Here is a 72,089-nt window from a genome sequence, read left to right as displayed (position 1 = left end):
TATAAAGTAGCGATATGAAAAGTATCATGTATGTAGCCTATTAGAGGCATAGTATAGGGTGAACTTGAACTTTTGTGTAATCGTTTCAAGGAATTAATATAAACCCTAGTTTTGCTAACTGATGTGTTGAATGATTGTCTGATTTTCTTGTATGGTGAATTGGTCGACTGCGGGACAATACTTGGGACGAGTATGAGTAGGTGTGAAAGATAGTAGATGCATGTACTACTGGAAGCACAGGACTCGCACTTGGATCAGGGAAAGTCACAAGGTTACCAAGAACCTAGTAATTGATTCCGTTTTGTTCAAGTGTGTCATTACCCTTGTTTTGGTAGTGACTAGAAAGATGGTTGTTATTCCGACCCTAGTGGTCATATCAAATTGAGTCCGACTATGATGAGAGGTTGTTAGAACACGACCCATTGGTCTGTTACAATAGATAAATAAAAGAATTTATCATGAGAAGAAGAAGGAGTTCACGATGAGGACTTATTTGGTAACTTGAATGTTACGATTGAAAGTACAACATAGTACGATAAGCAGATGCAAGATTGGGCATCGTCTACGGTCAAGAAAACCATAGAGTTAAATACTTTATCGAGGAAACATAGAAGTTACGGTTATTACCAAGGATGAAGAGATAACGTGTGGAATCAGTATGCAAGTCCTATTTCGTTGATGATTCCGGGACGTAATCATCCTAAGGGGGAGATAATTGTAACGCCCATAGATCCGGGCTAGTCAATTTAGAGATGATAAGCATCAAAAAAATGACTTTTTGATGGAAGATTATTTATAAGGATTAATCTTAACCAAGTTGTAGTATATGTCACAAGGTTTCCGCGCATATAAAGAACGCCAAAATCCGAGTTATAACGAAGGAGTTATGACCTGTCGAAGTTTCGCGACAGAACCGGCACGACCCAGCGTGACGTAAATAGTGAACATAAGTTAGATAGATATCTATCCTTAGTGATCTAAAAAAAATTTTAAGATTTATTCGATAGTAGTCGAACGATAAAAAGACAGACGAAAACGGAGTTCAGATGAAGGAGTTATGAATTTCGAACGGAGTTTTCCTGTCCCGGCCTACTATAGATAATATATAAGTAATATACTTATAATATATTAAAAATAAACTGAAAATTAGCCAATGGAGTCTAAACGAGAGTTGTAGAGCATAATCTCACCTTCGCGTCGATATAAAGAACGTCGAAAACGGAGTTTGTATGCGAAAGTTATGAATTTCTGAAGTTCGGGGCGCGAAACCCCAAAACTGTCAGAGACCACAACGTCGAAAGCAGTGCCACGATGTGGCAAGTGTCCTGACACCTCCGGGAGGCCCCCAGATGCAACTTGGGATGACGCATGCAGTCACGACCAAGCCCACGACGTGGAAAAAGGTTGCCACGACGTGGCAAGAGCCAAATTTGCCCTGTAAATAGATTTGAAGGGACAGCCGTTTAGGGTTGCTATTTTTCTCTCTTCTCTCTCTCGTTTTGCATCGATTTGCATACCAGAAGTACCCTGAAACCCCGGTAATATTACCGAGTCCCGAAGCAAGTCCCGAGATCCCGAAGATCCCGAGAAGTGCGGTTTCCGAGCCGAAGCTCTGCCCGCGAGAAGTTCGATTTTTGTAGAGATCTTCCAGATCTGCTGAGGATTACTACTTTTGCAAGTTGTAGTGCTGTCCGATCATCTTCTGATCAAGTGAGTGTATAGTCCCTTTCATGAACACGATTTTAATACAAGTATTGTTTGAATGTATTAAGTATATGTTTGGGTGAGTGTGTAGTTACTTTCTTTTAACACATAAATATGAAGTATTTGTTATAAAATACGTGCTATGTGTTTATATATTGTTGTTTATTTGAGATGAGTGTGGGATAGATGTTTTATATAGTTTTTAAATGAGTTAAACTGTATATGTATTTTATATCTACGATTATGTTGGGTAGAACATGGGTTGATGAGATAGTTGGTGTGTGATAAAACGATGAGGTATGAAAGATGATTAAGAATGATATTGGCAGACGCACCAATTAGAGAATATCATAATACTAGCAGATAAGTTTAAGAATAATATCGGTAGATGCACCAAGTAGTGAATGTCGTAATCCTGGCACATGCGCTTATAGGATAATCCTGGCAGATGCGCTTATAGGATAATGTCAGCAGATGCGCCTAAAAGAGAATGTCATAAACCTGGCAGTCGCACCTCATAGTGTATGACGTAATCCTGGCAGAGGCGCTTAAAGGATAATGTTGGCAGATGCGCCTTATGTAGCAATGGAAGTTTGTGCTAATTCCTTAGGTCAATCCTTAGGAATGAATGAATGACGGATAGTTGAATTCCCAGGGTAAAATCCTAAGAAATAAAGAAGATAATAGGGATGGGTAATTGAGTTGATTGTTTGATGGTTGAATATAATAATTATACTATTGTGGGTTGAAAACCCTATATGCTCACCAGGCTCCCAAGCCTGACCCACTTAGTTTAATTGTATTACAGGTATCGATACAAAGCTACTTTGCACTGAGAGATTAAAGGAGATGTAAATCACTAGAGTAAATGAATGTATGTTCTGTTTATGCTTATGTGTCTGTATCGGAACATGACATACCGAGGTTTTATTATTTAATGAAAATACATTCTCTTTGAGAAATGTTTTGATAAGTTTTTATCATATCTTGTTTTGGGAACAAATTCCGCAACCGTTTTTTTTAAACGATTACTCTGATTTATTAAACAAGGCATAAACAAATCGGTCTTTTCTGGCCGAGAAATTGGGGATGTTACAGTATAGAAGACAGGGTTCCGGACACGCTATGGCCATTATGAGTTTGTGGTGATGCCCTTCGGGCCCACCAATGCTCCTGCCGCATTCATGGACCTCATGAATCGTGTGTGTAGACCGATGTTAGACCGGTCGTTGATAGTGTTTATTGATGATATCTTGGTTTATTCCAAGACACAAGAGGAGCACGATGAGCACCTACGGGTGGTGCTGGAGACTTTGAGGAGGGAGAACTTGTATGCTAAGTTCTCCATGTGTGAGTTTTGGTTGTGCGAGGTGCAGTTCCTTGGGCACCTCGTCAACCAGAACGGGATTTCGGTGGACCCGACCAAGGTGGAGGCCGTGATGAGATGGGAGGTTCCGAAGTCTCCATCTAAGATTCGGAGTTTCCTAGGATTAGCTGGCCACTATCGGAGATTCATCTAGGACTGCTCCAAGATAGTCGAACCCCTGACCAGGCTAACAAGGAAGGTTGTGGTCTTTCGTTGGGGGCCTGAGCAGCAGGCCGCATTCGAGACACTGAGACAGAGATTGTGTGAGGCGCCAATATTAGACCTGTCGGAGGGCATAAAGGATGTTGTGGTGTACTGCGATGCATCCATCTCGGGTTTGGGTGCAATACTGATGCAGAGAGGGCATGTCATCGCCTACGCGTCAAGGCAGCTGAAGCCTCACGAAGCGAATTACCTGACGCATGATTTGGAGCTGGGGGTTGTGGTTTTCACCCTCAAGATTTGGCGTCATTACCTCTATAGGGTTCGGTGTACCATCTACACTGACCATAAGAGTTTGAGGTACCTCATGGATCAGCCGAATCTAAACATGAGGCAGCGTCGGTGGTTGGACGTGGTGAAGGATTACGATTGCGAGATCCTTTACCATCCAGGGAAGGCCAATGTGGTGGCCGACACGCTTAGCCGCAAGGCAGCACCGACCAGGGATATCTGTCTGAGTATGACAGTGGTGACTCTGTTGTTGGAGCAGATTCGGGAGGCCCAGCGGGAGGCTATGAAGGAGGAACATCGGAAGAGCGAGCGAATAGTGGGACAGGTATCCTCCTTCGACTATGACAGCCGAGGATTACAGACACTACACCGTAAGGTGTGGGTGTCATACCACAGGGGTCTGCGCCAGGTTCTGATGGAGGAGGCGCACAAATCCCGATTTTCCATTCATCCCGGGGCGATGAAGATGTATAGGGACCTTCGTCTGGACTATTGGTGGCTCTGCATGAAGCAGGATGTGGCATGGTACGTGGAGCGGTGCTTGACCTGTAGGAAGGTCAAGGCCGAGCATCAGAGACCTCACAGCAAGATGCAGCCGTTGGATATTCCGCTATGGAAATGGGAAGACATCACGATGGATTTTATCACAAAGCTTCCCAGGACCGCGCAGGGAGTGGACTCAATTCGGGTCATCGTCGATCGATTGACCAAGAGTACCCATTTTATCCCGATTCAAGAGAGCATTTCGGCCGAAAAGTTGGCCGACATCTATATCAGGGAGGTGGTGGCGCGGTACGGGGTGCCATTTTTAGTGATTTCAGACAGGGACGTGCGGTTCACTTCTAGGTTTTGCAGGAAGTTTCATGATGAGCTGGGTACTCGTCTGCACTTTAGCACCGCCTTTCACCTGCAGATGGATGGTCAAAGCGAGCGGACCATCCAAACTCTAGAGGATATGCTGCGAGCATGCGTGTTAGACTTCGGAGGTATTTGGGATACCTACATTCCGTTGGCAGAGTTCTCCTATAACAATAGTTATCATGCAAGCATTGACCGCCCTCCCTTCGAGATGTTGTATGGAGGAGGTGCAGGACCCTGATATGTTGGGGTGAGGTTGGAAAGAGAGTAATGGGGAGCACTAAAGTAGTGCTCAAGATGAAATAGAGGATCCAGCATGTCCAGAGCAGGCTTCAGACTGCTCAGAGTCGGCAGAAAAGTTATGCTGATAAGCGCCGATCAGATCTGGAGTTCCAGGTCGGGGATATGGTTCTCTTGAAGGTGTCGCCATGGAAGGGCATTATCCGATTCAAGAAATGGGGAAAATTGGGCCCCAGGTACATTGGACCATTTAGGGTTATAGCCCAGGTGGGCAAGGTGGCGTATAGGCTGGATCTGCCACCCGAACTCAGCCATATCTACAACACCTTCCACATCTCCTAGCTATGGAAGTGCCTGGTGGACGACTCAGCAGTGGTACCCTTAGAGGACATTCAGGTCGATGACAACCTGAATTACATTGAGCGGCCAGTAGCAATCCTCGACTGGAAGTCGAAGGATTCGAGGAGCAAGAAGGTGGAGTTCGTGAAGGTGCAATGGCAGCACCGGAAAGGCTCGAAATGGACATGGGTTGAGTCTAGGGGCTTGGATCTACCTTTTGACCAAAGGTTGTACATCATAAATCGAGGATTTAGAGTGTAGATGTGACCGACTCAGCGATTTTGTTATTGGGACTCGATGAGTCCAAGACTTTGAGTTCCATATCTGTTAAGGGTCAACAGAACTCAATTGGGTGTTAGAAGGGTCGTAGCAGGACAGAAATAGTGACCCAGCGCTTTGGAATTAGTTTTAGATCTTGAGTTCATGGGACTCGGCGAGTGCTAGAACAGACTCGGCGAGTCCAAAGCAATCTCCTTAAGATTGAAGATGAACTCGACGAGTTGTTCATACAACTTGGCGAGTCGAGGTCAGACTTGTTCATCAGATGAAGGTGAACTCGACAAGTTGTTCATACAACTCAACGAGTCGTATGAAGGATCATTCGATGTTCTTATGGAAGAGGAACTCGTCGATTCATCGCCAAACTCGACAAGTCGAGTCGCGGACGAGGACGTGTAAAGGGCTAGCGACTCGACGAGTTGACAGCCCAACTCGGCGACTCGGGTCAACTTGAAGTTAACTTGACTTGGACTGAATTGGGGGTAAGGTGGTCATTTTACCCTAAGAGTAGATGTCAGTGTTTGACTAAGTGTTTTGTGGGGATTGTAGCCGGAGGATTTCTGGAGCAGCAACAGATAGAGACTTCCCACAATAATTATCAGCAGCTACTTGTTCGAGGTGAGTTACCTTCCAGTACCGGTGGGTCTACGGCCACAATGACGGCCCACCAGTAGGAGTTGTATGATTAGATGATTGTTTTTGTGATATCATCTAGGTTTGCTACTACCTGATATGTTATATGCTGGCATGATATGTTATATGTGATAGTGGTAGAGTTCGGTTGTTAGGACCGAAGGGTAGGTCAGTACCCCAGATATGTCTGATAATATGTGTTGATATGTTTATATGCTGGCATGATATGTTATATGTGATAGTGGTAGTAGGAGGGGAATAGTCTCCAAGTTCAATTGTTAGGACCGAAAGGTAGGTCAGCACCGCAAAATGGGTTGACACGGGTAGGACGGCACCCCAGAATGGCCGCATGGTAGGTCGGCACCCCAGAATGGTCGTACGGGGTAGATCGGGCACCCCATAATTGCCCGGCAGTATGTATGCTATGTGATTGTGTGGTATGTGGTACGATACGGGAACTCACTAAGCTTCGTGCTTACAGTTTACAGTTTTGGTTTCAGGTACCTCTTCAGCGAATGAGAAGGAGCTGGCGTGGTAGCGGCATATCACACACACACCCATGTTGGTTTTCCGCACTAGAGTTTCTTGGGTATGTACTTTGACATTATTCTTACTTTTGTGAATGGTTTCAGACATGAGTTGTGGTTTTTATGAAAAGTTATGTTGAGATGGCGTTTCCTTATAAATAATTTTACTAGTCGAATAATTAAAAAGGAAATTTTCGGACTTGTAATTTGGGTCGTGACAAAAGGACTGGTGGAAGCTTGTGACTACCAGTTTTACTCCTACAGATCATGCTACAGTGACATGGGAGAGGTTCACCCAGTTATTCCGAGATGAGTATGTTCCCCCTGTGGAAAGGGAACGTTTGGCCCAACAGTTTCTATCTCTCAAGAAGAAGACAAAGTCTATGACTGAGATTATGAGGATGTTTCACGAGAGGGCGTTGTTTTACCCTGAACACGTGTCCACTGAGTAGGCACGTGTGAGTTGGTATCTGAGATTATTGAGGAGGGATATACGAGAGTTTATGGTGAACTCATCATACAGAACATTGGCTATACTTCAAACCAATGCCATACGGAGGGAGATCGAGCTAGAGTTACAGACTAGGGAGGAGGAGGAGTCCCAGGGTAGGGACTGGAGACCAGTGCAGTCGCAGCCGACGACGAAGTGGGCTAAGCTCACTGATACAAGGACTGGGGGCCAGAAGGGTCGCACTTGTGGTAAGTTCAACAAGAGTCATGAGGGATCGTGTCGAGCGGGGATTTGCTACAAATATGGCAAAGAGGGGCATATGGCGAAGGATTTCCCCAAGGGGTTTGCAGTCTGCTTTCACTGAAACCAGACCGGCCATCGGAAGGCCGAGTACCCTCAGCTTCTTCAGGGATCAGCATAAGGATCTGCACCTGCTACTTTACTTGCTACTGAGATTTGGCCAACGAAGGTCGAGACACTGAGGGTTCGTGGCAGAGCCTTTCAGTTGACATCGGAGGAGGTCCACGCAGCACTTGACGTCGTGGCCGGTATGTGTGACAACCCAAAATTTCTATTCTAAACAATCATTCACTTCAATAGAAATCATAACTGTTCTTGCTATCTGTTAAGCATTTTGGAGTCAGTTTAAGTGTTTTAAAGCTTATTACTTCAAGGAATAACAGGAGAGAGGATGCCTTAGGTTCATTGTGCATCATTTTCGCAAAAAAAAAAAAACAAGAGTTAGGAGTTTCGGTCCAAATAGTGTTTAGACCGAAAACCCCCATGAGTATATATATGACACTTAGCCATATTTGTCACTTTTTCACCCTTTCAAGAACAAGAGCCGAAATCCTCCCAAGTATCATCCGATTTTTCCTTCTAGTTCTTTAAAATGTAAGTGTTTCTTACCCTATCTAGTTTATTCCTCCCATATTCAAGTGTTTTTACATGATTTCATCCATGAAATCTTTCCATTTATGTAGATCTTCAAGTGTTCTTAGTTACACTAAGAACACCAAGAACACACTAGTGTTTTGGGCCGAAAACACCCTTCTTTGCTTCCATATTGTAAGTATCTATCTCTTATACTTGTTACCTAGTAAGAATACTTGTTTTAAGAGCCTTGAAATCGTCATTTTTCCAAGAACAAAAAGGGTTTTCGGTTAGTTCATCTCCTTAAACCGAAAACCCTAAAGAAAGGTGTCTTTATGACATTAAGCCTTCCTAATGCTTAGTATTGAGACTAGAACACTTCTTTACTTGTTGAAAGCCCTTGGAAATCAGCTTATGCCTCAACGAACAAGAGTTTTTGGTCAACCATTTGGACCGAAAACCTCTTGGACCAAAAACCATATGGACCGAAAACCACAAGAAACATACCACTTGGACCTAAAGCCCCATTTAGTAGCTATACAACCCTTAGATGCAACCCTTGGTACTTCTAGCACTTGAATCAAAGTGTTTTTCCATATCCTAGGGTGTCTTAAATTAGTTAATTAGTTGTTAAATGACTAATTGGATACATATATGTGTTATTATATGATAAATAGGATCCGTGTGTGTGGTCAAGTCTTCACTTGATACTTAGCATCCTATACCATCCGTTCATCCAAACCACTCACTACAGGTGAGTTCATACCCCTTAATTAACCTTGAAATGCTTTTAAATGTTTTTAAATGCTTTATGGGGGGATAAAATTTGAATCATGTTAGTTATTAAATCAATCACATGTGATTTATAACTAGCATGCTAATGGATTTTCCATACTTTAAACTGTTTTACCAAACAAATGACTTCAAACTGTTTATCAAACTATTTTACATGACAAACACTTTATCAAATTCACTTTTGTATACTAAACCTTCTTTTATAGTTTTTAAACTTATATATTGTTAAAACCATGTCTACTGCATATATAGTTATATAAATAACGTTTGAAGGACTAAGGAGAGATAACCCACTTTATTTCCTGTCCTTGTTTGGTTGTGGTCTTAAAGTACCCGATTTTTTGTCCGAGTGTCGTTGAATCCTTAGTTATATATTATGTATATATGTATAGATATAAAGACTTTTATCTCAGTTTAGTACATTCAGTCATACAAACAAGTCTACTAATAAACTATAATAGATACAGTTTAGGGTTATACTACTTACTACTTCTAGTCCAATGAAGCATACAAGAGTCAGTTCATTCATGAGTCATTACTTATTACTATGAGAACATATACAACTATACTATGATGAGAACATATACAACGATACGATGATGAGAACATGTACAACGATACTATGATGAGAAACAATACATTACATATACAAGTATACCTTAACATAAATGCGATCCACTGTATCGGAGCATGCCTTCATTGTCATGGCCCGAGTTGTAGCCAGAATCTCCTGGAGGGAGAGCGTGAGTTTGTGTATAGATCTATACTGGATTGACTATCCTACACCTTGCTGCTAGCTACAGCGGAACCTGCAGGTCTTCGGGTGCCAAATGTCATACCTTTTTACGACTTACATTGTCGTGTTTTCCATTTGATAGTATGGTACAATTAATCACATGATACCTTGATATAAATCTGGTTTAAGGTAGTTAGTACAGCAGTAGTTCCTATAATACAACACTACAGTACTACATTATTTTACCCTTTACATTTATTTGGTGAATACTTCAGTTAAACATTAATGTACAAACTATACATTGTTAATGATAGTTACACTTGGGAAAATTATACACTTTTACAAGAAACAAACATACAAAACAGTTGTGCCTTGGTAGAAGGCTACTTTTAATAGAAAATATAGGATTTTCTAGGAATTACAACTTTTGCAAACACTTACAAACATTCACATACTTTTACTACAAACGTTTACAAATTGGTACACCAAACACCGTTTCAATCATTTTGATACAAACATAGACACTAAATACTTATGAACTCACCAGCTTTAATGCTGATAAACTCTTTCAAAATAACTTGTATTCTCAGGTCATCAGTAGACAGGTACCGATGCCAGCTTTTGAGAAGATGGAGTGCATACAAGACTCATCTTTATGTTGATTCATATTTTGGTGTCTTATATACTACATAACACACTTGTATTAAAATTATCTATTTAATGCAATGGATGATGTTGTTCTTGGTTTTGGGGTGTGACAGTACGTATTATTTATTTATATTCTTTTTAGATATGTTGTGCTTATATTATGTTGTGTGTAGGTACTTTTCTTGTGAGTTTGGTACCTGCTTTGGTGTTATTTGACTCAGGTGCGAGTCGATCCTTTGTGTCTTTAGCTTTTAGTCATCACATGAGTATCCGACGTGAGACGTTGAGTCGACCTCTGAGGGTTTCTATAGCCAACGAGCATGCAATTTTTGCTAATGATGTGATCTAGGGGTGTGTACTAGAGATCTTTGGTTTTGAGTTTCCGGTAGACCTAGAACCAATCGCGATGGGTGATGTTTGTGTCATGGTGGGCATGGACTGGTTAAGTCGATTTGGAGCTGTGATCGACTGTGAGTGTTAGTGATTATACGAGACCCTAGTGGGGGAGTGCTTACGGTGTATGCCGAGGGTACTAGATCTGTATTAGCTTTCTGTTCTGCCGCCAGATCAAGACAGAGTCTACAACACGGTTGTATGGGCTTTTAGTGGTATGTGATGGATACGTGGGTTGCCATAGAGAGGCCGAGTTCTATCACCGAGGTTCTGATAGTGTGCGAGTTTCCATATGTTTTCCCGAGGAGTTGTCGGGTGCGCCTCCCGAGAGGCTGGTGGAGTTTCAGATCGATTTGGTTCTGGGAGCAGCGCCTATTGCCAAGGTACCTTATCGCCTTGCACCACCAGAGATGCATGAGTTATCCTCACAGCTCCAGGAGCTATTGGGGAAGGGTTTTATCAGACCTAGTAGCTAACCATGGGGAGCGCCGATCCTTTTTGTCAAGAAAAATGATGGTTCACACTGGATGTGTATTGATTACTAGGAGTTGAACAAGCTGACGGTCAAGAACCATTATCCACTACCGAGGATCGACGATATGTTCGATCAGTTACAGGGGGCGTCTTGGTTTTCCAAGACTGATTTGAGGTCTGGATATCATTAGATGAGAGTCTGCGAGGAGGATATCCAGAAGACGGCCTATAGGACTCGTTATGGGTACTACAAGTTTGTGGTGATGCCTTTCGGGCTTACCAACGCACCGGCAACATTATGGACCTCATGAATCGGGTGTGCAGGCCTATATTGGATCGATCGGTGATCATGTTCATCGACGATATCCTGGTGTATTCAAGATCCAGAAAGCAGCACGAGGAGCATCTTAAAGAGATTCTTGGAGTTATGAGTCCGAAGAGGCTTTATGCCGAATTCTCCAAGTGTGATTTCTGGTTACGAGAGGTCCAGTTCTTGGGACACCTCGTTAATCAGAATAGGATATTAGTCGACCCGGCCAAGATCAAGGCAGCTACGAGATGGGAGGTGCCGAGATCCCCGACCGAGATCAGGAGTTTTCTGGGTTTAGCCGGCTACTATCAATGATTTATCAGAGATTTCTCCAAGATTATTGTTCCTCTCACCAGGTTGACCCAGAAGGGTGTTACTTTTACTTGGGGTCCCGAGTAGCATGCCTCATTTGAGACCCTTCGCCAGAAGCTGTGCGAAGCCCCAATGTTATCCCTTCCCGAGGGGGTGGAGGACTTTGTTGTTTATTGTGATGCTTCTATATTCAGGATGGGTGCAATGTTGATGTAGAAGGGGCACGTGATAGCGTATGCATCGAGGCATTTGAAGCCTCATGAGACATGGTACCCCACTCAAGATTTGGAGTTGAGGGTGGTGGTGTTCGCCCTCAAAATCTGGCGCCGTTACTTGTATGGGGCCCGGTGTACCATATATACGGACCACAAGGGCCTGAAGTAGCTCATGGATCAGTCCAACCTGAATATGAAGCGGAGGAGGTGGTTGGATGTTGTAAAGGACTATGAATGCGAGATCTTGTATCATCCAGGAAAGGCTAATGTGGTAGCAGAAGCGCTAAGCCGTAGAACAGCGAGTGCTCCGATCCGAGATTTGTATATGAGGATGACAGTGATGACTCCAGTCTTAGATACCATTCGAGAGGCTCAGGTGGAGGTCGTGATATCGGAGAACCACAAGAGGAAGCGGGTGATTGGGCAGGTTTCCGAGTTTGTGACGGATTGTCGTGGGCTTATGACTTTCCGAGGGAGGATTTGGGTGCCCTATACGGGCAGAGCTCGGCGTATATTGATGGAGGAGGCACATAGATCAAGATTCTCGATCCAACCAGGGGCTACTAAGATGTATTTGGACCTGAAGAGAGACTACCGGTGGCCCTGTATGAAGAGGGATGTGTCATGGGTTGTAGAGAGGTGCTTGACCTGTCACCGAGTTAAGGCGGAGCACCAGTGTCCACATGGTCCATTACAGCCTCTAGAGATTCCCCAGTGGAAGTGGGAACAGATTTCGATAGATTTTATCACCAAACTACCGAGTACTGCGCGTGGGGCTGACGCGATATGGGTGATTGTAGACCGGTTGATGAAGAGTGCTCACTTCCCCTCCATCAGTGAGAGCTCTTCGGCAGAGAAACTAGTTGAGATTTATGTGAGAGAGGTGGTAGCACGGCATGGAATGCCGACCTCGATAGTCTCAGATCGAGATGTGTGTTTTACTTCCAGGTTCTGGAAGAAGATTCAGTAGGAGTTAGGTACCCGGTTGCATTTCAGTACCGCATACCACCCGCAGACAGACGGGTAGAATGAGCGGACAATTCAGACGCTCGAGGACATGCTACGCGCATGTTTTATGGACATCAGAGGAAGTTAAGGCACCTATTTACCCTTGGTTGCATATTCTTACAACAAAAACCACCATTCCATTATCGACATGCCTCCCTTCGAGCTCTTATATGGGAGGAGGTGTCAGACTCCCATATGTTGGGGAGAGGTAGGGCAGCGAGTGATGGGTGGCACTGAGATAGTGCTGAAGACGACCGAGCAGATTCAGCAGGTCAGGCAGAGCTTACTGACAGCTCAAAGTCGCCAGAAGAGTTATGCAGATCAGCGATGATCCGAGCTAAAGTTCCAGGTGCGAGATTTTGTCCTCTTGAAGGTATCCCCATGGAAAGGGGTGATCCGATTCAGGAAGCGGGGCAAGCTGGGGCCCCGATACATTGATCCTTTCAGAGTGATTGCCATAGTAGGTAAGGTAGCTTACGGGTTAGAGCTACCCGCAGAGTTGAGTACTTCATGTAGGAAACGTTCGGGGGTGGAGGACTTCATGTAGAGTATCACAACAATGGGTATAATAGTGCTCAAAGTATATACAACCATCATAAATATAATTGAAAAAGTTACACCAAAGAGATTTTGGTTATAACTTACAGGAATTGGGATCTCGTACTCGGACGTACGGGGAGAGATAGTCTCACATCCTGAGTTAACAAGTTTACGTGTAGTGTGCATGAGTGTAGAAACTTTTTGTATAAATGTACCCTTTTTGTACGAGATTTTTATGTGATGAATCATAAACTATACCTATTATAGTTTATCCAAAACGTTTGTAATGTATAAGAACTCTTTTATGAAAATGCATTAGTGTTATGAATCCATAAACTATGCTTATTATAGCTTAATATACGTGTTCTAAATGAACGAATAATCTTATAATGAATGACTAAGTTTCAGTTTATGATGATAAACTAACAAGGAAACACATTCAATATTTAGAACTTATGGTTATACGCTTTGCTCAACATAATACAAAGTGTTATGAAATTTATATGTTGTTAACTAAATTTAACCTTTCTGCGCTGTTTTAGAAAAGTCATAGAGAAATCATACGAAGTCGAAAACTAAATCCGTAAATTCTGAGAGTTCGTAAAATGTGTCTAGTTTACTCATAATTTTTATCATGATTTTTAATGACATCCAACTTGGGTGAAAAAGTCCATAATCACAGAGTGGTCCGGATTGTGTTTGAAATGTTAGGCAGTTTTGTAAAAATCACCATAAATTTTGGAAAAATCGTATGGAGATGTGCAAGTAGTAATTTGAAAGCTAAGAACCTGAACTACTTGCACCTTGTACAGTTTTAAAAAATAAAATGTTAAGTTGCCCAAAACAGTCTGTGAATGGAGTTCAACTTTTTTATGAAGGCTGTTAGAAAAGTTTAGTTATGTTCTTGGTGTTTTAACTTGTATCCCCCCCCCCCCCCTAAAAACTTGAGAAAACATTAAAATGTAGGGGTATGAACTCACCTTGAGTGATTTCAGTGGATGAATGTTGGATTAGGGAAGTGTTCAACTCAAGAACACTTGAAGATACCTTGAAGATTTTCGAGAATCTAACACCAAAATGATGTAATTTGTGTAAGAAATCTATGATCGGAGTAGAATGGAGTGTAATTATCACAAGGAGGATGAATTATAATTACCAAGAATGTAAGAAAGCTTGGTAATTAGCCTTGAATCTCGAATTTGATAGAGAAAGTTTGAGAGAAAAGTGGAGTTAGATCCTTGGTGAAATGAGAGCAAATGAGAGAAGTGAGGAGAGAGGATGGGTTGTTCCAGCTCTAAGAATGTGGGGAAGACTAATAATTGAGTGGAAAGGACATTGAAGTGACCTAGGTAAGGTAGGAAGGTGTGGCTGGTCATAGAGTGGGTGTGGGGGTGGTTGCTTGTGTCATAAGGTAAAGCAAAGTCAACACTCCACCTCAATTATTCACCCACTAGATTTTATTATTTAAATAAGGATTTTCATGAAAATATGATTAAATTATAAATATTTAGGGTTTATTATGTTAAAATACGAGTTTGAGTGAAAATCCCGCGTTAAAATCTCGAAAAAACAAGCTTAAAATGTTAAAAATATTGAAAATGGGTGAAAAGTGTCAAAAATCCGAAGTCTGGCCGGAGGTTCGGCCTCTGGTGCATGGAACCGAGAATAGAAGAGATAGACCCAGAGGAGGGGAAGGGACCGAGAGCAGAAGAGAAGACCGAAAGTGTCGAAGTAGGAACTGAGAGCGAGGCTCGGTCTCGGTGGCTTATGCGAGGTTCGGGCCCGAGAGGCTTCTAAGGTTCGGTTTCCGTTCTGGCTGGGAAGCGAGGCTCGGGTTCGGTTCAACAGCCTTCAGGTTCGCTTCTGACTAGTTCGCTTCTGACCTTCACTTCTGATGCCTTTGCTTCTCATGCTTTTGCTTCTGATGCCTTCGGTTCCTAAGAAGGGTTTCGGGTCCTTAGGAGGGTTCGGCTCCTTGAGAGGGGTTTCGGGTCCTTAAGCCTATTTTACTCGTTTTTACCCCGTTTTAAGCCGTTTTTGACCCGGTTAAGGGTCGGGATGGCCCGAAAGATTATAAAAAGTTTAAGGAACTTTTGAGAGAGATTTGGGAGCGATTTGGGAGAGATTTCACATTCTTGGAGATATTTCTCATACAAAGAGAGATTTGGGAGAGATTTCACATTCTTGGAGAGATTTCTCATACAAAGAGAGATTTGGGAGAGATTTCACATTATTGGAGAGATTTCTCATACAAAGAGAGATTTGGGAGAGATTTCATATTCTTGGAGAGATTTCTCATACAAAGAGAGTTTTGGGAGAGATTTCACATTCTTTGAAAGATTTCTCGATAAAGAGAGATAAAGTGAAAACGATTGAGAGAGGTTTTGTGTGAGACATTTGTGAGTGACCGGCTTCGCAATGCAAGGTCTGTAAACCCTGTTAAGCCTTGTATAAGGATCTTACACACTCCCGATGAGTATGCAACAAGGTTTTATCGGTTTGGCTCACCACGTACCACAGTTTTAGGTTAAGGAGATCTAGATGTACGAACTTTTCAATTTATGACTTCTCATTAGAATAGCGAGTTGTATAGTATTTACCTAACATAAACTCTAGTACCCACGGGCAAATTGAGTCGAACGGTTTGACTTGTTGACTTCGGTTGACTTTGACTTGACCGAAAATTGACGGTTGTCACATCATCCCCCTGTTAGAGGGAATTTCATCCCGAAATTTGAATTTAGGCTAGGAGTAGGCATGAACAATCGAGCCAAGAAGTGGGGATACTTCCTAATTGACTGATTCTCGCGCTCCCAAGTGACTCCAGGTCCTTGGTTAGTATTCCAGAGAACTTTCACTAATGGGAATCGGCATTGTTTCGTCCTCTTAACCTCTCGGTCCATGGTCACTGTGGTTCTTCCATGAAGGTGAGGCTCTTGTGGGACTCAATCTCGTCGAGGTAGATTACAAGAGTCTCGTCGGATAGATACCATGTGTCAGGTAGAATGTACTTTACCATGCTCGCGGGAGTAGATTGAAGTAGCGGGTTGTTGGGCTGATTCTGAAAAGAATCTCGAAAGGCATAATTATCTGGGGTTTTGGCTTTCCACGCTTTCTGAAGCGTACTAAGCCTTCTCATAGTGAGGCTTCAAGAGTAATTTGGTCTCTTATTCTGGAGTTCTAAAGGTTTCTCCCTCTTGCTTCTCTTCCCAGTCAAGGGTTGCTCCATTCAGGGTCAAAGTTGTAAGGGGGTTCCGTAATTTACGAGAAGTTCTAAAGGAACTAAGACGGTAGGTCAGCGAGACCCAGAATTTTGGCGTATTCCTATTGATGCCTTTGATGCTGACTGTTTCTCAATGGTTTTGTTTAATTGAAAGGGTCCTTAAGAATTTCCACATCAATAATGATGTGTCTTTGGGATTAGACTCCTCAATTCCAAAACTCGTATCTAGAGAACTTCGGGTAATGCTTTTCTGATTGTATTGCTTTCGTGGTTTGTTGTAGCTGCTCTCCTTGGTTTCCTTCTTACTACGACGGTAGATAAGAAAGACATTTATAATGAAAATGACGAACTGATCCTAGTAAGAATGGCATATCCTATCTATTACGTTCATGAATACTGCGAGTGGGTTGGTCCTATCCGAGGGGTATTGATATGAGTATATTTAGTTATAAAATTCATGCACTATCTTAATACTTTATGTTTGGATAAGGTGTCTAAGTCCATAACTATTTCTGGTATGTACTTGACCCGACCCGGCATGGTCCATTTGGGTTGCATGGCACCATGCAATTGGATAGACGAAATGAGAGAAATAACACTTGGAGATTATTAATATATTATAAGTTCTAATATATTAATAATATTATTTGATTAGTTTGATCAAGAATTAATTTAGAATTAATTAAGTGATCAAAAGATAACTAATTAAATATATGGGTTGATTATGTAAATCATCCATATCTTGTATAGTGGGCTAAAAGGCTCCATGGACTATCAAGTTGGGTTCCACCCATAGGATGCTCCATGGATGCTCCATGGGAGTTACAAACCCATGGGTCATGGAAATGAAGAGTCATGACACATTAGGGTTTAACCCTAGATGTGTCAACACTATATAAGAAACATGTTCTCCACCTAAAATCGGCTACACTAAGAAACAAGAGGGCTTGGCCGATTTTGAGAAGTGTGTGTTCTCTCATAAGTTCTTCCAAGAGCATTTGGTGTTGTGTGAAGCATTTGAGGCATCACACTTGGGGTGCTAGGCTCACAAGGTTTCAAGGAACACAAACAACAACAAGGTAAGTTATTCTATCTATACTTTATGTTAAAATTGTTCCCCATGTATGCTAGATAGGAATATAACCTTGGAATTCAACTTTGCATGATAATTAGACAAACATAGATCCAAGGTTATTAGGGTTGCATGTACACTTAGGAAGTGTTAGAATGCTCAAAACCCATCAGTGGTATCAGAGCCTAGGCTTGTTTGCTCTTATTTGTGCTTAAAAGTTGAAAACAGAATCGGAAATCTTGCTGTCTGCGAATGGACCCGTCGAGTCTATAGGGGGGACTCGTCGAGTTCATGAGTATCTTCAACCAACTCAGCGAGTCAGTTCATGCACTCGGCGAGTAGGGTCGACTGACTGCGGAATTTCGATTTAGTTGCTGGAAATGAATTAGAAACATTACCCTAAACTGTTTTGGTAATTGAAAACTTGTTTTTGGTGGTGTAATGTCTTTGCTAATTCATTTACAAACAACTAGTTATCAAAATTACAAAGTTTTAAATGTAATCTTTGATTGTGTTCATATTCATGTTCTTGTTCTTATGATGTTTTAGATGATCATAGGAATTATTTGTAACCTATTTGGTAGATTAATTCTTGATCATAATGTGTTTTAATGGAGTCCATAACTTATCCTTAAGTTATGGAAAACCAAGAGTCATACTTGAGTTAAAACCATTAAAACAAATACAAGAGTTAGAAAAAATGAAGAGTCTTCATTTTATTACTCTATTAAACTCATAAGTTACAAGAAATGAAAAGTTTTGAAAGTTACAAAAACTTGCCCTCAAGTTTTGGAACAAGTAAAGTTAAGTTAAAACTTTAAGTTCCAACCCCTAGAATTTTAAAAGTTAAAATTCAATCCTTATACTTATATTATGATGATTTAATAATTATATATATATATATATGTATAAGAATAAAGTTGTCTTACCGCTAGTACGCCTCATTCACGAAGCCGGTCTATAAGGTGGGTATAAGGTTGTTGCCTATAAAATGGTGACTTAATGGGTGTATATTCTCACCCACCGCTTGCTTGACTGGTGGAGGGTCGTTAGCCGAACGGGTAAGACAAGGACTTATAAATTCTCATTCAAAGTATGATGAATATAATAAAGTAACTAAATGTTTTATTAAATTCCCAATCTTAGTTACTTTAGAAAAATGTGAATAAGGTGCTAATCCATGAAATTACACTTTACACTTTGTCTAAGTCGTTGGTGGAGCGTGTGTGGTTAACCGGCACACTAACTTGGACTTAACAAGGTAGGTAAAGGGTGACTTAAGGTTTATTATAGTATCGGTGGAGCGTGTGTGGTTTACCAGCACATCGATTGAGTGATAAACTTTAAGGGTACCAAGTGATTTGCATGGTTACTTCACACCTCGTTTTGTGATCCTCGGTATCCCAGTCACAAAACTTGGAGGGCACTCTCGAGATTGAAACATGCCTTTGAAAAGTTCATTGGATCTCAAAGAATCTAGGAATTTCTAAAACCAATAAAAACTAAATATCTAATATTTCGGTTTTCGTGGTGGAAATTGGTGAATCGTCATTCACCTACCTTTCAAATATGGTATAGCTTAGATTACGGCATACCTCTTCTAAGTTATATTATATTGTAATTGGATCCTAGCCTTAATATTACATTTGGGTGTTTTATTAAGGACTCTCTTAAATCTATACTAAACTTGTTCTTCTCTTTCAGATGTCTTCAAATAATGCTTCTGGCTCGAATCCTAATGGCTCCTTTACTCTTATGAGTTTGTGTGGGAAAGTCACCTTTGATGGATCCAACTTCAATAAATGGATCAGAAACATCAGGATGATTACCCGCTACGAGGACAAAGAATATGTCCTTGACAAGGAGCTTAAGGAAATTGATGAGTCCACTGCAACTCCCCAGGAGATCGCTGACTTTCATACTCATGAAAGAGATGCAACCAAGGTGGCTTGCATCATGTTGGCCACAATGACAGCTGAACTCCAAAAGTCTTATGAGGATTTCTACCCTTATGAAATGCACCAAGATTTGATGGAAAGATACCATCAAAGTGCACGACAAGAGAGGTACGAACTCATCTGCTCCATGATAACAACCATGATGAAGGACGGAGAGTCCGTCACGAGCCACATGCAGAAAATGCAAAGGTATGTGGATCGTTTGCTGAAGCTCAATGTGAACTTCCCTGAGGAGCTTGCAATAGATATCATTTTGCACTCCTTACCATCGTGCTATGATCAATTCCGCATGACATATCACATGAACAAGGAAGAGGTCACCCTCAGCAAACTTCAGGGACTTCTCAAGACCACAGAAACATGTCTTAAGGGGAAGTCGGTTGCTATCACTCCTACTCCAGACTCAACTCCGGTCTTGGCAATCGGGAAAAGTCGAGGGAGGAAGAGAAAGAGATCTTCGAAGGGTACCAAGGCTCGGACCCTTGATGGCTCTTCTTCAAGTGGAACCAAGAAAGGTTTCATTACTACTTCTTCTGACCCAAAAGAGGCTGAATGCTTCTATTGCCATGAAAAAGCTCATTGGAAGCGGAACTGCCCAAAGTACCAGCAGGATGTGAAGGATGGGAAAGTCAAACCCAACCATGCAGGTATTTACACTATCATTTCTAATAACTCACCCCATTCGAAATCTTGGGTCCTTGATACCGGTTGCGGTATTCATATTTGTTGTGACTTGCAGGGACTAGGAAGAACTGAGAATGTGGAGCAAGGAAGAATAAACTTAATCATGGGGAATAGGAAAGTTACACCTGTCACCAAGATTAGAGTTTATACTTTATCGCTAAGTAGTGGGTTAAATTTAGATTTGAATAAATGTTGTTATTCGCCAGAAATGGCAAGAAATATTATTTCCTTTCATGCATTGTACAAACAAGGTTTCACCTTTTCGTTTGATAATGAAGTTGGTTCGATTAATGCTTTCTTTAATAATGTACTTTATTTTAAAGCATTACCTTGTGATGGTGTGTATGAAACTGTATCTGTTGTAGATAACTTAGTAAATAATGTTTTGTGTATTGATTCTACTAATAATAATAACTTGGATAAAGCATCATTATGGCATTGTCGTCTTGGACATATAAGCAAGAAACGCATAGGCCAACTCCAAAAGGATGGAGTCTTGGAGTCGTTTGACCTAAAGTCAAATGATAGTTGCGAATCATGCTTACTTGGAAAAATGACAAAGTCACCCTTCACAGGCTCGTGTGAAAGGGGTGAAGGTTTGTTGGACCTTATACACACGGATGTGTGTGGGCCATTCAAACATGCCACAAGGGATGCTAATCGTTATTATTTGACTTTTACTAATGATTACAGTAGATATGGATATGTCTACTTAATCAAGCATAAGTCAGAGACTTTCGAGAAGTTTAAGGAATTTAAACAGGAAGTCGAGAATCAATTGGGCAGGAACATTAAGATGCATCGATCCGATCGGGGTGGTGAGTATCTTAGTTCAGAGTTCCTCGACTATCTAAGGGAATGTGGGATTGTCTCACAATTGACACCTCCCAGGACACCGCAGTTGAATGGTGTGGCTGAGAGGCGTAATCGAACCTTGTTGGACATGGTTCGTTCCATGATGAGTCGAGCTTCGCTACCAATCTCATTCTGGGGGTATGCCTTAGAGACTGCCGCCCATATCCTTAATCTAGTCCCTACAAAGAAAGTTGCCAAAACTCCTCACGAGATGTGGACTGGTAAAGTACCTAAACTAGACCACATCAAGATTTGGGGTTGCGAGGCTTTCGTGAGACGCGAGACTCATGATAAGCTTGAACCCCGAAGCGAGAGGTGTATTTTCATCGGCTACCCACAGCAATCCTTTGGTTACCTCTTCTACAGACCTAGTGACAATGTGGTCTTTGTAGCAAGAAGAGGAGTCTTTCGAGAAAGAGAGTTTATAAGCCAAGGAGACAGTGGGAGGCAAGTTGATCTTGAAGAAATTCAAGAGTCAAGTGGTGAAGGAACTTCAAACTCTAGCCCTCAACTTGAGGAGGAAACTCCTGTTGAGCCAATTGACGAATCTGTACCTCTGAGGCGTTCCACGAGAGTTAGGAGTGCACCTGAGCATTACTATGGATTCCATATTACTGCAGAAGGTGAGACACTTATTAGTGATGGGACACTAGTAAGTCAAGATGACCCTAACAGCTACGAGGAAGCCATGGCAGGCCCCGAGTCTGCTAATTGGAAAGAGGCTATGGATAGCGAGATACAATCCATGTATGACAATCAAGTTTGGAACTTGGTTGAGAATGTACCAGGTCGAAAGACTGTAGGGTGCAAATGGGTCTTTAAGAAGAAGACTGACATGGATGGTAAAGTACACACTTATAAGGCTAGACTGGTTGCAAAGGGCTTCTCTCAAATTCCTGGAGTGGATTATGATGAGACCTTTTCTCCGGTAGCCAAGATTAAGTCTATTCGGGTTCTGTTAGCCATAGCCGCATTTCATGACTATGAAATTTGGCAAATGGATGTCAAAACCGCTTTCCTTAATGGAAAGTTGGCTGAAGATGTTTACATGAGTCAGCCAGAGGGTTTTGTCAGCAACGAGTACCCTAATAGAGTGTGTAAGCTTGAGAAGTCCATTTATGGATTAAAGCAAGCACCTCGCAGATGGAATCTTTGCTTTGATGAAAAGGTCAAGGAATTTGGCTTTTCTAGGAGTGAAGATGAATCTTGTGTATATGTCAAGGCTAGTGGGAGTATAGTTAGCTTTTTGGTATTGTATATGGATGACCTACTACTCATAGGAAACGACATTCCAACCCCGCAGGAAGTAAAGTCCTGGCTTGGAAAGTGTTTCGCTATGAAGGACCTTGGTGAAGCTGCCTATATTTTAGGGATAAGGATCTTGAGAGATCGGAGTAAAAGACTAATTGGACTTAGTCAAAGTACCTACTTGGATAAGGTTCTGAAGAGATTCAGAATGCAAGACTCCAAGAAAGGAGAGTTGCCCATCCAGAGTAACGCCAAACTGAGTAAGACACAAAGCCCTAGCACTGAGGCTGAGATAGCACAAATGAGTCAAGTACCTTATGCTTCGGCTGTAGGATCGATCATGTATGCTATGATGTGTACTCGACCTGATGTAGCTTTTGCCCTGAGCATGGTTAGCAGGTTTCAGGGGAACCCTGGCAAGGCACACTGGACTGCGGTAAAGAATATTCTCAAGTACCTACGAAGGACTAAGGACTGGGTCCTTACCTTCGGTGGGAGTGATGACTTGAGAGTTGTAGGGTATAGTGATGCTAGCTTCCAGACTGATAGGGATAACTTCCGCTCTCAGTCGGGCTGGGTCTTTACCCTAAATGGAGGAGCAATTTCTTGGAAGAGTTCCAAGCAAGAGACAGTAGCAGATTCTACTTGTGAATCAGAGTATATTGCAGCTAGCAAGGCGGCAAAGGAGGCGTTATGGCTGAGGAACTTCATTGGAGACCTTGGAGTTGTACCAGCTATTAAAGAGCCAATGGAAATTTTCTGTGATAGTGAAAGTGCTGTTGCCTTAGCCAAGGAACCAAGGGATCACGGGAGATCCAGACACATCGACAGAAAATACCATTTCATCAGACATCGGATCGAAGAAGGACTCCTCGTGGCAAAGAGGGTATCATCAGATGAGAATCCGGCAGATCCCCTCACGAAGGGACTGACTCGGGTTAAGTATCTCCAGCATGCTCGGAGCATAGGGCTGAAGGATGATATTAGATTTAGTAGTTAAATAACCTCGAAATTTGTAAAGTGTAATTGACATTTGATGATGAATAAAAGTGTTTTATTTATGAGTAAAGTGTTGCTATCTCTTGTCGATCGTTTACTATATTTCTTTTGCATGTTTTGACTTCCAGAATAGCTTTGTTTGGTATAACATATTATTCAAACCTCCACAGTCGGTCATATGTCGGAAGTAGGTATGAATCAAGACTGTCATATTTGGTTGTAGAGGTCTTGGACAAGGCTACAACAATCATGAGTGCTCATAAGTTCTGAGCATTGGACTCAACCCACGCTCACTGGAATCACTTCATGGAATTCTATCTCGAGTGATCGTGAGACGGTAATATCATATAAGTCTTTAAACCTAGAGATATGATTTGTTACTTACAAGTTGGTTATGCATTGATTGTACGAAAAATGCATTGGTAACTCGATGTTATAAATCGCGCTCTTGTGTGTAATTCAATGAGTAGTAGAACAAACATATGAGTCGAAGTTTATCTGTTCCTTCTTGGATTAGAAGCTGATATCTGGGCCCCTCGATGATTTTGTTTTGACCTATGTACCGGGCCCGGTCAGAACTAAATTGATGTGTTCAATGAAGTTCTTTGTCAAACAAATCAGAAATCGGGAAACAAATTGTTGGACAATAAGTAAGACATTGTTCCATGTATTTGTCCGACTGATATCTAGAACAGAGGATTATATGATCACTTATCTTAAATGGCGTACCATCATCTTCCCAGTTTCGAGAAACCTTGTAAAGAGCTACGATTGTCGATCGGTTCCTGAAGTCATACTTGCAGTAATAGTTATTAGACTTATCCAAGTGGGAGACTGTTGGATAAGGTGTCTAAGTCCATAACTATTTCTGGTATGTACTTGACCCGACCCGGCATGGTCCATTTGGGTTGCATGGCACCATGCAATTGGATAGACGAAATGAGAGAAATAACACTTGGAGATTATTAATATATTATAAGTTCTAATATATTAATAATATTATTTGATTAGTTTGATCAAGAATTAATTTAGAATTAATTAAGTGATCAAAAGATAACTAATTAAATATATGGGTTGATTATGTAAATCATCCATATCTTGTATAGTGGGCTAAAAGGCTCCATGGACTATCAAGTTGGGTTCCACCCATAGGATGCTCCATGGATGCTCCATGGGAGTTACAAACCCATGGGTCATGGAAATGAAGAGTCATGACACATTAGGGTTTAACCCTAGATGTGTCAACACTATATAAGAAACATGTTCTCCACCTAAAATCGGCTACACTAAGAAACAAGAGGGCTTGGCCGATTTTGAGAAGTGTGTGTTCTCTCATAAGTTCTTCCAAGAGCATTTGGTGTTGTGTGAAGCATTTGAGGCATCACACTTGGGGTGCTAGGCTCACAAGGTTTCAAGGAACACAAACAACAACAAGGTAAGTTATTCTATCTATACTTTATGTTAAAATTGTTCCCCATGTATGCTAGATAGGAATATAACCTTGGAATTCAACTTTGCATGATAATTAGACAAACATAGATCCAAGGTTATTAGGGTTGCATGTACACTTAGGAAGTGTTAGAATGCTCAAAACCCATCAAATTTTATCTCAAATAATGAACCAAAGGTGCTTAATTAGCTTAATCAGTAACAAAGACATGCTCGGATGGAAAAGGAAGCGGAACTGGCGATTGGACGCTTGGATCTTGGATTTTGAAGAAAGAAGGACGTTGTTGGACAGCTTGACCCCTCGTCATTTTTTTGGCCATATCTCATGCATCGTAACTCCGATTGACGAGATTCAAAATGTTCTGAAAAGTAGACACAATTTCGAACGACTTTTGTGTTTTGAGAAAATGTTGATTCCAAACGTACTCGGCGAGTAGGGTCGATTACTCGCCGAGTTGGTCTGAAGTTTTGCGATTCTGGACGCGCTGACTTGCCGTACACGGGTTTTAAGTGACGTACTCGCCGAGTAGGTCACTGGACTCACCGAGTAGACCCTGTTTTGTGAAAATCTATATAAAGGGACTTTCAGATCGATACCCTAGCATATAGATGAACCCTTGGAGGCCAATTGTCGACTAAAGGTGCTGCTGGAGCGTGGGAAGCAAGGGAATGAACCCTACATTCAATTTTAAGGAGAATCAAGTCAAAATCAAGTTTAATCTTACCTAATCTCTTGTTTGAACTATGTTTTTACCAATTGATTTCGTTTTTGTGCTTGTTTCTGCTGTAATCATGAGCTAAAAACTTATTCTTCTGTTAGGGTAGACAATTTTGTGAACATGGATTGATTATTTGAGTAGGATTAATTTTGATTGGTAATTATGTTTTGTTAAGCTTGTTAAAGAACCTTATGTGTTGACAATAACTATTCTTCTATTAATAAATCATTAATTAGGTTGTATGAACATCTCTTAGTTATTAATTTCATATGATTTATTGTGACCACATAGTTGTATGTCTAGGAATAACGAACGTGAAACTAGAATTAACTAGAAGATAGGTAAGTTAATGTGTAAGCTTGTTGGATGAACATCGACAAGAGGTTAATTGAAGGGCCAATTTAGTTAACCACTACAAGTCTTACTTAACCAGAACCAATAATCTAGGAAACACGTTAATTTAGACAACTGGCCATTGCTTGAGTTAATTTTTTTTCTAAGAATTAGGAATAGTGAACATGAACCTAATTATCTTAATCGGTAGCCAATGAAGAATTAATCCGATACATTAAAATCATCCATGGGAACAAATGAGTCGTACCTAAACAGAAATCCTCTTTATTATTGACTTTAGTTGATTTTTATTTGCTTAGCTCTTAGTTTCTTAGTTTAAGTTTTAGTTAATTGTTTAAGTTTCTAGTCTTGCAAAACTAGAGAAAACCCCCTTTCTATTACTTGTTTTATTTAGATAATATTAGCATCTATTTTAATTGTTTACCGTTCCCTGTGTTCGATACCCTACTTACCTGAACTAAACTGCTAATCGATAGGTACACTGCCTTTCGTGTGTTTGTCTTTGTGTTTAAGTTAGTAGGATTAAAACTAGTTGGTTTTACACACATCAAGTTTTTGGCGCCGTTGCCGGGGAACGGTTCTAAATAGTTAATTTTATTTTCTAATTGTTATTATTTTTTTATTAATTTTTTTTATTTAGTTTAAGTTTTTATTTTTATTTTTATTTATTATGTATTTTCCAAATCTCGATGCTTTTGATACTTTTCTTGAGGAAGTAGTGCAGGAAATTGAACAAGAAGATGAGGAGTATGACTCGGATGATGATTTGAAGAAATTTGAAAGATGGTTAGATAACTTCTTGACTAACGAAAAAGAACAATCTGAGTCACAAGAGCTAAAGTTACAAGATGAAGAATTTAATCCAGAAAGAGATTTGAAGGAGCTGGAAAGGTTGCTGGCAGAGGGGTCAGACGAAGAACAAGAACAAGCTGAGTTGTAGGAACCAAGCTGTGGTTTGACCATTACCACGACATGCCCCCCTGTATTTCCGGTTTGTGTTTCAAAGCATGGGGTGATGATTCCAACTTTGGAGAAAGTTCTAAATCATGATCCATTTATGATTAGTATCCAACCGGTTCCAACCCTTGTTAATATTCTTGGGTTTTATGTATTCAAGCTCGTTTGGCCAATTTTAGAAGTAAAGAGCCAAATTTCACAAATTGGTCCAAAGAAAATATTTAATGCAACGGACGAATTGGCATTGAGTTTATTAGAAGTTTATTAGGTTGGGAGTCCAGCTAAAGACTCGCACAAAAAGAAGCGCTTGCGGGAGGCAACCCGTCATTAGAGTTTGCTTTTCTTTTTCTTTCTAAACTTCTAGTATTTAGGGATAATTTAGGATTTTTATTTTGATTTATTTTTATTATTACTTGGTATTTGTTTTTGATCTTTTCAGTTTGAGTGTAAGGATGCATGTGAGGGTCTAGAGTCAAGGCTGATGAAGCGAGAAATCGAGTCTAGGCGAGAGAGGAAACGAAGTTTTGAATCAAGCTATGAGTTCAATTGATAGAAGGGTTATATAGTGTTTATTACCTAAAGAAAAATGAGGGAAATTACTAGTTTATATAACCCCCCATACATCAGAAACGAACTTGGGCAGAATAAAATTTTTGTCACACAGCGGTCTACTCGCCGAGTCCATGTGAAAATTCACGATTCTTCTACCATTTACGCTTCAACTCGGCGAGTCTACATACTTACTCGACGAGTCGCTCATTCTTCTTACTTTTGAGCTGAAGATTTGATGACATTTGATATGGGCATTGGTTCTATTCTTTGAAGATCATTTTCCGAGCATTTCCAAGAGTTTTTCCCTTATGTTTGGAGCTTTTATAAAGACTGTACCACACGAGATTTTGACACCCAAGACATGGATGAGCTGTTCCCATGTCTAAAGTCAATTCAAGATGGAGCTGAAGAGAATAGATATCAACCTCGCCACTACTATCCCAGGGGAGTTTGTTCCAATTCTCTCCTTATTTTTATTGCTCTTTATCATGCATGATATGCAATGGGGACATTGCATAAATTAAGTGTGGGGTAGGGGGTTGGTTGGTTACACTAGTTAATTTCTAAAGTTTTGCATAAAGTTTGCTAGGATTAATATAGAAAATTTTGGTAAAGCAATTAGGGATCATGCTAGTATTATATTTGATGATTGCATGAAAACCCAAATGTTTAGTTGAGCCTATATACATTCTAGTGCATTTGTGGCTTCCTTATTCTAGTGAAATCATGGGGAAAAAAACAAGACCTGGCTTAGTTTGAAGGATGCAATATGTTTAGCATCGTGTACCAGAAATGTATCTAGGAAAATTATTATCGTTAACCAATAAATGTTGAAGTTGAGCGCCCTTGCTTAAGCATGTAGGTTTTGAGTGAAAAAAGTGAGTTACATGTAAAAAAACAAAAGAGAGAATTAAAAGAAAAGTTGTAGGAATTTTGGAGTAGTTAAAGTAAAGATCAAAAGATCAAAGATCTGAATTCAAAAAGTTGATGATACCAAAAATCAAACAACAAGGTGGTGAATTCAAAGAAATTAAAGATCAAATATCAAAGAAGTGAAGAATTCCAAAGAGCTCCAATGTGGTATCATAAATTGTAATTATCTAGATTTTGTATGCTTGGGTTTCTCAACCAAAAATACCTTGAGGTTAAGAGGTTTTCTGAGGATGGATTCGGAGGGATGCATAAAATGAGCATTGTTCGGAAAAAGTGGGCGAATGTTTATGAGGATTGTGAGTATTTGGAGTATGGGGGGTTATTAGGAAAATTTTAGACACAAATGCATGCGTTGCGGTCTTGGCATAATGGCCGGGTTTGATTGGGATTGTCTTATGTAATATTAGTGTACTAAAATTCAGTTCTGCTTGGGGGCAAGCAAAAGTCAAGTGTGGGGTATTTTGATATGAGTATATTTAGTTATAAAATTCATGCACTATCTTAATACTTTATGTTAATTTTATCTCAAATAATGAACCAAAGGTGCTTAATTAGCTTAAATATTTCATTTTCAGTAACAAAGACATACTCGGATGGAAAAGGAAGCGGAACTGGCGATTGGACGCTTGGATCTTGGATTTTGAAGAAAGAAGGACGTTGTTGGACAGCTTGACCCCTCGTCAGTGTTTTGGCCATATCTCATGAACCGTAACTCCAATTGACGAGATTCAAAATGTTCTGAAAAGTAGACACAATTTCGGAAGACTTTCGTGTTTTAAGAAAATGCTGATTCCAAACGTACTCGGCGAGTAGGGTCGATTACTCGCCAAGTTGGTCTGAAGTTTCGCGATTCTGGACGCGCTGACTTGCCGTACACGGGTTTTAAGTGACGTACTCGCCGAGTAGGTCACTGGACTCGCCGAGTAGACCCTGTTTTGTGAAAATCTATATAAAGGGACTTTCAGATCGATACCCTAGCATATAGATGAACCCTTGGAGGCCAATTGTCGACTAAAGGTGCTGCTGGAGCGTGGGAAGCAAGGGAATCAACCCTACATTCAATTTTAAGGAGAATCAAGTCAAAATCAAGTTTACTCTTACCTAATCTCTTGTTTGAACTATGTTTTTACCAATTGATTTCGTTTTTGTGCTTGTTTCTGCTGTAATCATGAGCTAAAAACTTACTCTTCTGTTAGGGTAGACAATTTTGTGAACATGGATTGATTATTTGAGTAGGATTAATTTTGATTGGTAATTACGTTTTGTTAAGCTTGTTAAAGAACCTTATGTGTTGACAATAACTATTCTTCTGTTAATAAATCAGTAATTAAGTTGTATGAACATCTCTTAGTTATTAATTTCATATGATTTATTGTGACCACATAGTTGTATGTCTAGGAATAACGAACGTGAAACTAGAATTAACTAGAAGATAGGTAAGTTAATGTGTAAGCTTGTTGGATGAACATCGACAAGAGGTTAATTGAAGGGCCAATTTAGTTAACCACTACAAGTCTTACTTAACCCGAATCAATAATCTAGGAAACACGTTAATTTAGACAACTGGCCATTGCTTGAGTTAATTTTTTTTCTAAGAATTAGGAATAGCGAACATGAACCTAATTATCTTAATCGGTAGCCAATGAAGAATTAATCCGATACATTAAAATCATCCATGGGAACAAATGAGTCGTACCTAAACAGAAGTCCTCTTTATTATTGACTTTAGTTGATTTTTATTTGCTTAGCTCTTAGTTTCTTAGTTTAAGTTTTAGTTAATTGTTTAAGTTTCTAGTCTTGCAAAACTAGAGAAAACCCCCTTTCTATTACTTGTTTTATTTAGATAATATTAGCATCTATTTTAATTGTTTACCGTTCCCTATGTTCGATACCCTACTTACCTGAACTAAACTGCTAATCGATAGGTACACTGCCTTTCGTGTGTTTGTCTTTGTGTTTAAGTTAGTAGGATTAAAACTAGTTGGTTTTACACACATCAGGTATCACTATGGACTTGCAGCGTCCGCATCGAAATTGGAGGATTGTCCTCAGACATCCTTCATCAATACTCGCGATTGGTGATATTCAGATCTCAGGTCCAATTCCTGAAGGGTACCTCATTCCTTGCGGTTGGTCAGCCTATTCGTCTATGCGAGGTAGATAGTAAAGGTTTCTACGGGAGATATTGTCGGGGCCTCTGAAGTCGATGGAACTACGAGCAATTTGCCTTTCTATTTGAAGAATAAGACCAAAGTTTTTCAGGGTGAGAAGCTTGGTTCTTCAATTTCATTGTTGAGAAGTTCGACAGGTTTGACCTGACAGTTCTTGTAGCTCGGTAGGAAGCATGTGGGTTTTGTTTATGTGACTAGGCCTTTCGGATGGTAGGACATTCACTCGTCCTCCTAGGCAACCTTGGCCCGAAGTTCATGGCAGGACTCGCACCTGGTTGTATCCGTCCCAAGCTTTTGTGCTTAAACCTTGTCTATTGTATGCATGACATTCCCGAAAGGTCTCCTGGAATTACTTGTGACAAGGTTTCGGGAAGTATAACACTCCTCTGGTGCGCGTTTTGGGGTTTCATAGCGAGAGATGACCCGGAGGTCCGTGTTGGATGTTTATGAGAGACAAACCTTTTGTTATTTAGTGAGTTAGGTGAAGGTTCCTTTCGTAATCGTTAAATCGGGAAGATGAGGGCTATATCAATCAAAATTGGATAACAACAATATCTTTTTAGATAACATTAGATAAGCTGTATTCGTAAGAAGAGATCACTAAAGTGATAGAGTATCTTGTGTTTTTTTTGTTCGATTTTATTCTTACTGTAGATGATTCATAGCACAGTGTCTAGCACTGGTAGTAGGTGTGTTTCGATAGCTAGTAATGATACTTGATATCATGATCCCTGACAGGTCTCCCTACGATCGAGCGGTATATGAATGTCGTATGTAATTTGATGTTGGTGAAATCGTCGAGTGAATGGTTCTATCCGAATACCACCACTAGACTTGGAACATGAATTCGAGGAGTTATACCCTTTAAATCTTTAGTATCTTATTTATAATTAACCCCGAAGTATGGACAAAGTCATCACAACTTACAGGTAATGATCCTAAGGTCATTTATGAGTGTCTCTGATTTGATTTGAACGAGAAAGTACTTTAACTACTTTTGGAAAGAAGGAATTCTTGCAACCTTACCAAATTCATTACAAACATGTAGTACTTAAACGTTTTTGTCGTTGGAAACATTACAAAAGTCCTAACATGGTTCCCCTGCTGCTCCTGTTGGTGTGTTCATCACACTCCTCCTGATCCTTCGTCATTCTTCTCAGTTGGACATTCTCTCTTGAAGTGTCCCGTTTCACCGCATAGGTAGCATACTAGGCCTACCTTGGTGCAGGTGATTGAAGGGAGGTGCTGGGTCGGGGCCTTACAGAAACGGACGGTATGCCCTTTCCTGTTGCAGTTTTTATAGTGCATCTCCCGACAAGCCCCATTGTGATGAAAGCCACATTGGTTGCACTTTGGGAGTGATCCCTCATATGGTATGGCTGGCGTTTGGGTGGCAGTCCCCGTGGCTAGTGTCGCGGCCTTCGTCGTGACCGCTGTTGTAATGGCAGGTGCAGCTACGGATTGCTTTCTTCCCGCGAGTTTTTGAGGTAGGTTACACTTCTTTTCAACCCAGAACTTTCGCTGCTTGTTAGTAGGTTTGTGGCCTGAGGTATTCTCGTTGACAGACACTCGTTGGTGTTCCTGATTGTTACCACAATCTGTATTGTCAGTACCGCTTCCACTTCTACTGGCGTTGTTAGCATTGAATTGCGCCATGACGACTGTCACGGCTGCCGTGACTGCAGCCTGAAAAGTAGCAGTGTCTATCTATAGTGTTGGCGCCTTGCTAGTTGGTTAGTTGCCTCTTGGTGAAGACATAGCTCTGTTTCACGATGAAAACGACTTCGTTAGTGGAAATGATTATCTTAAGTGCATCCTTATGATTTATATTTATGCATATAAATTTTTGCGCATTACTGTACTATTCCTAGTGTTTCCGCTAACGCTCCTGAGATGGAGTTATGGCAGTAGGTAGGAGTGGGTTTCATATGGGCGTTAAACTTTACTCATCTTAGGATCATGATTGTCCGAACACGCTTGGCTGAGGAATTTTGATGGGACCCGGTGTATTAGTGCCTGAACGATCACACTCCATAGGTCTATGAAGAAGAAACTTCTCAACAAAATGTTTAAAGGTGAGACGATAATGAGTTTTTTTTTCTGAATGGCTATACGTCACAAGTTTTCTAACTAAGTTTATCTCATATCGATTTGTAACATAATTCGGTTGTTGAGGGTGTTCTGAAAACAATTCATAACGAGATTCTTTATATGGTAAACCCATGTATTTTAGTAGTTCTGTATCCAAGTGAATCCTTATACTTGACCCAAGCTAGGTCCTTATCATGACCTATTGATGTATGCTTAGTTATATAATTAAGGCTAAATAGACCTTCGAGTCTGTTAGGTACATCTTAAGCCCATCTTGTTAATATGACTCTAGTACTCATGGTTTCAGTGAAAATTTTGACCTCGATGCAGGTCTACCTCACATTTGTGCATGGACGGGTTTTGACAGTAACTAGATCTCTCGATTAGTATGACCACTTAATTTGCATTGTCGTGCTTTTACTTATAATATAGTAGTACCAACGCATACTCATGAACCTAATTTACCAGATCTGGTGAGCGGTATGAACTCTACTCACGACGATCCGTCCCTTGTGATGCTTGAGGCAAGGTCGATGCATCTTGTAGCTTTTCCAACCGACGCTTTGCTGCAATCATCCTCTCTTTGAATGCCGTGTGTCTACCCTGTCACTCTCTTTCCTCTTCACGAGCGGCGATAAGGTCCTAAAAACAGAGTTGGTCTCGGGAATAGTAGTCTAATTCTGAGTCACGGGAACGTGATATGGTAGGGTCCATAGTAGCGTGCAGTTTTCTGAACTCGGATTGTAGTCATCCTGTTTTAATCCCCGATGTTCGCGATCCGCCGGGTCTTCGCAGGGAGGGCTCTGTCAGTCGGTCCCCCATGGTTGAGGTCATAGCACCTTCGTTGGTCTCCACATGGTGGTTGTTTTCATTGTTGTCGACATTCAACCCTCGATCACGATTGCCCAATGGGGCACAGGTTCGATATAGTCGAAACGGTTCGCGGAACCCTTGTTATGCATGGAGGATCGATTACCTCCAGTTCCGCTTCTAATTCTTCTAATAGTCTTTCACCATTCCTCGAGTTCGGATTAGGAAAGTAAGGGTCGTCCGGTAAGTAGGATCTGGCTATGTTGTACTTGCGATAATAGTAGTGGAACAGATAATTACTAGGCATCTAACTCTATAATTAATTACTTATAGGGGTAATCCTTATTAGTTACTTCTATAATGACATAGTGCATACTAACTACATATAACAAGATATGATAGACCTTCGAATAAGTGATGCTACCCTAGGTCCACATCCAAACAAGGAAAAGGAAGTAAGGCAATGACCACAAATTCTAAGTCTATGATTTCTAAGTTATATATAACTTTAAAGTATCCACTTAGGGACTATAGATCTATTATTAAGGATCTATTTAGTTTTCAGATAAGTAATTATAATAACACCAAATACCCCTATGGTATTTCATTGTGGTAGTGTTGGTAAGTTTTTAGACTTGTTGCCATATCACAACTATTCTTGGGCATATGCTAATCACTCCTCGGACCAGCATAGTTGATCAGGCTATGCCACTCCCAAGACTGGCCATACATCCCCGAGCTTACCTGTGATATTTGACAGTCATTACTTTGGTTTTGTTCTAGAATGATGTTGACCTCAGTATGTATGCATGCATGTATACTTCTAACAAGAAACTATTTATTTCTAAAAGTATAATTGTTTTGAAATCTTTAAATCAGAGACCTTAGTCCCAATGCATTTATAGTTTGTATATCTTATGTGGTTCGATATACTGAGTTCACTATAAACAATGCTCTGATACCAATCTATCACACCCCCAAACCAAGGATGGCGGAAGCATCCGGGTGTGGAGGACTTCATGTAGATTATCACAACAACGAGTATAATAGTGCTCAAAGTAAATACAACCATCATAAATATAATTGAAAAAGTTACACCAAAGTATATGTTTACATGATTCAAATCAATTACATTATGATACAAAATGAACTGTTTGACGAATTATCTTCCCATCCTCAAAACATTGTTGATTTCCTGTTTCACTGAATTCCTGAGAATACAAGTAGTTTTGAAAGTGTCAACACAAAGGTTGGTGAGTTCATAAGAGATTTCGTTAGAGAAGTAAACTGTTTTCCTTGTAAAAGCGTTAGAATATGTATCCAGAAAATCCAATATTTTCTTTATTATGTATATGTAATCCTAAATCCCAGGACCAAGAAATAACAAGTATTGGCCATACTTAAAGATATAAAAGTGGTTTCAAATGATGTGTAGTCATAAATACCAAAACCGAAGGTGTACAGTAATAGTTGTACTTATTGATATAAAAAGTGATTTTAAATCGACATAAAACCCTTTTTATTTTCTAAAAATCTCATAAACTTTATGTATTGTTAGCTCCCTATGTGAGTCGCTATAACCATACTATGACTAGAGTTAACATGCACAACGTCTTTTAGACGCCCTGATCCTATGACTTTTTTCACCCGCAGACCTGCCGGTCCGGCTGTAGCTAGCAGCGAGGTGTGGGATGTCAACCCCAATATAGATCTATACACAATTATCACGCTCCCCCGACAAGAGATTTTGGTTATAACTTACAGGAATTGGGATCCCGTACTCGGACGTACGGGGAGAGATAGTCTCACATCCTGAGTTAACAAGTTTACGTGTAGTGTGCGTGAGTGTAGAACCTTTTTGTATAAATGTACCCTTTTTGTACGAGCGTGTTATGTGATGAATCATAAACTATACCTATTATAGTTTATCCAAAACGTTTGTAATGTATAAGAACTCTTTTATGAAAATGCATTAGTGTTATGAATCCATAAACTATGCTTATTATAGCTTAATATACGTGTTCTAAATGAATGAATAATCTTATCATGAATGACTAAGTTTCAGTTTATGATGATAAACTAACAAGGAAACACATTCAATATTTAGAACTTATGGTTATACGCTTTGCTCAACATAATACAAAGTGTTATGAAATTTATATGTTGTTAACTAAATTTAACCTTTCTGCACTGTTTTAGAAAAGTCATAGAAAAATCATACGAAGTCGAAAACTAAATCCGTAAATTCTGAGATTTTCCCAAAATGTGTCTAGTTTACTCATAATTTTAATCATGATTTTTAATGACATCCAACTTGGGTGAAAAAGTCCATAATCACAGACTGGTCCGGATTGGTGTTTGAAATGATAGGCAGTTTTGTAAAACTCACCATAAATTTTAGAAAAATCGTATGGAGATGTGCAAGTAGTAATTTGAAAGCTAAGAACCTGAAATACTTGCACCTTGTACAGTTTTAAAAAATAAAATGTTTAAGTTGCCCAAAACAGTCCGTGAATGGAGTTGAAATTTTCTGATGAAGGTTGTTAGAAAAGTTTAGTTATGTTCTTGGTGTTTTAACTTGTATCCCCCCCCCCCCCCCCCCCACACCCCCACCCCCAACCCCTAAAAATTTGAGAAAACATTAAAATGTAGGGTTATGAACTCACCTTGAGTGATTTCAGTGGATGAATGTTGGATTAAGGAAGTGTTCAACTCAAGAACACTTGAAGATACCTTGAAGATTTTCGAGAATCTAACACCAAAATGATGTAATTTGTGTAAGAAATCTATGATCGGAGTAGAATTGAGTGTAATTATCACAAGGAGGATGAATTATACTTACCAAGAATGTAAGAAAGCTTGATAATCAGCCTTGAATCTCGAATTTGATAGAGAAAGTTTGAGAGAAAAGTGGAGTTGGATCCTTGGTGAAATGAGAGCAAATGAGAGAAGTGAGGAGAGAGGATGGGTTGTTCCAGCTCTAAGAACGTGGGGAAGGCTAATAATTGAGTGGAAAGGACATTGAAGTGACCTAGGTAAGGTAGGAAGGCGTGGCTGGTCATAGAGTGGGTGTGGGGTGGTTGCTTGTGTCATAAGTTAAAGCAAAGTCAACACTGCACCTCAATTATTCACCCACTAGATTTTATTATTTAAATAAGGATTTTCATGAAAATATGATTAAATTATGAATATTTAGGGTTTATTATGTTAAAATACGAGTTTGAGTGAAAATCCCGCATTAAAATCTCGAAAAACGAGCTTAAAATGTTAAAAATATTGAAAATGGGTGAAAAGTGTCAAAAATCCGAAGTCTCGCTGGAGGTTCGGCCTCTGATGCTTGGAACCGAGAATAGAAGAGATAGACCGAGAGGAGGGGAAGGGACCGAGAGCAGAAGAGAAGACCGAAAGTGTCGAAGTAGGAACCGAGAGCGAGGCTCGGTCTCGGTGTCTTGTGCGAGGTTCGGGCCCAAGAGGCTTCTAAGGTTCGGTTTCGGTTCTGGCTGGGAAGCGAGGCTCGGGTTCAGTTCAGCAGCCTTCGGGTTCGGTTCTGACTAGTTCGCTTCTGACCTTCGTTTCTAGTGCCTTCGCTTCTCATGCTTTTGCTTCTGATTCCTTCGGTTCCTAAGAAGGGTTTCGGGTCCTTAGGAGGGTTCGACTCCATGAGAGGGGTTTCGGGTCCTTAAGCCTATTTTACTCGTTTTTACCCTGTTTTTAGTCGTTTTTTACCCGGTTAAGGGTCGGGATGGCCCGAAAGACTATAAAAAGTTTAAGGAACTTTTGAGAGAGATTTGGGAGAGATTTCACATTCTTGGAGAGATTTTTCATACAAAGAGAGATTTGAGAGAGATTTCTCATACAAAGAGAGTTTTGGGAGAGATTTCACATTCTTGGAGAGATTTCTTATACAAAGAGAGATTTGGGAGAGATTTCACATTCTTGGAGAGATTTCTCATACAAAGAGAGTTTTGGGAGAGATTTCACATTCTTGGAGAGATTTCTCGATAAAGAGAGATAGAGTGAAAACGATTGAGAGAGGTTTCGTGTGTGACATTTGTGAGTGTCCCGCTTCGCAATGCAAGGTCCGTAAACCCTGTTAAGCCTTGTATAAGGATCTTACACACTCCCGATGAGTATGCAACAATGTTTTATCGGTTTGGCTCGCCACGTACCACAGTTTTAGGTTAAGGAGATCTAGATGTACGAACTTTTCAATTTATGACTTCTCATTAGAATAGCGAGTTGTATAGTATTTACCTAACATAAACTCTAGTACCCACGGGCAAATTGAGTCGAACGGTTTGACTTGTTGACTTCGGTTGACTTTGACTTGACCGGAAATTGACGGTTGTCACAGTGATGCGCGAGAAGTATCTAGAGTTATTTTTGGAGCATGACTTCGAGGGCAAAGTTTGATTCTAGTAGGGGAGAATTGTAACATCCAGACTCTGAGAAGAAGAAGTGAGATTCAAGCAAGGAACAAGGAGAGGCTGTGAGATCCAGTATTCATTCACTTGGAGCTTCTGTTGGAAGGTAAAAGTCGTCACCTTGCTCATCATGTTGTTTACATCTTGTTAATGAGGAACTTTTGGGGATTTTTCCATATTTCCTTGAGATTTGGTATAACTTGTGCTTGCCAAGCATTGAGACATCAGATCTAGACCATGAGAGGTCCATAGAGTCCAAAGGTCCCGGTTTTATCCAGCCATAAAAGAGTTATTGTGCTTAAACACTTTAGTTAGAGCTTGTATTGGCATTATGGAGCAAATATGTCATGCATGAACGTAAAGATCGAAGCTTTACGTGACATTCGACCCTTAGGAGGCTAGACCTAGAGTTTGGAGTGGTAGATCTACCTTAAAACGTCTGAATGAGAATTTGACTTAAAGGACTCGACGAGTCAAAGAGCTAACTGTACGAGTCGGCTAGGGTTTTCCCTGATGAGTCTGGACATGGGTAACTTGGCGAGTTGACAAGAAAACTCGACGAGTTGAGTTGGGTTTTCGCGATGTTCTGAAGCAACAAGGGGGACTCGGCGAATCACATAGATGCACTCAGCGAGTCAAGTCAACATGGACAGTTGACTCGAGTGTTGACTTATGTTGACTTTAGGGTTTGGTCAAGGCAGGGAGTATGGGAACCATAGAGGGGTAAAATGGTCTTTTTACCCATTCCAAGAGTTTGAGAGAGAGAATAACCTAGTTTATTTTGAGTCGTGATATAAGTGTTAATTAGAGATTATTATCTTATGTGTTAGGCGGAGGCTAGTTCGAGATTCGTGTACGAGATTATTACTTGTTTTCTTACGAGGTGAGTCTTCTCACTATACTTTACTTAGAGTGGTAATCTTTGTGTGACCGGAGGGTCTTATGTCTTATATTGAGTATTGTGATATCTTGCATTATGTCTTTGTGATTTGTGTTGTGTATTATTTTGAGCTTACCGAGTTAGGACCGGAAGGTCCACCCAAGTTGTGGGACTGGAGGGTCACACTGAGACACACTGACTGGAGGGTCTTATTTGAGCATAGTCATGACAGGCTAATGAGATATGTGTGGTATTTTGGGGAACTCGCTAATCTTCGTGCTTACCGTGTTATGTGTTATGTGTTTTTATGTGTTTCAGATACCTCTCAGGATCACGGGAAGGCATCGACTTGATTGTACACACCGATGCGAGATTTTGTGGATGATTCTAGGATAGTGATATGTTATGTGAATTTGTGTTTACACTTGAGACAATTATGTTTTGAGATATGTTATGAGTTTTTATGAGATTTAAAAATGAAAATTTTGGTTTGAAAATTTACGTTGTTACAACATCCATGCACCATGATGCTTCATTCCGCTCCCAAGTGTTCCATACCCCTTTTTAGAAGACCAGCTCATTTGTTGCTTGATGTGTTTATTTGTCATATGATTCATTTCTTTCTCAATTGATCCGTTTATTTGTCACATGTTTCATGAACCCCAAATGCTTCATTGAGTTCCAAGTGCTCCATTGAACTCAAATGATCAATGAAAATGATGCAAATGCTCAAGTCACATTTAACAAATACAAATGTTGATATTTATTAATAATCAAAATTACTCTAATAAATAATCAATTAGTAGCAACTTTTTATAAGATGTAATCATATATGATCATATGTCATTAACAAATATCATTCTATATAATGACTCTTGGACATATAGACCGTTCAATGACTTCTTATTTACTTAGTTGACCACGACTTCGTTCGTATTGAATTTATTTAGCGTGTATCATTCTTCGAACACTTCATGCAAAAATCCCATGAAAAGCTTTATTATTTTGTCCCTAATAAACCTTTGTAGTATTATGGTTTTCCACCAATTGAAAAAATATATTTGAAGAGGATGTTGAGGATTTACAAGTTTGGTTTGAATAGAATGGTGAGGATTCACATGTTTGATTTGAAGAAGACAATACCAAAGAACATTATTCAAGAATTGAAGGTAAAGGACATGATGGCTACTTCTTCGACACATTGATGTTCATCTTGAACTAAAAGATGAAATATATATTTTGAACAAGACAAGTCATAATGAATTAATTCCTCGGTAAGTTGTATGCTAGTCAAAAACCCAAAAAAGTAGTAAATGAAAAAAACCCATGATACTAAAAAAAACAAGTTCAACCAATACATTAACATTAACCCTCAAATAAAAATAGACTAAAAATGATGCTTACGGCTTGTAACATTTCCGAAAGTTTAAAATTAGCCGAAAATCGATCTAACTTGATGTTATTGTTTAATCTTGAAAGTAAAAGATTTTTGTATACAAATTATATGATCTTCATCGTTAAAAAATATAATAATAAATTCAAGAGATATATTAGAACATTATCTTGGAATATATAATGATGAATGTAACCTAGTTGAATGAATCGCACCGGCGCCGGATTTCTCCTCTCCGGCCACTCTTCACACCGTACAAACCAAGCTTCTCCATTGCTCGACCAAATGCCTCAAAGAAAACTTTCTGGTCTCTAGCATACAACTCCACATATGGCTTCGTTCTCGGATCCATTACAAGCGCCCTATCCGATTTCAAAACTCCAAGTCCTTTCGGCAAGTTTTGGTAGTACGCATTATCGAAGTTTCGAGGAGTCATCACGTCGTTGAACACCGATAAGGAAGGATTCCGGTGGTAATCCGCACAAGCAGATCTTAATCCCTCGGCGTATCTTGGATTGAACGACGGATCGTATTGTGATGTTCTGCTGTAATTGTAGATCTCTGAACTGAATTCCTTGCAATGACTGAATCCGATGGTGTGAGCACCTGTTAATGCCACCATTTCCTGAATTGAAAACCCTCTAGAACTGAAGATACTGATGAGTTGATTCATCGACATCGTAGGTCGAGGGAGATTGCCCTCAACGCGCGACGCTCTCGAAACTAATCCGTCACGGCGACCTAATTTCACGGTGTAGAAAGGTCCGCCCATCATCGTGACGAGATTACGAGTAGCGACGGCGAGGATATCGGCGCAGGAGACAACGCCAGGGCAAGCGAGTTCGAGAGCGGTTTTCGCCCTTACAACGACGTCGAACCCGTCTCCAGGGAGGGAGAGGTTGATGTCGGCGTCACGTTCGGCTTTGCTGAAGGGTCTGGAGGAGATAAGGACGGATGCGTCGCAGCCTTCGACGAGGCAGTCGTGGAAGAAGAGACGGAGCGCCGCGGCGGCGGTGGTTGGGGAATTGATCTGCTTGTTGGTGGTTGTGTCCTGCATTATCTGATCGAATTTGGGGCATGTTTTCTGGTAGTAACTGGTGGTGAGTTGCTGAGAGTGTGAAGATGAGATTAAGAATGAAATGAGTAAGAGAATTGAGATTACTCTGTCAGCCATTGATGTGGCTCTGTCAGTAGAGCATGTAGCTTAATGAGGAGTTCAATGGCGTCAAGACTCAAGAAAGGGTTTTGAGGGGGAGAAGCGCGTGTGAGAGCGTGAATACTGACGCGCGACTATCACTTTTACAGGCAGCCAGTAATCGCGGTGGATGCTGATTTGTCGGTCCATATTTAATTATTTTTAACTATTAAATTATGAAATAAATTTCAATGTAAGGAAAAAATAATTAGACAACTCTAATAAGTTCTCTTGTGCTAAAAGTCTAGTTAATTTATTTATTTTTAAGGAAAGTCTCCGATATTCATGATTTTTGCATTTTTTTTATTATGAAAACAAGAAAAAACAAGTTGCTTAACTATTTTTTCGTAATTCGTCTTAATCAAACTAGTAAAGGTACGTGAATACAAGTGGGGTATGCCAGAAAGGTTTGTGTTGGAATGGGTCATTATTTTCAATGACATTGTTCAAAATAAGAGCATACGCGCATGTTAGAGGGGCCCACACTTTATTCATTTTTCAAAATCGTTGGCGGTTACACGTGTCACAATTTTAGGACGATTTCCATAACTAATATATTCCATAAAGATATTAGAATCATTATCATATGACGATATCACTCATTATTATTCGCCCTTCTATAAGCTCAAATTCCCTACGATTTTTTCTAAAATTTTAACGTATTTTGTCATTTTTTATGTACGAAATGAATTGACAATAAATAATCAGTCTACTCGTCCACCTAAGGTTATTCTTTGATGAAAAACGATATTTTATACATATGTTTTGCATAGAAATTTTAATTGACAAAAGATTTTTCAAACTTAAACAAATATTATTAACATATGATAATAAAATTAGTTCAAGGGTAAAGGGATGGGTGGACCTAATATGATAAAATTAAACTAGTAAAAGAACGAAAATAATTAAGCATAAAATGATCGTTTTATGGTAGAAATTAAATAACCTGGGTTAATGGACAAAGAAGGTTAAAGTGGTGGAATATTAAGAAAAAAAAATGTAATTTATTCTAAAAAGAATGTTTAGGATAGTGTTTTAAAATGATTTATTGAACTAATTATTTTATCAATCGTTATAAATGAATATGAATGATTAGCGATTACAAAAGGATTTTTAAAGCTTATTTTTGTCACTCTGATAAAATAATTAAAAAATTATATTTGAAATAATTTATTGATTTCTTCTATACAAATAATCATAAATAATCATTATGGTTTCTGAGAATATCAGGTTAAATTTTTAATTTTTTTCTCACTTTCATGTAAGGTCTATCTAGTATTAATTTTTATAATGGTTGGTCTTCCACTTATATAAAAAGATTAGGTGTGAGATTCATGTATTACATGAGTTTAATTAAAAAAATAATAAATATAAAAATTTAACAATTTGAAAAGTTTGAATTTATAAAAAAAGTGAAAAAAATTTGAATTATTAAAATTAATGAGACTTTAATGTATTGAATACATTAGATTTATAAACTCTTTCTAATAAATAATTTACATATATATTACCTTACACATTAAATGTGGAATTTTAATTTAATAAAATAAAAAATACAATAAAATGACAAGTGGAAAATATAAATTTTAAAAATTCTAGAAAATACCATGTGTCCAAATGAATAAGAAGATGACATGTGGCAAAAAAACCTTAATTTATTATAGGAGATTTTTATACCATTTTTATATATTTTATATTTTTCCTTTAATAAAAATTATTTAAAAAATAAATAAATACAAATTTTCTTTATTCCCCCTCACTCAATAGATTCCCTCTCCTCTATCGACCATTTTCTTCAATACACTTATTCCGATACCACTACTTCCTTTATCGCCCACTTTGCCAAAAAAAAAAAAACCATAAACAAATTCCTCAATTAAAATATCAGAGAGTAATTCCTACAAATCAACAAATTCTAGTAAAAACAACAAAACCTAGAAATTCCTCAAATTTTAGAAAACAAATCATATAGTAATTAAATCAACAAATTCTACAAATTCCTCAACCATCCATCTAAAAATACATCAAAGTGCAGTTATGGAACGTCACCGGAAGGTTAAGCAAATATGGATATTGTTTCAAGGCGATAGATGACTTATCCTATAAAAGAAATTTGTCACCTTCGCCAAAATGTAAGGAAATTGGACTGCCAGATCAAACACACAGATCATCTTTCCCATGAAACCCCATTTCTTCCGGTTACCCACCGAGATCAAAACCATACATCTGATGAACCAATGAGGGTTTGATTTTCATAACTCATTTGGTGGAAGTTTTAATTTTATAAATCAATTTCAGTGGGAGTTTGATTTTTTCCAATTACAGAGATGGGGTTAATGCTATGATGGAATCGACGGGGGTCTTATTTTCAGAAATCAATTGTTAATGGTTGTGATGGTTGTCAGACCTAACCCGACCGTGGGAACGGTGGTCGAAGAAGTTGAGACGAGGTGTTGGCGGTGTAAATGAGTAGTCATGGTTGAGATGGGATGGTTTGTGGCCTGTATTGGTCGCTTTAGGTTTGTGAAGTTGGATCCTCCAACGAGTTTTGGTGGGCATCAATAACGGCAACGAGCTTTCCGATGGACATCGATGACACCAACGATGGTTTCCAACTAGACAGACAAAGTAGAGAGAGATGGGTATAGGAAGAGATATCGTGGTGGAAAGAGATCGATTGGAATCTAGAAGATTAAGGGTTTTGGGTTGTTAGTGAAAATGGTGGGACAATGGGACCCACATTCTCATTAAACAAATTTTCAATTGATTAAATGTAATTAAAACATAAAATATAATAAAAATGTATAAAGTATTTTTATATGGGTAAAGACAAATCACGATACAAATTGAAACCATCCGGAGCTTTCATGTAACCAAAAGAAATAGGAATTAAACTTGATATTCTAGAAAACCACATACATTTATGAAAATTTATCTCTTATCAATCATTATAATGATTATAAGTTAAAATGAATGTTTAGCAATTACAAAATAGTTTTTTAAAACTCATTTTTATCACCTCTAATAAAGAGTTTCTAAGAAATCATATTCATTTTACTTCTTGAAAATAGTTTATAGCTTCTTGAAATAAGTTTACAACAATGCCCTCATTTAACACTCATACAAATACGCTCCACCCTCCAAACCGAGTTCAATCAATTGGTAACCCATCAAAACCTTTTATCATTTGCCATTTTTATGTTGATGTTCCTTTGTTGAGAAAGTATTCTACCTAGTTTGATATGTTTAGCTGAGTTGACCAAAAACGTTGAATTTGGACTTTTTATGATATCTATCGTAGTACTTGATATTTAGCTACAAGAACAAGACATGTATCTCAATTATGGACTCGATTAAGGACCATTCTAGTACTTGAATTATAGTACTCAATGTCCCGGCAGAAAATAATAAATCATAATAAAATGTCGTTATGATAATCTTTTAGGCCTTGTGTAACGATTGATTGTAACCTTGAGATCATGCATCAATAAAATTTTATAAAAATGTATCAAGCATTCAAATTTGGGATATAAAATAGCTTAGGGTTTAGTACATTTTCGTTGAAAAGATTACTATAAATGGTTAAAGATAAATTATTATATGTACAAACAACAAATAAGCCAAAATATATAAGGATGCTTATTTTCGGGAGTTTACATATAATATTCAGTTCCCACTTTCTACCAAACAATCAAAAAAAATGTTTATCAGCTTATAGTGTTTTTTTAATCTTAATCCAAACATCTTTTTTTTCATAACTTTGAGTTGTTTGGTAGACTCATAATTTTTTAATTAAGAAACGGACTTTTAATCTTTTGGATTCAAAACATTTGATACCTTTATCTCGTAATTGTTCAAATTCTTAATTTTTAAGATAAAAAGTTGTATCTAAAAAGAGTAGTGTGACATTTCATTAAGTCACAAAGTAAAACGAGGCATCATCTTTAGTTATTTGTTCTTTCTTTGTATTTATTTTATTTTGGTTTGTGAGTTGTCACAATACATGTTATATGATTGGATACACGCCCATAGTAATGATGTCGTTTACAATATGAATATGAACATGCAAAATTATACATGTAATTCGATAGTTTTTGTACCAAAAAAAACGGCACCTACACTACATATTGGCAGTTGATTCTTTAATTTCTTCCATAGAAATCGCCTGCATCCATGAAGGAAGGAAGAGAGAGCTTATAATTTTATTTTAGTAAATAGTTTTTTCCTAAAATTATTTTACTTAAAAAGTAGGATTTTTATTTGGAAATCTCCCCAAAACAAAACTTTCCTCTTATTGATGAACTTAATTTTTTTTTTTAACAGAAAAAGACAAAACTAACTTAGGCCGTCTTTTGCGTGTCACATCTAGCTGATAAGCCAGCTTATTTTTCGAGCTTTTTTAAGTTGCTAGCTTCTTAAAAAGCTACTAAGACTAGCTTTCTATGAGCTTTTGTAAAACTTTTCCAAACTTAATTAATTATAGAAACACATTATCTTAATGTCTTTTTATGTCATTTTATATCTTTCAGCTAGTTTACCAAATGTTATTTTTTACCAGCTATCTGCTAGATTTTCAGCTAGTACGCCAAACATAGCTTTACTGGAAATTTTTCATCAATAAGGCCAAAGTTTTTACTGAAAATTTCTTGATTTTTATTTTTAGTAAATACTTTATTTTTTCTGAGATGGTATTACTATTACTAATACTATTACTATTACAACTACCTGCTCATTGCCAGCAAAATCATTTTCAGGAGTGAGGAAAAGCATGCAGTGGCATTCCTTTCTGAGAAATAAAAAAAAAAAAAAAAAAAAAAAAAATCTTAATCAGGCATTCAGGCTACAAAAATTAAATGCAAGAAATAGCAATGTACTTTGAAAGCAAAGCAAAAAAAAAAAATGAAAGCATATGTTGTAATGAAAAAGAAACAAAAGTAGCATGCTATATATATATATATATATATATATATATATATATATATATATATATATATAAGCATGTTGCTATTTCATGCATTAGGCGAATAAAATCATAATACTAAGATTACCTTTCTCTCATGGGAACACAAGGGCAATTCCAAAAGCCTTGTGTTGCCTCTGCTGCTTTGTCATCATAGTGCCTGTTTACAAATGAAATGAAGAAGGATTGCAGATATAACTGCAAGGGCAAATTGGTAAATGAATAAGGATTGCAGATATACCTGCAAGGGCAAAGTGGTGCACCCAATGAATCTTTGTGATCTGCTAATCCCTGTGTATCACCAATTAACACCAGAAATTTCAACTTTATCATAAAGTTAGTGAAGTAATGCTTTTTGAATTTCATCAAGATGGTATCCTAAGCTTTTCCAATGAGACAATGTTTTATAAAAGTGTATATCATATTCATACAGACTAATTTTCTCATAAACATCTATTGCACATAAATGTGAATCAAAGAAAAATCTAGTGGAGATGGACATTCATAGAAAAAATGTACCTTGATAACTACAGAAGTAACACTTTTGTCTATGCAAAAATATGTGCCAGATTTACGAGCATATTGCTCTGAAAACTTCCTCATGATTTCAACAGACTTGTCTGATGGTTCAGCTGAAAATATTCAAAACAACAATATAATAAAGGAAAGTAGCTCCAGTAAGATTGATAGTTCTTAAACAATGTAACCGGATTGAACGATATTCCCAATACATAATATGGTTTGAGCTTCAAGTTTCAAATGTTGATCTAATTGGATTAAGCTCCTGATATGTACAAGGATGTTGAACATTTCTTTGTTTTCTGTTTTGATTTTTGAATTTCTCTTTATAAGAACTATGTTTGTTATTCAATTTTATTATTCCTGATCGAATGAATATGAGCATGATTAACGCCAATGTTAACGCCAATTACAGGGCTTTAATATGCACAAAATCAAATGAATATGAGCATGATTAGTATGATCGTCTTCATCTCCTTATAAGAAGCATTAATTAAGAAGCACATGGTTTAGAAATCTAGCTTCGACACAATAACTAGTGAAATCAAATTCTCGAAATGAAAGCAAATGAACAAAAGCACAAATTAAGCTACACGAGAGCGCATTCGTCACTGATAAATTCAAGAAACTCTCAGAAAGAAAATACTCAATGCTAGGGTTTTAAGGCGGAACAAATTGACTCCAGACAAACATTTGAGAGCGCGCGTGAGAAAATTACCTTTGGCAATGACGGCTCCACGGAGGCGGAGGTGCGTAGGAGGTGTTCTGAAAGAGGAAACACCGAAGCCGACGGCGTAAGACGTCGTTGCCGGTAGAGCTCTCATCGCGGTTATTATCTTCCGGATTCGATCAATATAACGAAAATGAAAAACACAAAGCAGGACTAACAGTATCTCGAGATTGAGCAGAGAGAAAAGTTCCAGATCATCACCGGTGACCTATGTAAACATGTGTGTGTATGATTTGGCGTTACCGGAAAGATTCTTTTGATGTCGAAAGGGACGACGGAGCACCACTCGTTGCAAATTGCAATATCAGTTTATCCCCGAGCCGATGTAATTTTCAGTGAGCCACATTTTGTGTCACACTTTCACCTTTCTTTTCTTGGGCTTAATTTGGGTCATCACTTGGCCCAATACACCAACTAGTTGGGCCTTGGGTGAGGCTTTTTTTCCTTTTTCTTTTTTTAATTTAAATTTCGGTTTCTTACAGTCAATTTTTTTTTTGCTCGGTTTCATTTTTTTTTTTTTTTTTTTTTCTGAACTTCTTTGGGTGGTTTTATCTCATAACGTTAACATAAGAAAACTTTGATATTGAATTAATATTAAAAGCTTATAAATTAAATGATAGCATTACATAAGTTATCAAACATAAACATATTCTTAGTAGGGGTGATGTATTCTTGATCGAAGATGACGCCAGACGATATACTTGCTTCATAATTTTCATATTTTCTTAAGTGTCAAGAATGAATTTTTCATCAGTTTCTTCGATATGAGTTTTAGTATATGATAATACTTATGCTAGTCTTCTTTACATTTTGTCTTCCAAAGTCTTGTTTTCTGTATGGTTTAAGCATTATTCAAGATCTTTGTAGTTTTTTTTTTTTTTCTCTCCAAACAACGTTATATGTTACAAAATAAGAATGTGATACCATCATCATCATCGTTGCTTGAATAGTAATCCTAAATCCCAATTCCATCGTATCAAAGTCCAAAATGGAAACAGGAAAAGTCAGCCTAAGAAACTCCTTCACGCTCATGGACTATATTACCCTCCAGTCCACATTCAAATCTAATCGCTGAAATAAGTTCCGGGGAGATTATTGTCTTTTTAACAATCCCTTCTTCATCTTCATGTCTCTCATTAACTTTTTTATTATAATCCCGTGTTGTGGTAGCCCCCCAACCCCTATACAAAATAACCTTATTCGGTTCTTGTGATACCAAAATTGCCCCTGTTGCCTCCTATAAATAAAGCATGAACTTTTTCATAAGTTATATTTATATATAAAACTAATAAACCCTAATAATAATAATAATAATACCTGTAGCTTTGAAACCAGTTGTTGCACTGAAGTCCCTTTGGCTCTTCCTTTGATATTCACAATAGCAAGAGGGTGTTTTTGGAAATGAGTTTTAATTGTTTTAGCCACACCACTAACAATATTGCTTCTCCCTGAAGTATAAAATATAAATAATATCATACCAATTTTATATAATATTAGCAAAAAAAAAAAAAAAATCAAACTTACCAACAGCAAGAACAGGGCGTTTTGTGGTTTTAAGTGCTTGTTTCCTCAAAAGCAGCCTTTCTTTATTGGAAAGAAGAACAGATCTGTGTTGTCTCCCGTTTGACTCGGTAACTCGGAACTCAGTTTTATTGGTTAACAGTGATGGCTTTGAGGAGTTATTAGCTTCTCTCAACTCACTTTCATTTGTTTCTGGATTTTCTTGGGATGATGATTGTATTTGTATTTGTATTTGTGAGACATTATTTTTGTTTGAAAAATGTAAATCAACCTCAATTTCCTTTAATTTTGTAGGATTTGGATTATGATTATGAACTTCAATATTTGTATTAGCTTCTTCCATACATTCAGTTGATGAGCTTTTCTCCTTTTCATGTTCCTATACAATCATTAATAAATATATAAATATATGTATGTGTTAAGTTATTCTTTCTGCATTAAGTCAAAAAGAAACACTCGTATATAGCTTAATAGATTAAGGGGGTGTTTCTTTTTTAATCAACTTGGAAAAAAAAAAGGTTAATCTCATAAAAGACCTTATATTTTGTGTCTTTTCCGGATTAAACCTCAACTTTATTTTTTTTTTTCCTGAAGAAGACCTTGCATTTTTTTATTTTTCCGAAAAAGCCCTCGACTTTGTTTTTTTTTTTTTCCGAAAAAAACCTCGACCTTCTAAATGCTTCCAAATAAACCCTAAACTTTTTTAGTTTTTCTCGAAAAAAACCCTCACACTTTACATTTTTTTTTTGGTTAATCTCGTAAAAGACCTTATACTTTGTGTTTTTTTCAGGATTAAACCTCAAATTTATTTTTTGCCTAAAAAAAACCTTGTATTTTTTTCATTTTTTCCGATCCGGGACTTTTAGTCATTTTTTTCCAAAAAAAAATTGTAAAACGTGAGGGTTTTTTCGAGAAAAACTAAAAAAGTTGAGGGTTATTTGCAAGCATTTAGACGGTTGAGGGGTTTTTTCGTAAAAAAAATACAAAGTTGAAGGCTTTTTTGGAAAAAATACAAGATCTTTTTCAGGAAAAAAAATAAAGTTGAGGTTTAATCTGGAAAAAACACAAAATATAAGGTCGATTAACAATGAATATTTTGAAATTTGTTTTTTTGGGATATAAGGGTAAAATGGTCATTTAGCCTCGTTAACACGCTTTATTCAATTTAAAAAAAAAAAAAAACAACACTTTACCTCAGCTACTTCATCTTTTTCACCCTGTATATAGATTTCCTCATTTTTGGCCTGTTTCAAGACAAATTAAGTATTTTATTTTTTATTTTTTTCAGAAACTATTTTCAAAATACAAACATCATAAACAAACTCACCAACTTAAGCTTCAACTCCTCAACATTTTTCCCAAGCTTCAACACATGAAGTTTCAACGACTGCATATCAAAATTTTACAAAGTTTAAAACATATTTACAAAAAATCATTACAATCAAAATTAAATAATATTAATAATTACCTCTGTACGTTGTGCTTCAATGGAACGTTTTAATGCTTCTCTTTTATTAAGAAGTGTCTGAGGCCTTAAAGAAGGTGGCCTTTTATAATTTTTTCCACGATAAATAATAATTGCATGACCTTTTCTCATGCGTTCTATTGCAACTAATATTCCACCACTTTCTGCTTCTAATGTTCTTGCAATTGCATGAAGCTCATCAATGGTGGATTCACCGGATAATATCTTCACAAGCTCTCTGTATTTCCAATGAAGATGCATGTTTTCAACAGTTCCATCAAAAACCCCACGTCTACCTGACAATGGAAACGTGTTTAGATTGCATTATCATTTACTATGGTTGGAAACCGGAATGGAATTGTTGATTCCGTTCGAATGAAAACAACGATGGAATGGAATTAATGTTTGTGGTTTAGCCAGGTGGGTGTTTTTTGTTAAAGATTTATCACTAGCCCAATAGAATCAATCTTATTGTCTAAATGAAGTTAGCTTGTTGTAGAATTTTCTAGATCATTCGAGAACATTATAACATCTTTTTGATAAAGGGCTAAACTCTATTAGGCTAAGCCCCATTGGGCTAGTGATGACCTTCAACATTTTTTATTGTTTCGTCATGGAATGGAATAAAAATTGCAAAATAATATGTTTTTGTTTGTGTAATTTATAACGATGCAAATCTTTTTGAAGAAATTTTCCCATTCGGCAATTTTTTTGTTTTTAGTTTTACCTGTTTGACCTTTTACCGATAAAAATATAACTCAAATTAATCCATTTCCATAAAAATGAAAACGAGATTTGAGACTCACCCAAAAGTAGAAAAGGCTTCATCTTCATGCCAACTTTCCTCAACATGTATCTTTCCTCTTCAGTGATACCCTCTTTATCTACTTCAAATTGTTGTTTTGTTTCTTCCTTCTCCAATTCTTCTAGAAGCTTCTCTGCCTTTTCTTTGTTCTCCAATGCCTATCATTCTCAACATCAAAGGAATCAGTAGAGGTGAAAGTGAAACAGCATCTTTGAGTGGAAGGGCATTTTGGGTATTTTAATTATTAAGTTTTTATGTATTGCTTCCTTTTGAAGAGTGGCTTCTCGAATTTACCAAACTATCCTTTCTTCTTGATCAATTGAGTATTATTAAATGAAATGAGATCTGTTTTTCTTCATTTTGACTTTTGAGTTGACCTTATTGTGTCTTGTTCTATTATGTGAGTTCATAGCACATGTGATGTAAATTGATACCTGAGACAATTTGGAACTAGTCTTCTTAATAGCTGCTTCACGTGACCTTTGTTTCCTTTGTTCAATGGCAATTTCTAGTTTTTGGTCATTAATTTCACCAATTTTGGAAACAGAGGAGCTTTGGGTTCCATTATCTTGATTGACTTGTGGAGGATTTGATGATGAGTTTGGAGTTTTGTTCCTTTGAAACTCATCAACTCCATGGTTTCTTCTCTGTTCGATTGCTGAAGAAACTGAAGATGGGAGGAAATCTTTACCTCTATAAAGAACAATATACTCCTTATCACGTGTAAGTAGGGTTCCTCCAGTTAACCACTGAAATATTGGAGAAAATAAATATGACATTGTTAATGATAATTTGAAAGAAAAACATCATATTTCAAGATGCTTTATTATTGGTATCAATTCCAAGTAACATAAACCTGCAATTCTTTAGCCATTAGCTCACTGTTAGTATTCTGTACTCCTTTCTTAACAGCAATCTTTGCAATCTCACATTTCTCCCAAAGCTTTAGAATAGCTGAAGCCAATCCTTGATGTTTCCTATTTCTACCTGATACAATACAAACAGACATATTTTCAAATAAGAACATATAGAACTAGAATTTGGAGTGAGAGTGAGTGACTAACCTAAAGCAAAATGACATGGTAAAGGCCTTCCAAGTCTTCTAAGAATTGTCATCTCATCATTTGTTAATTTTGGTTGAACTCCAAAGGGGAGAAGCCTGAAGGGTTTCCTGTATCCAGGAACAATTGCAGGTAGAAGATCAGCATCAACTGGTAAAGGTTCATATCCATACCAATCAGTGAACCTTGGACCTAATCCTTGCAAAAGCTGATCAGATTCTTCCATGAGCTGTTTCTCACCAGGTAGCTGAAATCGAACCCTGGTTCTTGAACCCACTCCTTGAATCAAAGGTGGCTCTGGCTCAGTTGTTGTTCTTGTTTGAACACCATTATCTTCGGAGTTTGTAGATGAACTCATTGGTTCATCAACAGATGCATCATTTGGGTTTACAAAGAAGTAAGGATACTTGTAGTCTGTTCCTCTGTACAATATGATAATGCTTCCAGATCTCCAGACAACTAAACCCCCAGTCTTTCTCTGAGAAAAAGCCCCAATGTTGATCATTATGACAAAAAAGAAAGATTCAAGGTTAAGAAAAACTAAAGCATTTGAGTTGATTTTGAATTTTGGACTAGTTGATTAGAAGGAGGGAGTAGTCAGTTGTGTTTGTGAACAATAATGGTATACTACAGGAGAACAGACATTGTTTATCTAACCTCAAGTAAATCATGCGTTCTCCTCATGTTCAATCTACACAAATCCTCACAGACAATCTTTACGAGTTCAGTCCTTCTCCACCTCTCATGGATTCCATTAACGATCCCCTCTGTGATACCAGCCTTCCCAATCTTAAGCTTCTGCTTGACAGCAATTCCCAACCCTCTCAACCTTCTTAACTCCGCCGGTGGCAGCTTCAACTCCGCCATTGTCGGTACATTCTCGCTCTCTCCGTTTCCCTCTAGCGACCTCTTCACCTTTTCCTCTTTCTTCTCCTTCCAAACCTCCCGCCGAAGCTCATGATACCTTCTTATCGCATTTCCAGACCCAGGCTCCGGAACTGGATTCTCAGGCGTACTCCAACTCGGGTCAAGCGTGTGGCCGACCCGGTACTTTGGTATACGATTAGGTAACGGGACAAATATTTCACCAGGAGAGGTAACTAGGGTTACTTCTGGTGCTGAAGGCTGTTGCTTATTGCTATCGTCTTCGACGTAACCTAAGCTTCGAAGCTTATCGGCAATTCTTCGAATTGCGGATTGAGGTAGACTTTTGGTGTCGGCGGAGGAAGCAGATGCGTGAAGGAGAAAGGAACTGCGACGAAAGTGATAAGGGGTTCGAGGAAGAAGGTTTCGGGGAAGATGAAGGTGAGAGAGAAAGGGGTTCGGGAGGGTTTTAGGACAAGGTGAGGGCTGTTGAAGCAACATTTGGGGATGATGAATCACTGACTAAAATTGAGTCGAATTGCTGTAATTGTGTTGGAAATTCGTTGAACTGCTCTTCGATTTTCCCACCAAAATGCTGGATTTAGAATAGTTAATTGTGTTCAGTGTTCTTCCACGAGCTTTCAGAAACCAGAAGTAGTATTGAGCAGCATGTCTGTTTGATGCTTCAATGGACATAAGAAGGCATGCAACCATATCTATAGTAGTTTTTTATTACTTATTATTCTACTTTGTAGTGAATTTTTATTTTAAGAATTATAGTATTTATAAAAACAATTTTTAAAAATTTTTGTTTTTAAAAGTTTATGTTATAACAAGTAAAATAAACATAAAAATAAAACAAAATATATATAAACACAAAAATATCAATGTTACTCAATAAAGAACCAATCATATATTAATCATTTTTTAATTTATGTAATGTGGTACACTTACAAACCTAGGCACTTCAATATTGATTCTATGTTTTTGACAAAAATTGTAAAAATGCTTTTGACAAAGTTGTAAAAATGGTTTCTGTGGTATTTATTTTTTTGGGTTTTAGTTTAAATCTCGATTTTTTTGGTTTCGTGGTCCTTTTGAGCTAGTTTCATTGCGGATTTGGTCCCTCGATAAATTAAAATGACTTTAATACCCTTGGGTATTTATTTTTTATTTTTAAAATCATTTTTTTAATGTTTAATAATTATTTATTCATTTTAATAATTAAAAAATAAGAGAACTCACACCTCTCTAAAAAAAAATCCCCTAACCCCATCTTATTCCTTCTTCCACCTTCGTTCTTTTCTATTTTTCTTTTAGCAACCTTGTTTCAACAAAAAAGAAAATCAAGAGAGAAGATACCACTAGAATCACTTAATTTCTCCTGTTAAACCACCATAATTTCTTAAAATTTAATGTAGAAAGAACTGACATTGTTATGGGATTTTTATAGGTTTGACCTTGTTTCAACAAAAAGAAAATCAAGAGAGAGGAAACCACCGTCTCTAACACTAAAACTATCATTCTCTGCCTCACAACCCTAGCTCTACAGATTGATGATTGTTTATCAGACTCATTCCTACATCTCTATCAATCTCTAGGTTTTACTTTCTTGGTGGGTGTTTGGCTTCTGAGAAATATTGGTTGTGTTTTTCTGAATGTTTTTATGTGTACCTACATCTGTATATTTGGTGTCACACCCTTAAACCGGAACGGCGGAAACGTTCGGGGGCGGGGGACGTCATGCTCAGTATCATAACCATAGTGAAGAAAGTAAACACAACCATTATAAATATAATTTAAAAGGTTACATCGTTGCAAAAAAAAAAAAAAAAAACAAAAAAAAATACAGGTTTCCTAATAAATTACATATGATGTCAAAATAGTTCAAAAGAAATCTGCGCCTTAGCGTCTTGCCTTTAAAAATCTTGTGATTACCTGTATTACTGATTACCTGAGAATACAAGTTGTTTTTTAAAGAGTATCAGTATTAAACAATGTTTTAAAACTCGGGTTGACCCGACCGGTTCAACCGGTTGGACCGTGACCCGGGGTAAAAGGCGGGTCAATTGAGAACGGTTTTTTTGTGAAAATACGGACCAGATCGAACCGGCCGGGTTTCCCTTAAACCGCGGTTCGACCGCTTATGCTGAACCGGTTAAAACCGGGTTTACCCGTTTTAATAAGGTTTTGATAGTTTGATACAAGTAGCGAACACCAAAACAACGAGTCATTTACGGTTTCTTTAATGTTTTTCAATATTTAAATTTTGTGTACATCAAATTATAGGTTTTATATGTTTATGCATTATGCTGGAAAGTAAAAAATATATAAAAATAGAAAAAGACCATAAATTGGGTTGACCCGTGAACCGGTCGTCACACTGGGTCAACTAAAAACCCGGGTTTTAAAACATTGGCATTAAAGCTGGTGAGTCTGTAAGCAATTTATGAATGAAAAATGAATGTTGTTCCTTAAAGTTTGTTACAAGTTTGTTTCTAGAAAATCCAATATTTTCTAAAACATTTATTGTAGTCTTAACTGAAACAAGACTTAGTATATGTAAGTAAATCATCATACTTATATGTGGTTTTATATTTAAATAATACTCCTTTTTTGTGAAATCCTTAAATTCATGTGAACTGTGTGTTTGTTAATTCCCCATGTGAGTTGTTATAACCATACTATGACTCGAAGGCCTCGTACTCGATGTTCTTCAAGCGTCAGAATGTTATGACACTTGTCACCCAAACCTGTCGGTCTAGTTGTTGCAAGCAGCTTAGGTGCGGGTTGTCAAACCCAATATAGATCTATACACAAATATCACGCTCTCCCTACAAGAGATTCTAGCTATAACTACAAGACTTTACTGTTGTACTAAAGAGTATTTCGAAGATGAATGCCTCATAAATTTATGCATTAACATGCTCACATGTTTTGTAATAAAATACCTGTTTTGTAAATATATTGTATTACCATTTCTTTGTTAAATGAGGTGTCCAAACTATACCTATTATAGTTTATCAAAATGTTTTATTGTTTAAATGAAACCTTGTTATGCATGACCTTGTATATCAATAAAATGACATTAAAAATGCTAAGATAGAATCTTACACACCTTGCTCAGCATGTTACAAGGTGTGAATAACTCTTAAACTTGTTTTTAACAATTTTAACTCTTAACTGTCACTGTTTTAGATTATTTATAGAAAAATCATCGTAAGCCGAAAACTAAATCCGTAAACTCGGAGATTTTGGAAAAAGAGTCTACTATGTTCACAAATTTTCTTATTATTTTTGGTGGCCTCAAACCAGTGTGAAAATGTTCATTTTCACGACCGGGTCCGATTTCGTTGCTACAGTGATAGGCAGTTTTGTAAAAATCACCAAAAATTATAGAAACATCGTATGGAGATGTGCAAGTAGTCATTTTAAAGGTATAAACCTGAACTATTTGCATATTGAACAGTTTTGAAAAATATTAAGTTTAAGTTGGGTAAAACAGTTCGTGAACAGGTCACAACTTTTCTGTTGTAAGCTGTCAAGTTAAGTTTCAAATATGTTTTGGTATTTTAACTTGTATTCCCCCCCCCCCCCCCCCCCCGCCTTGAAAACTAAATAAAACTAGAAAATATAGGGGTATGAACTCACCTTGAGTGATTTTTTGAAGAGTGGAAGGTCGAAGACGAGGAGTATCAAGTCAGGAACACTTGATGAATACGTGAAAATTTGGATGATCCTAAGAACGATTTTTGGTGTTAAGATATGAGTCAATGGTCCAAGAGTGTTATGAAATTATGGAATAACACTTGAGTTTAGATGGAATAATTACCAAAAAGTGCAGTAGCAACTCAAGAACATTTTCACAAGGTGGTGGAAAGTAGAGAGAAAGAAGCTTTCTTGAGGTGATATGAGAAGTGTGTATGTTTGAAATGAGCAAGTAAATCAAGAAATCCTCCAGGGATTTCTTTATATAGAATGTTGCTGGAGCAACTTTTGAGTTTGAAGTGATGTGTGCATTGGTTTGTGTGATGTGGATAAGGTGGTAAATGATAGGGTGACACATGGAAGACAAGTGGACACTCTTGACCCACTTGTAGGGTAAATATCCTTCTTAATATAAAATAATGATTTTAAATTAATAAATCCTTGAGAAATAAATAAAATATGAGTTTTGGGGGTTAAAAATGGTAAAAATATGAATTTGGTGAAAAAAAAATCTCGTAAAAAACATCAAAAACGGGTTTAACAGGCGAAAGTAGTCAAAAAACCGGCTTTAGGGACCGAACCTATGAGGTTCGGCTCTAAGAAGGTAAGAATCGAAAGAAGGGAAGAAGAAGGACCGAAGGTGCGAGGGGGAGGAACCGAAGTTCGATCTCGGCTACTGCCTGCGAGGCTCGGTCCGAGAGGCTTCTAACATGTTCGGTTATGACAGGAGGTTCTGCTCCTAAGAGGTTCGACTCCTAAGAGGTTCGGCTCCTAAGAGGAGTTTCGGTCCTAATTAGCTATTTTTCGATATAACTCACCGATTCGAGCGGTTTTTGGTCAATTTAAGGGTCAGGATGACCCGGTTGACTATAAAGAATTTGAGAGAGATTGGGAGAGATTTGAGAGAGATTCACTTTTAGCCATTTTCATCGAATAATCTTGCAATGCAAGGTCCGTGGAACCCATTATACTTCGTTTACGGTTATTTTAAGTCCCTAAAAGGGTCCATAGTCGTGTTTTGATGCGTTTAAATCCCTTCTTAGGGTTTCAAATTGATAAACATATAGATTTATTGAGACACTCGAATTCTTGACATACAAATGTACGTTTTCATATAATAACTTTTAATCATACAAGTATTATACAAGATTGACCGGTTTGACTTTGACTAGTTGACTTTGACTTTGACTTGACTTGAATTTGACGGTTGTCACATTTGGTCTCCGATTCGACCCTCTCATCCCCGATTTCATTCCAGGTACATTGGATGGACTGTAATTTGTTGGTTTAAAGTTGTTTTTGTATATAATGTTGTTTATTGGAAAATCTTGGTAGTGGGTCACGACAGGGGAGGGCGGAGTAGGCTGAGAATGACTACGACAGTCGGTGGTGCTCGCTCTAGCGACTCATGTTGCTTCTGTTTATTTCTTCCAGCAAGGTCGACGTGTGAGAGACGAGTGGAGGAAGGAGTAAGGGTCGGGGATGTTTGGGGCTGTTGTACTCGACAAAATAAACATAGTGGTGGTGGGTTTTTACCATGGCAGCGAGGAGTGACGGAGGGAGCTGCTCCGGTGGCCGGCAACTGTGGTTCTTGGTTGTAAGTGAAGAAGAAGGAAAGGGAAGGTTGGTCTGGTAACGTATGAGTGAGAGAAAGAGAGAGAGAAGCGAGCCCTTTTTTTTATTAAAATAAATAAATAGATATTATACTTAAAAAATCAAAGAAAAATGAAAATTAAAATACCCAAAGTGTAGTACAGTCATTTCAGTTTACCGAGTGACCAAATTCGCAACAAAACTAGCTTAAAAGGACCATGAAGCCAAAAAAAATCAATGTTTGGACTAAACCTCAGAAAAAATGCATACCACAAGGACCATTTTTGCAGTTTTGTCTATGTTTTTAATTAGAAAACTCTATGCTAGCGTATTACAATTTAATATTACTAATTCATATATCTATGTATTTTGTCTTTGATTGATATTATCATGGGACCACAAAAAAAATTATAGAAAAACCTCTTTTATAATGAATACTTAGCTTTTTGGGTTGGTGATTTGACAAAAGGTGGCACAAAAGAAAGTTTTATGAAAAAACTCTTGTATTATGGATTATTTAAGACATTTTTTTAGCTATATTTTAGTTCTTCAGAATGTGTATTGTGTATGGAAATAATGTGAAGTACAATATTTCTTTCTTTTTCACTAACACTCTATTCTGGAGTTTAAAAATGAAGGGAATGTAGATGAAGGGATGAGAAGGGAGAGGAGAGAAGGAAAAGAAAGGGAAGAGAATGAATGAAGGAGAAAGTTTATCTCTCTAAATCAACCCATATTTGTGCCATGTTCTTCAGTTTTTTTAAGGGATGAAAAGGAAGGAAGTGTGTTCTTTAGATTTTTTTTCAAATGAATGAAGGAAAGTAATGTGCTCTTGGGTTTTTTAAAGAAGAGGAAGGAACGATTATGTTTTTACCCCTTGAAATCTATCCACCTAAATGTATGTTAATTAAGAGGGATAAACTGTTGAGTTTGGCGTATTCAGGTTGATAATATTAGAAAATGAAATGATAGGCAATGAAGAATTATCAGGGATGTCGAGAGTAATACTATTTGATGCGTAAGTTAGGACAAAAGAGTCAATATATTATGAGAGTATGTTTAGAGTATATTAATGTATATCCATATCGATACCCTTATTTTTATTGAAGATGGAGAATGGCAACGAAAGATATAAAAAGTTAAAATCACCTTGTTTTAAAGTGCACATAGAAATAGCTACATGGGTGCAAGAGTGGGTCTTGGTCCACTCCACACAAATTTGAGGTGATATTTCTTTTGAATCAAAAATATTAAAACTGTAAATTGTAACATGGCTCACTCCATTTTAATTAAAATAAATCCATAATGAAGGAAACAATTTACATGTTAAGACATGTCGATTAAAGAATTAAAGCGACAATTTTTTGAATAAATCAAATTGCTTTTCAATCTCCACAACGAATTTCTTATTCATTAGGTTTGTATATTAATTTTTTATTATCTTAATTAACTAGTTACTTCCAACTTAAACCAACAATTTACTTTAAAATTATATATTCTTACATTTTATTATCATTTTTAGTATTTTGGTACTTATTCATATTTTTTAAATTATTTGGTCTATCATAAAATAAAATTTTGACTACGCCACTAAAAGTGCATGAATCAAAAAAACTAAATAGAAATATCCATGATGGGGAAAGATCCCGAAGACATTCTATTTGGATTCAGTCAATTGGAAGGGTTTCCTTTCCTTCATTTTTTAACTCTTAAGAAAAGAGCATTGGTCAAATAGGCTTCAAGGAAAAAAAACCTAATCTTTCCTTTCTCTTCTTTTTTACTCCCCTAAAAAAAATCAAGAACATATTTACTTTCTTTAGAACATGATTCCTTTCTTTTCCTTCCATAAAAAAATCTCGAAGAATATATTTACTTTCTTTTAGAACATGATTCATTCCTTAAAAAAAAAACTCAAGAACATGGCATAAGTAATAAACAAATATATTGTTATCCACAAAACATATTTAATAAGGAAAATGACGATACACTTAAGACCATAAAACTAAAAGATAAACCACATGCTTAATTGAGGAACCTTGATTTCTCCCACTTGCTAAATTTGAGTCGTTCTTTTTGTACTCTATTATGAATCAAGTCATACCCTCTTTAAGTTCATTAAATGAAGAAACACCACCTAAGTGGTGCATCATGCAAATTTAGCCACAACATGATTCTAAACATCATGAATCTTTGATTCTACAATAAAACACCATGGCTCCACCATTATTTCTCAAACCTTGGCAATTGATCAAGAACTTATATTAAAAAAAAAAAAAAAAAATCCATCCATCATAGATCAACATACACAACAACAAAACAAGAATAATCATCTTCCATCACCAACAAACCAAAATATGATCAACAATGACTAGTTTTACATTTACACTTCCATTGTTTTCTTGAAACAATGATCCCTAACATACCAAAATTCTAGAATTTGAATCGTTATATTACAGAAATTTCAACAAATTACACGTTCTCAAGTTAAAACTCATGTGGCATAAAACTCGTGAAAGAGACATGAAATCGCACTGGTTTTTTCACATAATAGCTGTTACTTTCTTCCTGTAGACAACACAAATATATGTTCATAAATTTGCTTTCAAGATCCAACTTTTATAAAAAAAAACTATAGTTTCTATTATCATATATAATATATTCCCATGTTTTACAACTATCACATGTTACATTCTTATAACTTAGGTTTGACTTTTACTCCTCCCGGATCCTTTGACTTACATTCCAGAACGGAGGTATTCATCAACTGTGAGAGGCTTAGGGCCACCATAGAAATTGATCATAAATATTTCTTCAATATCCAATTTGTACACCTGGAAACTATGATCCTTTGGCCACTCTATCAACAAACATTGAAAACTCAAAATGTCAAATTATCAATTCATCTTTTTTATTAAAAAAAAGAAATAAAATATGATAATTAACGTAAATTTTACTTTTCATATCAGGATGTTTCGCAAATAAAGCTTTTTTAGCAGTTTCAGCCTCCTCGGATTTTGCATCTAGCTCATTCAACTGTAAACAAAGTAGAATCAATTAAACTGTATAGAGTTCATCTTCATGTCATTCAAAGCTTAACATACCTTTCCAGTGAGTGTAATTTTAGAGCAAGTGGGTTCTTCAGGGTCGATTTTGCCACAAGTTCCAAGAGGGTATTCACTGAGTGTGAAGGAAGATCTATGATCTTTCAATGCATAACGTGCAGTTGGATCCAGAGATGTTAAGTAGAAATATGGAATGCCTTTGCCTTCATTAGGTAAGCCATCGCTAAACGAAACCACATTCCTGCGTGATCGATTATATCACATGAAAGATGTGAAGCGTTGTTCAATTTACTCCAATGATCTTACAAGAAGAACAGAAACAAGTCAACAACGTACCCGAAAGGTGCTCCGCCTAGATCCTCTGCAATGGTACTGCAAAATTTTGGTGATGATTAATAATTTCTAAAGTAAATTACGAAGTTTTGAGTTTCAATTTGATGTGAAACTAGTTTTCTGTAGAAATTGAGGGGAAGTTGCGATTGTAAATCCAAGTATGTTTTGTTCAAATTATAAACTGATTGAATCCGATTTCCAATTTCAATTACATAAAGAAGTTAAGCAATGAACATCAGAAACCTAGAAATCAAAATCCTTGAAGAGATTATCATTTATTACTAATTACATAGCGCAAATAACGCAATCAATTAGATACAAATTGAAGATACAATAACAAGATAGAAGTAGGAATCTCACCTTAAAACGCCCCAAGAACTCTGAGAAACCAACCATCGAGCAAACGGTGCGGCATTACTAGGCTTCGGTCTATCCTGAGAGGAGAGTAACCCACGGCTATGTACCGATCCTCCGAAGACGATTAGCATGAAACACACGAAATTGACAACAGATTTTCCATTTCTGATAAGTAAATTCATTTTCTTCTTTCTACTGATTTGAGTGATTGGAAGAGGTTGACTAAGTGGGGACGATGATAGAAATTGAAAGATACTCTGTGTGTTATATATATACGGTTTCATGAAGCTTGCTTATCCATTTGGGAAATATGGTGGGGAGTGGTGCAGTGGATTACTGCCGCATGGGCTAAAAGCATGGACCTTTTTTAAGCATTGTTTAACGGGCTTCAGTTATCCTATTTAGCGATTGTCACATGAATTGTCCAGTTTCAGTTACAACTTACAGATGTGACGTTTGTAACAATTATGAATTAACAAACCATCAATGTGAAAAACACCACGAATACCCCAAAGCAATAAAACAAGAATCTGATACTAGCAATGTAAATTGAAAGAAAAATAACAAGTGAGTTAGCAAAGACAAAGTGAAAAGACAACTAGTTATATTGCATTATTTTTAGACAAATTTACTAATATAACCAAATTTACTAATTACTTCACAAAAAATAACCAAAAAAATCAAAATTACACACAATAATCATCAATTTCGTAGTTGGATTAGGATCAACTATAGAATGAATATTCTATCTGCGAACATACAAACAATTTATGTATGTTTCTGTTTGAAGACTTGTATGTTAGCAAAATAAAAATATAATAAATCATTGTTTGAAGTATAAATAACAACAAGGTAGCCCCATTTCATAGATGGATTGTAGTCTATCTATGAAATGCTCGATCTATGAAATCATTGTTTGAAGTATAAATATCAGCAAGTTATCCCATTTCATAGATACATTGCAATCCATCTATGAAATGCTCTCATGTGTGAACTGGACGATAACTGTATGAACTCACTTAAATACGATAATTGTATGATTTCTAGTTAAATAATTGGATAACTTGTGTGAGCATGATGGAAGTGAGTTCGAGTATGAGGATATTTGAAATCTCCTTAAAAACAACTAGTATTTCATGTAGACAACTCTTTTAAATTGTAAGTTTTATGTCTATTGGTTGTTTTTTAAGTTGTAAGTTTTATGTCTATTGATAGTCTTTTAAATTGTAATAGTCGACTTTTTATTATGGTTTGCTGTAACGACAATAAAATGTATGTAATCTTTGTTAGATTTTAATATTTAAACTTATTATTATGTATGAAGTCAGTGTGTGCCACACTATATATAAAATTAACTTTCATACCCAATCAGTTACAATTACAAATCAAACATTAAGTTAGATACATATCAAATACAACTACATCAAAAGAATATAGGATGCCCAAAAGATTTTTGCCATCCTTTTAGAGTCTATAGCTACTAGGGATGAAGTAATGAACAAAAAATGAACCGAAAACCGAAAAACCAATAAAAACCGACATAACTGAAACCAAAGCACTAACCGACGATTTAGGTTTGAATTTTACAAAAACTGGAAAATAACGGTTTGGTTCAGTTTTGATGTATAAAACCGCCCATAAAAACTGAACCGACCTATATATATATATATATATATATATATATATATATATATATATATATATATATTACTAGGCGAATGCTCACTCGTTGCACAAAATACAATAATAAATTTAAAATACATGTTGTTTAAATATAAAAATGTCATAGTTAACTTTGATATAATAATTATTATACTAATTTAGTATAAAATATTAATTATTTTGAATTATATGACCATATTAAATCTATTAAAACTATATAGGTTTAATCGTCTAAGTGCACTCTATCAACATGTTACTCATAAATAAAATAAATAGAATATATAAATTAATGTTATTTATAGTTTTTAGGATGAATTAGTTTAAAAAATAGATTTTAAAAACTACATTTGATTAACCTTTTAATTTCTATTACTGTAATTATTTAAAATATCAAATATTGTTTTTGTTTTTTAAATGTAACAATACTACTTTTAACTATTATTGTTGTAAATTATTTGTAAGATACTTATTTTGAAATTATTAATGTTTATAAAAATAATTTAGGAAATATTTTAATGGATTTGGGATTACAATTTAGTTTTTACGTTTAATACTATAATTTATAACTTATAACTATTTATAAAATAGTCATTGGATTTTCTTTAAGTTTAATAGAAATTTTCATTTAAGTTAGTACTTTAACATTGTATTTAAATTAACAATTTAAGCATTTTATATAAACTGATCAAAAGTTGTGATTTTAAACTGACAATGTAAGATAACATATCAAAACTAAGTATGAGTAAAATATGTTAATTTAACATTCAAGTTTAGTTAATTTTAGGATTACAATTAGCGTTTTACACCTATTTAACATTATTAACCAATGTATAATCATTATTAGGAAGAAATTAAAAAGTAATGAGAGTTTCAAATACATGCGGTAAAAAGAAAAATATATCATTCAGATTTACATGGAAAATTTTAAATATTCATGACTTTTACTTAGTTACTTTTTTGAAGCGGTACAAAACAAATGATAATATTTCACATATCTAATTAAATAATATCTACATCATGGTATATAACGTATGACCGATAACATCTATATGATCTAATATATATTAACGATTAAAGCACAACATACAACAATTGTATTAAAAGAATCCAAAATCAAGAAAAATATATAAATAATTAGTATATAACAAATTTACAAATTAAAAACTATAACATAATAACATATCTCGAAAAGTGGTCATAAGACCTCAAACCAACACAAAAACCTTTAAGCTTGTTTTCTTTATAAAGTTTGTATGTGATTTGTATGCATGTCTACCTAAATGTAGCACCTGGTTCCTGATATGTATTCTTGATTATTAACTCTCCTTATGTATTGCATTTTAATCTTGGACTCGGCGAGTTGAAGGACTAACTCGCCGAGTAGAAACAGGAATAGACACGGGATCAGCTCTGTCTACTCGGCGAGTAGGCCCGTGGGACTCGGCGAGTAGACCCTGTCTGGACTAAAACCCTAACCCGGGTGTTTGCACCCTATTTAAACGATCTAACCCAGCCTCCATTTCCCCTAGCACTCCCATAGGTCTGTAGAACGAAACTGTAACGACCCGTCTCTGGTATGTTGCTTTTATAGTATTTATTTTTGAAGTTTGTAGAGGAACTCGGCGAGTCTACGTCCCGAATCGTCGAGTAGGGTCGCGATTTTGATCAGCTTATAGATCGGCGACTCGGCGAGTCCATATTCGGGACTCGGCGAGTCGGCTTGCCAGGTAGAAACCCTAAATCCCCGGGTTTGCACCCTATTTAAACCACCTTATCAGCCCCAAACTCACCTCTTTCATCCCCAAAACGTTATCTAAGCAAACCCTAATCATCCTATTAAGTTTTTGAGCATTCTTGGTGTAATTCTTGAAGTTTTGAAGAGAAGAAGAAGGCTAAATCCAAAGAAGAAGAAGAAGATCCAAGTCCTTGCACCCATCTCAGAGTACTTTGAGGTAATGATCAGTTTCTTCCCGTTTTGTTGATAGATTCCCCTTTATAAGCATATTTAGCCCATTCTTTAGCTTGTTCATAGTAGAGAAATCATATTGGATGGACTAGCTTTCGAATCTAGCCATGTTTCAGTTCCAAAAGCATAGATCTATCAACTTTATGGAACCATTTTGCATGATAGCCCTAGATCTACTCTTCCAAGTGCCTTTCTAGCCTTTATACCCTTTTGTATGCTTCTGTACACGTAAAGTTGGGAACTTTACGTGGTAAACCAGCCTTAGGAGCTCAGATCTATATATTGTATGCAGTGGTTTTGAGCAGAATCGAGTTTTTTAGAAGTTGCATGCATGAGACTCGGCGAGTCGTTCTTCGGACTCGGCGAGTCGAGTCGCGAGTCCCCGATTCTTCCCCTTTGAGTGATTCCGAGTGGGGACCAGTGAGTAGTGTAAGGACTCAGTGAGTTAGAGGTTAGACTCAACAATGGAGGGACTCGACGAGTTGTTCATACAACTCGGCGAGTCCAAGGCAATCTTCTTAAGATTCAAGAACAACTCGTCGAGTTGTTCATACAACTCGACGAGCTGGATACAGATGACCTGAGTGTTGATATAGAATGGGAACTCATCGAGTGTATTCCATACTCGACGAGTAGCAGCGAGCAAGGTTGAGAAATGAGAGTAGGGACTCGGCGAGTTGGCGGCCCAACTCGGCGAGTCAGGTCAACTGTAAAGTTGACTTTGACCAGGAGAGTTGACTTTAGCCAGGGGTAAAAGAGTCATTTTACCCTAATATAATTATTAGTATTTGATTGAGTGTATTTGTGGAATTGTAGCCGGGGAGATACCGGAGCAGCAACAGATAGTTCCCGGAGCCACACACTCAGCAGCCAGATCACGAGGTGAGTTTGCTTTCAGTAGGAACGGGTCTAAGGCCACAATGCCGGCCCGTTTAGCTAGTAGTAGTTTCCGAACTTTGGTCCGATGCAGATTCTAGTATGTTTGATGCCTTCGTGGCTCAGACATGATTTTGTGTTATGTGTTTCGGGTTACAGCCCGATGTAGTATGCTATCTATGTGCCCATGTTAGTTGATATGCTTATGTGATGCTATGTTCAGTAGTTCCGGACTTCTGTCCGATGCAGTCAGTTTCGGACTTCGGTCCGATGCAGTTAGTTCTGGACTTTGGTCCGATGCAGGAGGCAAGGCCTCAGTAGTTCCGGATTTCGATCCGATGCAGAGGGCAAGGCCCTGGTTAGTTCCGGACTTTGGTCCGATGCAGTTTCCGGACTTCGGTCCAATGCAGTGGGCAAGGCCTAGTATGTTTTTATTTGCATTGTATGGTATGTGGTAGTTTGGGGGAGCTCACTAAGCTTCGTGCTTACAGTTTCAGTTTTGGTTTCAGGTACTTCCGCAAGCAAAGGGAAGAGCTCGGGTAGATGGCATCGCACACACCACAGCTTCAGCTGTCCTAGGAGTTGTTTTTAGTTCTTATAGATGTGATTTGATACAGTCTTGATCCAGTTTACTCATAACACTTTGCTATTGTTTTTGAGATATTGACGTACGAGTTTTACCATATGATATTATCATGGTGTTTTTAGTAATTATTAAACAAAAATTTTTGGGTCGTATTTTGGGATGTTTCAAGTTGGTATCAGAGCCTTGGTTTGAGGGATTCGGATATACTTTCGGGTGTGTCTGAACTCAAACTAAGGAAACGGTAAAGATTTTCAAAGGAAAGAAATGCTTTTGAAAATGATTTTGAAAAAAAGAACTTAGGAAAATAAGAGATTTGATAAAAAGGAAATTGGTGTGGCGTATGCGATCAACCGAGCTCAAGTAAGTACTCCCAAATTACCCATATATGTTACTTTATGTTTATCAGTTTTAGTTTCAGTAGAACAGCATGGTGGAATAGGACTAAGGATCTAGGAAGATGCCTTATGTGCCTGATTTATGTGTTTCAGCTTTACGAGATCTGCATGCTAGTATTGAAGTAGACAGTAGTAGGATAGCCTGTTAGGTTATGCCTGATAGTATGAGCTTAGCATTGTATGCTAGAATAGTATTTCGTTATGAGAATAGATTTGCTTGAGTAATTTCTTGTATCCGAATGCTGCTTGCTTCATGCTTTGTGGGACTCTGAGTGACGGGAGTTAGTCATTAGGTGAATACAGCACATCACATGTGACAAGGGTTGAATAATCTCAGAGTGTTGGATTTGGCTCTATTGCGCAGCTCTTGTTTGAGTCTAACCGTGGTAGGGACGAGTCCTTTACTCGAAGGATTATCTGAGCCTCATCACATGTGATGGTATTCAGGTGATGACTAATTATTGACACAAGGAGGCCTTCAGCAGCTGAGGACTGTTTTGAATAGAGTCAGAGATTTCCCTAGGGCAAGCCTAGGATGAGAGTAGCAGAGATCAGTAGTAGTACAAGTGACTTGGTGGAGTCAAGGCAGTTCTTGAGGAAAGTACAGATAGATGTGGAAGGTAGTATGGGCCCGTACTACTGAAAGCAGAGGATCCGTACTCGAATCAAGGAAGGCCGAGACAAGACCAGGAAACTAGTATTGGTATCAATGATCCCTTGAGATATTTCAGTTTTCTGATGTTGCTATGATTTGTTTCAGAATGGTAGTTTTGCGTTCGAGGCCAGCAGTCGGCAGTTCAGGTGCCGGAGGGGGATCAGGATCAGGATCAGGCCCGGAGGCCGGGCAGTTGGATGAGCAGACCAGAGAGTTTCTTTCTTCTGAGGTTACCCACATCATACTGGAGCAGACTCCTGTGATCTTCGGTTCGATCAAGGAGGGTATTCTAGTGCTGATGGATGAGAGATTGGGCACCTTCCGTGACGAGATGGCGACCATGATGGGGTCGCGCACACTTACATTTAGGGAGTTCAGGGCATGTGGAGCTCTAGAATACCATGGGGCGCGGGACCCCATAGCGAGTACTAGATGGTTGGCGGATGTGGCCAACGCTTTCCGCACGAGCAGGTGTCCCGAGGGGGACAAGGTTAGATTGGCGTCCTGTCTCCTGAAGGACAGGGCACGGGATTGGTGGGAGGAGGTCGGACATACTATTGGAGATGATGCAGCGTTAGATGCCATGACCTGGACCGATTTCTCCACCAGGTTCAGGGTGGAGTTTGCACCAGTTATCGAGGTGCAGCAGTTAGCCAGGAAGTTTCAGGACCTCACCCAGACTACAGAGACAGTGGCAGAGATCACCACCAAGTTCAGGGAGAGGGATCTTCTCGTTCCTCAGTATGCAACTGATGAGGAAATGAAGAAGGCCCGTTATCATGAGATGATGCGGAGCGATATCCGCCAGTTTGTGAGCCGGTCCAGCTGTAAAATGCTGGATGACATGATTGCTAGGGAGATGGAGAGGGAGATTGACCTGGAGATGGAGAAGAAGAGGAAACCGGAGGCGGTTTCGGGTACAGGCAGTTCGGGCAAAAAGCCCAAGGTTTCTGATCACAGATCCAGGAGTCAGCAGAGACACGGTCGATGTGGCAAGTGTGGGAGATTGCACGACGGGGTGTGCAAGGTAGGGAGTTCTGGCTGCTGCAAGTGCGGTCGAACTGGGCATTTGAGTAGGGATTGTACGGCTCCTGCTACCGCTATTGCAGCATCAGATCTGATTTGCTTTCAGTGCAATCAGAGGGGACATAAAAAGTCCCAGTGTCTGAGTTTAGCTGCAGCAGGGAAGGTGGTTGCATCTGCCCCTGATACTTTGAGGATTACAGATGGCCGTCAGGGCCGAGCAGAGGCACCAGTGGCAAGGAGTCGAGCTTTTCAGATGACAGCAGAGGAGGCGCGACTCTTGATGTGGTGACGGGTATGTATTTTCCCTTCATCTCTATATTATTATTATTATTATTATTATTATTATTATTATTATTATTATTATTATTATTATTATTATTATTATTATTATTGTGTATTGCTTATGGTTATATGTTTTGTATAGGGTCGTTCTCTGTGAACGGCATCTCTGTTACAGTATTATTTGATTCGGGGGCTACCCGATCGTTTGTATTGCTAGCGCTTAGCAAGAGATTTAGTAGAGCTCCAGGGGAGCTGGATTGTCCACTAGAGGTCGAGATAGTATATGACAGGACTGTGAGGGTTGCCAGGGTACATAGAGGATGTTCTCTTCAGTTGTTCGATGAACAGTTTTCGGTGGATTTGGTCCCTATTCCCCTGCGAGGGAATAAGGTTATAGTGGGCATGGATTGGTTGAGTCCCAACGGGGCAGTGATTGATTGCGAGTTACAACTAGTGAGGGTTCGCACTCCCAGTGGGGGAGAGTTAGTGATTCAGGGCGAGAGGCCACAACGTGGACCAGTTCTTTGTTCAGCTGCGAGGGCGAGGCGCTATTTTCAGCAGGGTTACGCCGGTTATGTAGCTTATGTTATGGATGTCCGGGAGAAGGGCAAGGCGACAGCTGACGATGTTCCGGTAGTGCGAGACTTTCCGGATGTATTCCCGGAGGATTTACCGGGAATACCTCCCGAGAGGCAGGTCGAATTTGGGATCGACCTAATTCCTGGTGCGGCTCCGATAGCCAAGGCACCGTACCGGTTAGCTCCCCCTGAGATGCAGGAGTTGTCTACGCAGCTGCAGGAGTTGTTAGACAAGGGTTTTATTCGGCCGAGTAGTTCACCTTGGGGAGCGCCGATCCTGTTTGTGAAGAAGAAGGATGGGTCGCACCGTATGTGCATTGATTACCGGGAGCTGAATAAGGTAACGGTGAAGAATCGTTACCCCCTCCCGAGGATAGATGATTTATTTGATCAACTTCAGGGGGCGTCTTGGTTCTCCAAGATCGATTTACACTCCGAATATCACCAGATGTGAGTTAGAGGCGAAGATGTGCAGAAGACTGCTTTCAGGACCCGATATGGTCATTATGAGTTTGTAGTGATGCCTTTTGGGCTCACTAATGCTCCAGCCACATTCATGGACCTCATGAATCGTGTATGCAGACCGATGCTGGATCGGTCTGTGATAGTATTCATAGGTGATATCTTGGTGTATTCCAAGACTCAGGGGCAGCATGAGGAGCACCTGAGGGAGGTGTTAGAAGTTTTGAGAAGGGAAAGGCTTTTCACAAAGGTCTCCAAGTGCGAGTTCTGGTTGCGTGAGGTGCAGTTCCTTGGTTACCTCATCAACCAGAAGGGTATATTGGTAGATCCGGCCAAGATTGAGGCCGTGATGCAGTGGGAAGTCCCGAAGTCTCCATCCGAGATTCGGAGCTTCCTAGGTTTGGCAGGGTACTACAGGAGATTCATTCAGGATTTCTCCAAGATAGCAGTCCGCTCACCGGACTGACTAGGAAGTCGGTGGTGTTTCGTTGGGGGCCTAAGCAGCAGGCGACATTCGAGACCCTCAGGCAGAGATTATGCGAGGCTCCGATCCTTTCCCTACCAGAGGGAATAGAGGATTTTGTAATCTACTGTGATGCCTCAATCACAGGTTTGGGAGCAGTGTTGATGCAGCGGGGGCATGTGATAGCTTACGCCTCGAGACAGTTGAAGCCTCACGAGGCTAACTATCCTACGCACGATTTAGAGCTGGGGGCAGTAGTGTTTGCCCTCAAGATTTGGAGACATTATCTTTATGGGGTCCGTTGTACTATCTACACGGATCATAAGAGTTTGAGATACCTGATGGATTAGCCGAGTCTAAACATGAGGCAGAGGAGATGGTTGGATGTGCTGAAGGATTATGATTGTGAAATCCTTTACCATCCAGGGAAGACCAACGTAGTGGCCGATGCTTTGAGTCGAAAGGTGACAGCAGCCCCTATCATAGACTTATGTTTGAGGATGACAGTGATTACTCCATTGTTGGAACGGATCAGAGAGGCTCAGGTTGAGGGCCTCAAGGAAGAGAAGCAGAAATGTGAGAGGATTGTGGGCCGAGTAGCTGCATTCGATTATGATAGTCGGGGGTTGTTGACCCTTCATGGGAGAGTGTGGGTACCGTACGGAGGCGGAGTACGGCAAGTGTTGATGGACGAGGCTCATAAGTCTCGATTTTCTATCCATCCAGGGGCAACAAAGATGTATAGAGATCTTCGACCCGGTTATTGGTGGCCCTGCATGAAGCGGGATGTTACTTGGTATGTAGAGAGGTGTCTGACCTGCAGGAAGGTCAAGGCAGAACACCAGAGGCCTCACGGCAAGATGCAGCTGTTAAACATTCTCGTGTGGAAATGGGAGGATATTACCATGGATTTTATCACTAAGCTTCCCAGGACCGCACGTGGGGTGGATTCGATTTGGGTGGTAGTGGATCGGTTGACGAAGAGTGCTCATTTCGTACCAATCCAGGAGAGCATATCAGCGGAAAAGTCAACCGATAT

The 72,089-nt window shown here is 38.3% G+C and overlaps 4 protein-coding genes across 4 annotated transcripts; all 4 read right to left on the bottom strand.

The window, feature by feature from the left end:
• Positions 1-39,955: 39,955 nt before the first annotated feature.
• Positions 39,956-41,176, bottom strand: LOC145037211 (peroxidase 63-like). The gene has a single exon (XM_078985816.1). The coding sequence runs from the start codon at positions 41,098-41,100 to the stop codon at positions 40,123-40,125; it is 978 nt and encodes a 325-aa protein (XP_078841942.1). The 5' UTR covers positions 41,101-41,176; the 3' UTR covers positions 39,956-40,122.
• Positions 41,177-45,112: 3,936 nt separating this feature from the next.
• On the bottom strand, positions 45,113-47,669 carry LOC145037210 (ferredoxin thioredoxin reductase catalytic beta chain family protein). Its single transcript, XM_078985815.1, has 6 exons — positions 47,319-47,669; positions 46,601-46,713; positions 46,323-46,372; positions 46,170-46,241; positions 45,847-45,907; positions 45,113-45,286 (listed from the first exon to the last, which is right to left on the bottom strand). Exons 1-6 carry the CDS (start codon positions 47,422-47,424, stop codon positions 45,242-45,244), a joined length of 447 nt encoding a protein of 148 aa, XP_078841941.1. The 5' UTR covers positions 47,425-47,669; the 3' UTR covers positions 45,113-45,241.
• Positions 47,670-48,246: 577 nt separating this feature from the next.
• On the bottom strand, positions 48,247-53,742 carry CFM2 (CRM family member 2). The gene is made up of 11 exons (XM_078985814.1): positions 52,840-53,742; positions 52,186-52,660; positions 51,978-52,108; positions 51,556-51,870; positions 51,123-51,279; positions 50,320-50,612; positions 50,179-50,238; positions 50,045-50,095; positions 48,855-49,230; positions 48,648-48,778; positions 48,247-48,567 (listed from the first exon to the last, which is right to left on the bottom strand). Exons 1-11 carry the CDS (start codon positions 53,545-53,547, stop codon positions 48,340-48,342), a joined length of 2,925 nt encoding a protein of 974 aa, XP_078841940.1. The 5' UTR covers positions 53,548-53,742; the 3' UTR covers positions 48,247-48,339.
• Positions 53,743-60,661: 6,919 nt separating this feature from the next.
• On the bottom strand, positions 60,662-62,362 carry LOC145037207 (Pyridoxamine 5'-phosphate oxidase family protein). The gene is made up of 6 exons (XM_078985813.1): positions 62,103-62,362; positions 61,746-61,781; positions 61,449-61,650; positions 61,302-61,380; positions 61,087-61,204; positions 60,662-60,912 (listed from the first exon to the last, which is right to left on the bottom strand). Exons 1-6 carry the CDS (start codon positions 62,279-62,281, stop codon positions 60,888-60,890), a joined length of 639 nt encoding a protein of 212 aa, XP_078841939.1. The 5' UTR covers positions 62,282-62,362; the 3' UTR covers positions 60,662-60,887.
• Between the last annotated feature and the right edge of the window lie 9,727 nt (positions 62,363-72,089).

Source organism: Lactuca saligna, chromosome 3, assembly GCF_052625555.1.
Source record: "Lactuca saligna cultivar CGN05327 chromosome 3, ASM5262555v1, whole genome shotgun sequence".
NCBI classification, from domain to species: domain Eukaryota; kingdom Viridiplantae; phylum Streptophyta; class Magnoliopsida; order Asterales; family Asteraceae; genus Lactuca; species Lactuca saligna.
The sequence above is the reverse complement of the archived record's forward strand: the minus strand, read 5'-3'. Positions and strand labels throughout refer to the sequence as shown.

Coding starts and splice junctions, on each gene's coding strand:
- CFM2 (XM_078985814.1), bottom strand. CDS start 53,547: ATGTTGCTTCAACAGCCCTCACCTTGTCCTAAAACCCTCCCGAACCCC. Junction 51,871..51,977: donor TAATGGCTAAAGAATTGCAG/GTTTATGTTACT, acceptor CCAATATTTCAG/TGGTTAACTGGAGGAACCCT. Junction 49,231..50,044: donor AAAAAGATGAAGTAGCTGAG/GTAAAGTGTTGT, acceptor ATGATTGTATAG/GAACATGAAAAGGAGAAAAG.
- LOC145037211 (XM_078985816.1), bottom strand. CDS start 41,100: ATGGCTGACAGAGTAATCTCAATTCTCTTACTCATTTCATTCTTAATC.
- LOC145037210 (XM_078985815.1), bottom strand. CDS start 47,424: ATGAGAGCTCTACCGGCAACGACGTCTTACGCCGTCGGCTTCGGTGTT. Junction 46,373..46,600: donor TTACTTCTGTAGTTATCAAG/GTACATTTTTTC, acceptor GGTGATACACAG/GGATTAGCAGATCACAAAGA. Junction 46,242..46,322: donor GCACCACTTTGCCCTTGCAG/GTATATCTGCAA, acceptor ATTTGTAAACAG/GCACTATGATGACAAAGCAG.
- LOC145037207 (XM_078985813.1), bottom strand. CDS start 62,281: ATGAATTTACTTATCAGAAATGGAAAATCTGTTGTCAATTTCGTGTGT. Junction 61,381..61,448: donor AAATTACACTCACTGGAAAG/GTATGTTAAGCT, acceptor CTTTGTTTACAG/TTGAATGAGCTAGATGCAAA. Junction 61,205..61,301: donor GAAACATCCTGATATGAAAA/GTAAAATTTACG, acceptor GTTTGTTGATAG/AGTGGCCAAAGGATCATAGT.